This window comes from Hakea prostrata, chromosome 11 (genome assembly GCF_041222555.1).
Source record: "Hakea prostrata isolate BN-2017 chromosome 11, UWA_Hpros_2, whole genome shotgun sequence".
NCBI classification, from domain to species: Eukaryota; Viridiplantae; Streptophyta; class Magnoliopsida; order Proteales; family Proteaceae; genus Hakea; species Hakea prostrata.
In genome coordinates, this window is record NC_142610.1 from 24,529,827 (window position 1) to 24,601,915 (window position 72,089).

Consider the following 72,089-nt stretch of genomic DNA (forward strand, 5'->3'; position numbering starts at 1 on the left):
ACTCAGTTCGACTGTCCACAATTTGAGCAATTCTGTGGAACATATATGATCGAGCATTGTATGTCCTCAGTGGCATACCCCCAAAGCAATGGCCAGGTAGAGGTTACTAACCGAACGCTGCTGGAAGGAATAAAGAGAAGACTCGAAGCTGACAAAGCTTCTTGGGTCGAAGAACTATATAATGTACTGTGGGCTTATAGAACTACGGTTCGAACACCTACAGGAGAAACTCCATTCAGGTTGGCATATGGATCCGAAGCATTGGCACCGGTGGAGATAATGGCGGGGACGTTACGGGATCGTGAGTTCGAGGAAAAAGCAAATGAACAAGGATTGCTTGATAGTCTTGATTTGTTGGACGAAGTTCGGGCAAAGGCAATAGCACGAACTCAACATTATCAAAGAAGGATAGCGTCTCATTATAATACTCGAGTGAAGAATCGTCGGTACTTAGCCGGAGATTTGGTGTTAAGAAACACCCTAGCTTCCGACCCGCGTCACCAAAGAAAGTTGGACCCTTCCTGGGAAGGACCTTATATGGTTGTGAAACCGGTCGGTTCAGGAGCTTACAAGCTGAAGAACATTGATTCCCAGAAAGAATTGGATAGTTCGTGGAATGCTAGGCATCTCAAAAAGTTTTATCCTTGAAGATGATTCCAATTTTGTTCGTGATGTAATCATTTTCAACTCAATCAATGCAATTTTTGGTTTTCAACAAACTATCTTTTGATTGGGGGGCATCATACACCACATTCAAGAACACATTCAAGAACAAGATCCAACTATAAGGCATCGGATGAAAATTCGTGTGGGTCCTTCAACACTTCAACACTTATGGAAAATCTTTCGAACTTTCTTAAGTCGGGGCATCGGATGAAAATCCGAGTGAGTTCCTTTTGCAAGGCGTCGGTTTAATACCCGAGTAAGTTCCTTCGAGACTTATTGAATTTTTGAATTATCCTTAAGTATAAGGCATCGGTTTAAAACCCGAGTAAGTTCCTTCTCAGACTTATTGTATTTCTCCGGAAATCCTTAAGTATAAGGCATCGGTTTAAAACCCGAGTGAGTTCCTTCTCAGACTTATTGTATTTCTCCGGAAATCCTTAAGTATAAGGCATCGGTTTAAAACCCGAGTGAGTTCCTTCTCAGACTTATTGTATTTCTCCGGAAATCCTTAAGTGTAGGCATTGTTTCGGCACAACTAAGACCTAATGCAACGGCGATTCAAGTGGCTAGCAAAGTTCAAGATAAAGTAATTTCTTATTTCTTCAGAAGATCCAAAGAGGCCAGTATCAAAACAATTACAAGAGCTGGATACAATCTCTGATCAAAGAAGAAAGTCATTACAGGTGACTGTTAACAAGTTATACAAGATCGACGCGACTTTGCTAGAACAAACATATGAGTCAACCATTGGTGAGGAAAAGAAGAAATGAGGATTACAAAAATATTTCAATATTCATAAAATCCTCTGCAATTTCATACTCTTTGCCCAGCTTGTCCAGGAGAAGAATGGTCCTCGACCAAACTCGCATTCGGCACAAGCTCGTCATAATTGACTTCTTCCAGCGGAGAATAAACAGGAGAATCTTCCAGATATTGCATAATATCTGGATCGGAAGGTGGAGGATCAATCTTATCCTTGGTCCAGTCGGAGGAGGAATACCCAGGTTGGTAAATACTTCAGGATGGCAAATAGCATTGTAGGGAGTCGTATCAAAATGAGGATCTTTCCTTAATATTGATTCCCATACTTCGTTCTCACCATCCCGGTACGCCTGCAAGTTATAAGCATTCAGCATATCAACAAAAGGCTTACTGTGTAAATACTTGAAGACGCAGGCTCTGCGAACATTAGTTGGAAGGGATTCGAGCAAAGGAACGACAGCTTGCCTTTCGGGTAATGTTTCAGATCCTTTAGCTCCTGACTTTCCAACTGTCTGTTCCAGTCGCCGGATCTTCTCCCTCGCATCATCCAAATCTGACCGAAGACGACCAATCATCGAATTCTTTTCTCCGCCACCTCCCAAGCTAGATTCCGAAGGCGAGCAATCTCAACATCTTTAGCTTCGGAGATTCCCCGAAGCCTAGAAACTTCATTGCTCAACCTACCGAGTCTAGTAACCGCATCCACTTGGTTGTGGAAGTTACCAAAGCAAGACTCCCGCAAACAACTTTCGAGTTAGCGAGGAGCAAAAAAGTAATTTTTCAGAATCGGAGGATAATGAAGAAAGACTTACATCACCAAGTGACTTCGTAAAGACTTCATCCGGAAGTTTGGAAAGAACTGCGCTCTCGAAGTCATTCGAGCAGCAAGACACCATTCCAACGCTCTGTCAAACTCGTTTGACACTAATTCAAAGCGAAGGATGAGAAGGATGAACTACATCAAGCAAAGGCTGAGCTTCATCACTTGTCACCCGACGGCGCTTCCTGGTGGCAAAATCCTCCAACTCAGAAGGAGAGGAGGAGGATGCCAAACAAGCACTAGAGTTAGAAATAGGAGTAGCACCTGCTGGGGCCAGACCTTCATCAGACGCCAACATAGTTGCCTCAGATGCTCGAAGAGTCTCCTTCGGGGGTGCACCGACAGGCTCACCAACAGGCTCACCAGCAGGATTGCCGCCAGCACCATCGACAACGGAGTGATCAAGATCTTCCTGGGAAAGACAAGCGGTCACTTCGGGCAAAGAAGGCGCAGGGACGGCATCAACAGAAGCTGCAGGAATCTGACTTGAAGATTCACCGCCAGCAGTCGCCTTACGCTTGGAGGATTCACCAGCTGAAACCACCGCACTGGCCCCAATCACCACCGACGGAACGCTATTCCTGCGAGATTTTGCTCTGATAAAGTCTGAGTTGATCTTGGGAGCCACTATAAAAAAAATAAAATAAAAAACAGCCGTATCAGTACAGAAATAAACGACAGCAACAATGGGGAAACCCTAGTTTCCTAAAGAATCTGACAGACCAACAAACTAAACCCCAAGTATAACTACTGTGCAGTTTACTTTGGGGAGAAGAGGGGAAAGAGATGAGAAATCAAAAAACTCACTTGTTCAGAAATGGATAGAGCTGTCGTCGAAGTACGAGGAATACGGAGGCAGGCCGAAGGACGAAAGGTTGCTTTGGCACTTTAGCAAATCTATCTTGCAGAAGTTAGGATAGATGGAGAGTACCCACGAAGGCTTTAAATAGCCTCAGGTATAAGACGACGGTTGAAGGCTAAGGACAACCGACGACCCAGATCGAAATGACGCTTCGAAATCCGCAAAAAGCAAGATCAACGGTCGAAGGGATGCCACATGGAAACATGTGGAAGCGAGCACCTGATGCAGAGAAACCTCCAATCGTCGCACTGCCATTAAAATAATGGAGGTATTTCCGATTCATTGGAAACAGTGAATGGTACACAAAAGCAGGAAAACGTTTGAACTTCGCAGAAGGGAAACGTGCGGACTTTGCAATAAATGAAGAAGTGGGGAAGATTAACGCATCTTCCCGAAACGCATCTTCACAATATTTCTACAAGATCATTATTCGGCGAGGAATGAAGAGTTAAGTGATAAGTTTTATCATTAATACTTTGATATTCAACGCAATACTTCGGCAAGAGATGGGGAAATTTTGAGGCCAACATGAATAAAGAAATGTTTATTCATTAAAATGAGGGTACATCTTTACAAAGGAACAACACCCTAAGCCTTTTCTTCATTGTTGCCCGAGGGACCCTGGTCGGGATGACTTTTCTCAGGATCCTGAGAAGAGCCTTCCTCAAGAATGTCATCGGCTGAATCCTCTACAGCAACAACTTGAGACTCGGCTTGTGATTTCTCCTCTGGAAGTGCCGGCTCGTCATCTAGATATGCCTCATATTGAGGGTCAGCTGGAAAAGGATCATCTACTCCCTGGGCCCAGTCTGGGAGATCCATACCAACTTTCCCGAAGACCTCCGGGTGGCATACCTCACGAAAAGGAGCAGTGTCGAAGTCAGGGATCGTTCCAAGGATCTGCTCCCAAACGTCGTTCTGCCCCATGCGATAAGCCTGAATGTTGTAGAAACCTAGCAATTCGGAGAAAGGTACGCTGTCCAGGTATTTCCGGATGCACTCCTTCCGAAGGTTTGGCTTTATATGCTCAGGCTTGCTAGGGATTGCCAACTTCAGATGTTCTTCGAGATCCCTACTCTTAATTTCAAGGCTGTCACCAAACAACGTGGCAGCTGCCTTTTGCTTCCTGGCCTCGCGCTCGGCAGCAGAGACACGAATTCTTGAAGCTTCAAGGGCTTCCTTGAGGGAGGTCACTTCTTCCTCATGCTTTTTCTGCAGCTCCACAGTAGCTGCAGTCAGCTGGTCTATTTCAGAATTGGCCTTGGCCAATTTCTCTTCACAAGTTTGCAGCAAGGAGCTGGTGCGACCAACACGGCTCAATGCTTCCATGTGTTGATAAAAACTCAACACAGCATTCCTGGGAAGATGGAAGACATCAGAAGAAGTCATAAGAAATTATGAAAACATAAATAAGCAAGAAGACCGTTACCTTGTAGATTGACTCACAAGGGAGGTGTCATCCAGGGCTTCAAACTCCTGGCGATCAGAAGGAGCAAGACTGAGAGAGCTCCACTCTCCAGCTTTCTCGAGATCCCGAGTGACCCCGTCGGTCATCTTCAGGGTCCACTGGGGGAGGAAGACTTCCTCACCATCCGTCGAAGCTTTGGATTTTTTGTTGGAGGGAGCATCAATTGTGTCATGCCTCCTCTTGGTTCGGACGGAGGAGGAGACGGTGGCCCTCTCCACCATTGGTTTCTTCCCTTTACCCGAAGCATCAGCTGCAGGCCTGATATTCCTGATACCCCTGTAAGAGGGGTCGGGAGAGGGAAGAGAAGCCTCTTGATCTACAGTCAAGACCCTGGGCGATCGTTGCTCGGCTGTCACAACGGCTCTACGGCCTTCACCCGCAGGCTTTCAGGGTTCGTTCTGGGAGGCACTGCAAAGAAGAAGGACAAGAATCAGAATTCAAGACATATCACTTCAGTCAAATCAAAGGATGATGGTTAGAAGCTCACAATGAGCCAAGCCCCAGTACTGAAGGATGGAGTTATACTCCATTTCATATCCATGTATCTCTTGATACCACGGAATGGATTTGATCTTCCTGATGGCCGCCTCGTCTTCTTTGGATAAGGGAAGGCCCCGGTTACTTTCGGACGAAGAAGTAAACCTCCTCCAGGTGGTCGGGAAGTTAAGATCTGATGGAGGCGCTCGACAGAAAAAATATCGTTCGCGCCATCTTTTGTGGTTAGAAGGGCAAGTTCCTTTGGCAAGGATGCTGCCCCTCCAATCAAGTTCAGCCCTATTGCGTTTGGAAAGAAAGACCCATCCGGGAGGATGGAGAACATGAAACTGTACAAAAAGAGAAAGAGATGGCGTGATGCCAAGCTCAAAACACAAGCCCAAGAAGCCGACGATGAGACGCCAGCTATTGGGGAGGAGCATTCCGGGACAAATGTTCCAGTGATTCAAAACTGCGGAAAATAAAGGATTAAAAAAGGGAAAGCGAACCCCGCTTTCCAGTGTATCTATGTACAGAGAAAATTCACCCGAAAGGGATGAATCAACCCTCTCATCAGGGTGGGGAGCCCTAACCTGATATGAGGAAGGAAGGTCAAAATCTTGGACAGCGGAAAGAAGGGTTTCTCTATTATAAATAGAGGGAACAGAGCCAGGCCCACCATTGGACCCGAAGGTTTGAGGTTGCCTAGAGGAATCAATGATCTTGGAAGATCCAGACTCGACAAGGACAGGAGAAGTTTCGGTTTTTCTTTCAAAACCTTTTTGAGAAACTTCAGCGAACTCCTGCTAGAGGACGATTAGGGTTTTGTTATCACTATCCGACTGTTCGGGAGTAGGAGAAGCAAAAGCATCACTGCTATCTCCAACATGGGGTACTAAAGAAGCCCTATCGTCCGCCATTACTTGTTTCAGTAAACTACAAAAAGAAAAGACCAGTAAACTTACTGATTCAGTGAGACGGAAGCTTGAGAGCAGGAAGGCGCGAAGCAGACGACAAAGGTTCAAATTCCAGACAGGAAGAATGAAACCTACGAAGACAACGAACCGCTTTTAAAACTCCCGCACGAGTGTTCGGGAATCTGAACGATCGAGATTGATTCAAAATTGACGACCAAGATTCAAAGACGTTTTGAAAGTTTGAACTCACGAATCCGAAATAGGCGTTCGGAAACCGTCGCTTGGATGACGTGAGCCACGACAGATCAACTGCAACAAAGACATGTGGCCTTACACTCACAACGCTCGAGGAAAAGTGACCACCGCATTAAATGTGATATGACATTTAATGAAGCACGCAGAGATCATCACCTGACGACGAACCTAGTTAAAAACCAAGCCCTCGGGATCAACCGAACGCTTGGTCTGGGGGGCTCGTGATATGGAGAGTTTATGATCAGACCGGGTTCATACCTGGTCCGACCCCCGACCACCGGTCGAGACGGAGAAAACCGAATCGCTCCCGAGCGAACCGGATCCAAAAGATGGCTTGCTGAAGAAGAAAGATTATTCTGCTGCAAGCGTGCCCTAATCTTACTTATGGATTAGGGTAATCACCCTGATGACAACAGACTCAAACTGACGGCTGCGGATAATCATCATCAAAGGGATAACTATCGCATAACCTAACGGTTATCTCAGGAGTCCTCTACTAGCCCAAACTAGTAGAAGTCTATCGCTCAACGGATCTTACTAATGAGATCCAACGACTACCCGAAGAAGGCTCGAGTGCATCCAACGAAGGAGATTCGAAGGTACACTCTATATAAACCTCACTACCATACAAGGTGAGGGACGGATCAATCGATCAAGGAGAATACTATCTGAGACTCAGGTTCAGATACAGACTGATAGACCTAAACTCGCCCCCCCCCGGGGATCGCCCCCCCCCCCCCCCCCCCCCCCCGGCCCCCCCCGACTTAACCTTCGGAGGTGGACTCCCGACCCCAGCGGTCGGGCCACATCCGACGCTTTCGTTTTGCAGGACATCACGTGGAGATCCAAGGGCTGAGCAGATTTTGGACGCATCAATTTGCAACACTTTGGATTTGAAGGATAGTAAATATACTAAAGTGGCTCGAGATTTATTATCAATAAATGTGACAAAATATTTAGAACCATCCTAGGAATTAATAGGAGCATGTCCCAAACATCTGAGAGTACCAGTTCAAACAATTCAGAAGACTGATGAGAGCTACTAGAAAAAGGAAATTTATGTTGTTTGGAACAATGGCAAGTTTCACAACATCTACAATCAATAGACAAAGTTGAATCAAAGTTTTTTAATACTTGGTCAGATGGGTGTCCCAACCACCAGTGCCATAACTGAGAGATAGCTTCTTTATTAATTTTAACCACCATAGTTGTAGTCAGCTCATCTAACAGGTAAAGTCTTCTCACACATCTTTCTTCACCAATCTTCCTCCCTGTGATTTTGTCCAGAAATACAACCTTCTCTCAAGAAAACAGCTCATAACATTTTAGTTCTCTAGTTATCTTACTTACAGATAACAAATTTGATGACCAGGATGGCACAAATAATACTTTAGATGGAGTATTAAAAAGGTTCATTGTGCTGCGGCCTTGAATGGAACCTTGGATCCATTTGCCACAATGACTGTAAGCATTGAGAATCATTGCACATAGGATCAATAACACCAGATTCAACTATAAAATAATTTTTACAAGTAGAATAAAGGGCAGCGATTTTACCAGATGTTATACCAAGTTTCTAGATTCAGAGGAAGAAGTGTCTACAAGGAACTGTTTGCAGCTGAAGAGTAGTTTTTCCCAATGCTTCATGATATTTGGTGCAGAGGCTTGGGCAGCTACTTTATTTTCTGTGTGTTTGTTCCTAGATGGTCAAAGATGAGGATGCAAAATATAGCATCAATCCTTGGTATGCCCATCTCGGTTGCAATGTTCACAATGTAGCTTTGAGCGATTTTTATTTGCTGCAGCAGCTATTGGCTGAAGCCAACGGTCAGGATGATGTTACGTGTACAGAAGACGATCTAATGGCGTTAAAGTAAACTAGCAGGGATAAATGTGTAAATACAACTTTCTTTCTTTTCTTTTTTTTATTCAAGTGTCTAATCTCTTACAAATTTACAAAACCAAACCCCTGATTCTAACCGATTCTTGACCCTTGATTCGCATAACCTAGTTGAAGATTAGTACTTATGGATTTCTTCTTTTCAACAATTCATGATTCTCCCAATATTGAGAAAGAATCAAAATACGATATTGAGCAGTTTTTTAATAAAACAACATCCAAGCCTTTTCCCGTCTTCTGCTCTAGCAAAACTTGGCTCATTGCCAATGGAGGAGTAGTAGGATGGTTAGGAACCTGCTTCTCAGTGGAGAGGTCATGGGTTCAACTCCTACCGACGGCATATGTAATATCCCTATCCCCATATATAAAAAGCGCCTTTGTACCAAAAAAAAAAAAAAAAAAAAAAAACACTTGGCTCATTCTTAAATGAACTCTTTGTCGATTTGTGATGGCGTGAGTCGGTATATTTCAGCCGTTGAGGAATTTGTTCTTATTCGAGTAAATAAATGAATTTGAATTCAAAAAATTACAAATTCAAGCAACAGTGAGTAAAAATGATGTAGCCATAGACAAACCAGAAAGGGGTTTTGATTTGAGAATTTGTGAAAGTTCCATAGCCCCATACGTACTGCGTGATTCTTCAAGATCATTACAATTTGTCTTTGTTCTCTCTCGGCTTCATCTCCTTTTTCGTGTATTCCATTTGGGCAGCATTAGATTTTTTTTTTTTTTTTTTTTTTTTTTTTTTTTTGCCTAAACCAATTGCTCTATGCTGTATTTGACCCATTCTTTCTTCCCTCTCTTGTTGCAAACCAACCTTTTTAAATATTTTTTTCATTATTAATTGAGTTTGTTTTATTTAGGGAGGATTTTTGTTAGTTTCTTTACTGTTTTCTTCTCTTCTTCTGGGTATTCCCAAACCATTCGAGTGCTCTATTTAACCCATCTTCTCTTATTTTAGTTGTTAGGTTGTTTTCCCTTGCTGTTCATCAAGTTTTATTCTCTCTCATGTTTGAACCAAGAATATGTCTCAAACTGGGATCCTGACCTAAGCCAACAGCCACTGCAACAAATAAAAATCCAACTTTGAGTCCCTATTTTTCCCTTTTCCTTTGGGAAAAGATTTACCAATTACAGCATTGGCAACATTAGTATTCAACTGGATCTCCCATTGCCTTAAAATTGTCTAACACTTCTCTTTGAATAATAGCACGAATATCAAAAAACGATGAAAGGATTTCATCCATAAGGATATGGCACTTCAAATCTTCGAACTTGGGTCTAATACTAGCCAAGAGTTGAAAAACTCGTTCTTTTCCTCCCGTTTAATATAAGTGTCAACCGTCTTAGCCCGAAGACGATATTGACGCAACTCGTCCCATTTTTTCCTTGAGATTGCCAAGATGTTCTGTGAAAGGTTGGGTAGGACCTTGTTCTATGCGTGCAAGTTCCCACTGTAATTCAAAAACTCTAGACAGATTATCTTCATGACCATACATATCTTTGAGAGAATCCCACAAAGTTTTTGCAATATCTAAATATGCAAAGATCTCACGTTGTCATTGGCCTCCCAATTGCCAAATATGGGATCTCTCAAGTCAAGAGCTTTGATAGTCATGTTCGTATACCCCAACTTAAATCGGCCACCAAGAGCAACCATCACAGCATTGAACCAAGGCAAGTAATTTCTTCTATTCAAAAGAATCAAAGAAAGTTTGTTGTCATTTTCATTCAACCTATTGTCATCAGTTGTACTAGAAGAGTCACCCATGATTGGGAAAATAAAAGAAGATAACAAATAAGGGAAAGTTAGCTGAGGAGAACAATGAAATATTCACAAATTCTTAACAGTATTGCCAAGATCAACCGCTCTGATGCCATGTTAAAATTGAGCAAGGCAATGCTTAAAGAAAGAGAGATCGCGCATAACACGAGAAACAATCAAGAAAGACAAGGAGTTAACGTGGTTCATGTATTTCACCTAGTGCACGGAGGTAAACCCCCCATTCATCTTGCTTCTAGGGGGGAATTTCATTCTCTTCAAATAAAGAATTACAAAGAGATGGATTTGAATTAGTAATTTAATTACATCACTTGTCCAATGGATAGATAATTACATTGCTTGTCCAATGGACGGAGGATGATAAGGTTGAAGTGAATGTGAAGGGAGAAGAGATTGAGAAGGCGATAAGGTTGTTATGAGTCAAGGAGAAGAAGGAAAACGTCTAAGGAAGAAAGCAGAAGAGCAAGGGGAAATCGCAAACAGAGCAATTCAAGAATGGGGATTCAACTGACAGAGAAACATCCAGAAAAAATTAAAGAGAAGAGTTGATTTCAATTGAAGTGAAAACAAAGAGAGAGAGAAAACCACTCTAGGTATCAAAAAAAAAACATAGAAAGGACAAACAACCTCCACTCTTCACTCTTAAGATTTCTACAACGTCCCACTGTCAAATGTAGAAAGGAGTCGTTGCCACCAATCAATTACTTCGGATTTTGCTTGGCAACAGTGCCACGTAAGGATTAAATCTGGGGTTTTTCATTAAATCTTTATCGTAGATATTACCCATGTACAACAAAAATGCTTTTAAGTGCTATTCACTCGGTTTACTTGCTTTAACCTGGACTAGGAAGGTTCAAAACCAAAATCTAGACTGAAGTCGAAGAGTCATCACCATAGAATCCCATCATTCTTCACCCCAACTGCTGCAACTCTCCAACATTGAGTAAGTTCAGCTCTGGATCAGAGTCTTGAATCTGAATTTGAGTCCAAAGTTCAATTCATAGAGTGATCAGTTGATGGAAGACGGAATTAGACTGAAGTTACTCGCTTTAAGGATGAACAATCAAGATGATAAAATCGCACGCCTGAAAGAGGAGAGCTTGATGATGAAGGAAAGGATGGTGTACATGGAGACAGAATTAGATTTTCTGAAGTTATGAAGCTGCTAGAAGTCACCCAGAATGCTATGCGTGTCAATACTGATTTGTCTTGTGATGCCTCTTCTTTTGCTTAGTGTCTGCAACTATTTCCATTTCTTCTTTCCATGTACACATGTAAATGTTATATCATTTCTCAACTCCTTTCTTTTCATTTACGCTTTTGCTCTCCTTCTCTCTTTTTGACTAGCTTTATCAAGAGTTGTCCACACCTCTTAAGCCTAGCGCATTGCTGGCTTGCTCGGTGCTCTTTCTGGGTTTGAGAACCGCATTATATCTTTTCATGCTGGTGGCTCTTGAATTCTAGATTCAATGACTGGCCAATACCTCTTTGCGGAAAATTCTCCATTAGCATGCTCCAGTGGTCCGAAGTGACCATCAAATCGTGGGATGATTGCTTGCATAAAGTTAGAATTCAAGTTATGAGTTATGACGACTAGAAAGTGTTGTAATATGATACAGGGGCAGTTTAGTCTTTTCACTATGTTTAGGATAGGTTAAGTCTTATTGAGTTGTTTAGAGGGTATGTGAGTAATTTTACTGGTTCTATCTCATGTATGTAATTTGGGGTTTGGGGGTTTTTGGTTCATTCTATCATTTGCTCTCTCTCTCTCCTATCTATCTCTCCCCCCCCGGGGATCTAGGGTAAGCTCCCTCCGGTTTTGGTGGTTCTCGCTCTGCCATGCAAGAAGACTCCATTGATGCTCCTTTCTTGATCTTTGTTGTGAGGATTACTCTTGTAATGGTGTACAAGTACAACCTGTTGTTTGGGTGTGGAGGTGCTAGTTTGGTACTCTCGGTTGTCCGTTCCAAAGAAGAAGCAAGGCTATCAACTGTGGTTTCAGGTGTGATTGTTCCTTGTGTTGATGTTTCTTTCTTTTACCTTTTGTATAGAGTTATCACACTGATCTTAGGGCTGTAATCCTTCTCTGTTGTTCTTCGATTGCATAAGCTTGGTGAGAGCATATCTCATCCTTGGATATAGGTCTCTGACCGAACCAAGTAAAAACTCTGTGTTGTGTGGGTGATTGCTACTTTCTCTTCCATTCTTGTTGGTATTCCGCTGCGTTAGATTAGGTTTGCTTAACAAAAAGAAATTTTGTTGTCAGTTAAACTTGACCCAGATATTGTGGTTGAGCAAAAATATATATGTAACAGATAAAAGTAAAAGATCTAGAGTAAACAAAATAGAGGAGAAGAAATACTTCATTGCCTATCGGGTAACTGATCCATTCATTTTAAAAGTGGGAGATTGATAGAGAAAATTTAAAAGAAAAACGGGGAGAACCTGCAATGTTGGAGAGTTGTAGCAGTTGGGTTGAAGAACGATGGGGTTTAAACGATGGGGTGAGTTGAGTTGCAGTTGCGTTATAAACGGTGATGACTCTTCGACTTCAGTCTGGATTTTGGTTGAGAGCAATTAAACAGGGAAGAAGATGATGGTTTGATTTGAACTTTCCTGGTCCGGGTTAAAGCAAGTAAACCGAGCAAAATCCTAAAGTTTCACTAAATAATTTTTAAACACCCCCAATGCTTTATGTCTCTAATAGTTAATTAAGACTTGCTTCATGCTTATCGGTTGTTTGCGCCCATCTTTGTTTTTCTTGGATATTGCAAATCACTTCTTGGTGATTAGAGCTACGTTGGTCAAGCATTCACTGTTTTCTTCTGATCGGGTAGTGAAGTAATAGGTTAAGCAACGAGCACTTACGTCACTAATTTCATCACTTGGTTCGCCATCACCAACTCTTCATGCAAAGTCGTAAGCCACAGACCAGTCTGCCTGATCTATAAATCTCCCCACCACCACTGCCAAAAATCTGCAACTGCTTTCTTTCGAGGATTGTTTCTGTGGGCTTGATCAATTTGAACCACTCTGTTTCTGTTCCAGATTTTTTTTATCAGCACCCATGTGTTCTTCCACAGATCACTGTGAGCTCCACTTCATTTTGATCCCTTTCATGGCACAAGGCCACATGATCCCAATGACAGATATAGCCAGATTGCTCGCCCAACAAGGCGTCTTCATCACAATAGTCACTACCCCACGTAATGCTTTCCGGTTTGAGTCAATCATCGATCGAGCAGCAGAATCTGGGCTGCGGATTCAACTTCTGCAGCTTCGTTTTCCCTCTACAGAAGCTGGGTTGCCAGAGGGGTGTGAGAGTTTCGACAATATCAGTTCATCAGATATGAAGATTAATTTCTACAACGCTGCAAGCATGCTTCAACCAGACTTAGAACAATCTCTTCAAGAAATGGAGCCACGCCCAAGCTGCTTAATCTCTGATATAGGTTTCCCATGGACTTCACAAACAGCTCTTAAGTTTGGAATTCCAAGGATTTACTTCAACGGCATGTCCTGTTTCAGTCTCTTGTGCAACCAGAACATAATCCGTTACAGACCACATGAGAAAGTTGAATCTGATTCAGAGTTCTTCGTGGTTCCAGGTATGCCTCATCATATCGAGCTTACAAAGGCTCAGCTACTGAGTATAGTTCGTCAGGATAAACCTGAGTTCCTAGAGTTCCACAGAAAAGTCATAGAAGCTGAACGAACATGTGATGGTGTTGTCATTAACAGTTTTTATGAATTAGAACCTGATTATGTAGATGAATACCAGAGGCTTATGGAGAAGAAAGTCTGGTGCATTGGACCTGTATCATTATACAACATAGAGAACTCAGATAAGGCTGCCAGAGGTAACAAAGCTGCAATTGATGAAGAACGATGCTTGAAATGGTTGAATTCGAAAGACCCAGCTTCTGTCGTTTATGTTTGTTTTGGAAGCCTGTGTCCTTTGCTTCCTCCACAATTGCAAGAAATTGGGTTAGCCCTGGAGAGATTGAATCGCCCATTTATATGGGTGATCAGACAAAGCAACAACAATAAACTATCAGAAGAGTTGGAGAAGTGGTTAACTGAAGAGGGTTTTGAAGAGAAGATCAAAGGAAGAGGTTTATTAATTAGAGGTTGGGCGCCACAAGTGCTGATCTTGTCGCATAAAGCTGTGGGAGGATTTCTAACACACTGTGGGTGGAACTCAACACTGGAAGGAGCGAGCACAGGTGTTCCTATGATAACGTGGCCTATGTTTGCAGAGCAATTCTATAATGAGAAGCTCATTGTGCAGATTCTGGGGATTGGAGTAAGGGTTGGTGTGGCTATGCCTTGTCATGTACTGGAGGGTGATAAGGTTGGAGTGTATGTGAAGAAAGAGCAGATTGAGAGGGCCGTTAGGTTATTAATGGATGAAGAGGAAGGAAAAGTTATAAGGAAGAAAGCTAGAGAGATAGGGGAGTTGGCAAACAGAGCAGTTCAGGAAGGAGGTTCTTCTCATCTCAACATATCACTCTTCATACAAGAGATCTATCATCTCTTAAGTCGCAGGGAAACATTCAGAAACAGTCAAGTAAGTTAACTTGTAATGGAAATGAGCAATAATAAACATGTTTTGGGTGAGTCTCCAATTTGAACAGATTCTAGATTTTTGGTTCAGTTCAGACTCGGATACAATTGGAGAATCAAGTCTTTCCTATGATTAATCAAATTATTGATTCTTACAGCAGCCATGAGATGGCAATTTTACCTGTAACTAAGATTGATGCATTAATTAAGTGTCGATATGAATTATCAAAAACAAAAGTGTGTATATGGCAAATGTGGGCTAAACCGGATGGTTTTGGGTATTCTTGAGCGGATCCAAAAGAGATGAAACTAAGGTAGGTCATCGTCGTATTTCTGACATGATAGTGACCAACCTCTTTTGTAGATAAGCCTCAAGACCAAGAAGTTCTCAAGTTTGAGCTTCCGTCCATAAACATCTTTCCTTCTTTTTCTCCTCATCCGTGGCAAACTAATGGGGTTATTGCAATTGCAGGTTCATAGGAGATTTCCAGATTGAACCATAAATCTAGAATTGGGTCCAAACTGGAGGCTACGAAAATCATGCCTTGAGGTTGACTTGAAACGAGTTATAGGCATTTTTTCTAACTTATCCATGACTAACTACCTTCTTTTACTGACCCTTGCGAAACTTTCTATCGTCTGACGTATGATATCTTGATTTCATCCAAAAAAAACAAGAAGATCACAGCTTTTGGATCCTAAAGTATCACCTTTCAAAAGCCACGCATCTTCCATGCAGCAGGCAGCAGCAACAAAAAATGGGTTGAGAAGAGCACCCCATCATGAAATAGCAAATGCCCCATACCCAAAAGAGGAAAAGGGGGGGAAATTGCAAAGGCAATTGCACCTATAATTAAGATTTATGAATTATTTATTCAACCAAAAGAGACAAACTAAACTGATTCCTGTGGTTTGGCTGATAAAGAAGACTCAAAAAGTGGGTGGTGCATTCAACCTGAGAAGAACTAAGCCTCAATAGAAAACCACTATTACACTACCAGTGTTAGCACAACTCTTCAAGAACAAGTTAACATCTACAAGTCAAGAGAATCAAAGATCTGAAGGTCCAAAGCAAGATCTTTTACATAGATCAAGTGGGAACAGAATTAAAAAGGTTGGAGCTTTGGTGAGGAGGGTTGCTTTTATTCTATTTTGTTTAAAAGGGAAAAAAGGTCTTGATAGCAGTAGAACTAATGGATCAGGGAGGAGAAGGAAGGCTACAAAGAGCCAACGAAGCTGGGCAGAAATGAAGAAAGGCCTTGGAGAAATAGGATCATCTTATCTGAACATAATGCTCTTGACCCAAGATACAATACAATACCTCAGACCTGTCAGAAACAAAGTACAGGAGATAAGTCTCTGCAAGAAACACATGATTCCAATTGCCCTTATTTTCACATTCAATATGTTACAAGTGTATGCATATTAAATGGTAGCATGCTACCACTTCAATTGTCCTGATCAGACTGATGCAACTGATGCTCTGGTTTAATATATTTCAAGAGAATTAGCAGAAACTCAAACAATGAAAGAGAAGAGTTTCATAGCTTATCTTCGTGAGCAATATGAACAAAAGTTGTACATTATAAATTACATCTTAGGGGAAGAGCCATGATCCGGTCCAATGTCACGTGAACCAGTATTTATATAAGGTCCTCGAAAGGTTGCCTGAGGTGGAAGAGCCTTAGTTGAATCAATTGGCTTTGACTTTGATGTCCTGCATTAACCAAACCATGATATCTGAGACATAGGAAACTACTCAAACTACACCAAACTGACAAAGTGGCTGTTTTCTTTCAACTCACACAAAGTAGAAAGGAAACGCCAAGCCTGCAGCTGCAAAAGCTACTAGGCCCACAGCCACGGTGACGTTGCGCATCTGGGGCATGGAGAAAGTAAAATCTGGCTCTGGCAAACAATATCCAAAAGGAATACCATTAGTGCCATTTCAAAATGATAAATCTTGAATTAAGGTGAGAATATTCCAATAAATGGGTGCTCTTAAGTAAAAGCTTATGCCAACTATAGTATCAATTCTTGAACCTGGCAGTTTCTCCTCAGGGTTAACATGGCAGAAACGTTGTACAATGAAACTGGTAGATTTGTTTCACAAAAGTTGTATAAACCTAAATAAACAACAAGAAGTGAAATAACAGTAATTGCCTGCTGCTGATAAAAAAGACTTTATCCATATAAATGGTTAACATTTCCTACTCTCTCTCTCATAGACTGCCACATCTTTGTTCCCATTAATATCTCTCCTAGCTCTGCTCTTTAGTCACACGAATGGTATATCCTGAAAAGCTAAATAAATAAAAGATGGGAAAATGATCTACACACACACACAAAAAAAAAGAGAGAGAGGTTACCTTCTAAGAGATGTAAAGTCTTTAAGTATTAGAAAGTAGAAACCGACGAGCTGGGAGGATATCTGATCCCCCTTCCCCTTCTCTTCCACCAGCAACTCCTCCACCACCTTCGGATTCTTCCCCAAGCCTCCGTTCCTCTTCTACACCCTGGATCTTTCTCTTTGCCCCTTCTCCTTCTTCCTCCTCCCTCTCGCATCCCCCTGCGCCTCATCCCTCCCCAGGAATTAGATGGTTGTATCACGGCATGGTGCCCAGATGGTATTTTGGATGAAGAAATAGCAAGTTGGGGCAATTCCTTGGTCGGTAATTTTTTAGGATCAAGGCCTCCCTTCCACATGGTTTAAGCCTCACTCTCTAAACAATGGCAGCCTTCTGGAATGCAAGATATCTTCCTTCTTTAGCAAGGATTCTTCCTGTTAAAATTCTCTGCAGTTGAAGAAAATATCCACGTGCTCGAGGGTGGGCCTTGAATGATTGGCCAAACCCCTCTTCTTGTGACACTGGCACTGCAAGTTGCTGCTCAACCGAGAGGACCACCGCTCCCTCCCCGTGTGTCTCTCTCTGCCAGGTCTCCCACTACATTATTGGTTCGCTGAAGGGTTGAGTATTGTTGGCTCAACTCTTGGTACCCCAATCTCTTATGATGCCATCATCATGAAGAAACAGCGCCTCACATTTGCGAGGACTTGTGTTCACATCTTTGCCAAGTCTCCATTTCCATCACAGAAGAATCCGAATTTTATTTCTCCCAAGAAGTGCAGTTTGAATGTAGACCTCCCCATTGCCTCTCGTGCAAAAAATTCAGCCATCCCCGCTGTGTAAACAGAAACCCCCTTCCTGATCCCGTGTCCAATCCCTCTGCTCTAGCCCCTGCTCCAACTAGCTCCCTTTTGGGATCCCTTCCTGCCATAGCCCCTCCTAACCTCTCTTCTTCTCACAGTAAACCCCCTGCCGCCCGTCTTCCTCTTCGGAGGACATTGCAAGACTCCTCTGCAATGGCCTCTATGCTCGTTTCTGCTTCTTGGATGACTCAGCTCACCCAGCTCCTTCTCTTGAGCCCTTTGCCCAAGGCAAACATGTGTGGTCCTTCCTTCTCTACCCCCCACCAACCTCCTGCCACCCTCTGCTGCCCCTGATCCCCTTGTGACTTTGACCTCTGCTCACCCCTTGATTCCCCCATCTCTTCCTGCCCTCCCCTCCTCTGTCTTCATTCCCACCTCTCCTCTCCCTCTTTGCCCCAAATCCAGTTCACCTCTTCTGATTGTTCCCCTTCTCATCTTTTTTTCTAGACAATACCCCCTCTTCTCATCTCTCTCTCCCTTCTTCATCTTACCCCACCCCCTTCCTCCTCCAACCGCTTCTCCTATTTCCTGTCTTGGCCCTATAGATTCTACCATCATTTGGGACCACAACTCTTACCCTTGGACCCCCCTTTCTCTCTTTCTTCCTTTACTGGGCCTATGCATTTGGCCAGCCCCCTTCTCCCTGCGTCCAGGCCAATACCCACCCACCCCCTTCTTCTTCCCCGACCCAACCCTCCCCTTTTGTGGTCCAGCCCACCTCTCTCGTCCCCTCACTCTCTTCCAGCCCAACCAGTCCCTCCTCCCCATCCCCCCTAGTCTGGTCCAGATCATCCCTCCCTTGGTTTGCCCTCCCCCACTTGTACGTCACCTCTTCCCCCCTCTCTTGGGCCACTTGGCCACTCTCTGACTTCCTTGGATCCCTCCATGGATGTTCTTGAGGTTGTGCCTGGAGGCACTTCTGAATTGGAAACACCCTCTCCCCCTCTGTGGAGTTGTAGAAGCAGCAGTCACGCCACCACCTTGATGAAGACTTCATCGTCAATTTCAAGTCTTCCAAGAAGAACAAGAAGAAAAATAGGAAACCCTAGTTGTTGTTGTTTTTTTTTTTTTTTTCCCTCTCTCCTTCTCTTTGGTCTTTGGCTTTTGCCTTGTTCCATGTATCTTACTTTATGTTGTTAGGGCCTCCCCTAGCCTCGTAAGGGCTTCGCGCTGTTTTCTCCTTTGTATTCTCTCCCCTCCCCCCCCCCCCCCCCAATCCCCCTTCTCTCTCCCTTTTGGTGGTGAATTTTTTATTCACCCAAAGAAAACTAGGTTTTTCAACTTGACTCAGTTTTTCAAGACCTAGTGACTTGGAGGAGTCAATCATACTAAAGAAGAGTCACGTCAAAAATTACAATGAGCATGATGTTGTATGACATACGTCATACGATACTTAAATTTAAAAGGGTAAATATCACTTACCTCCCCTCTTAGCTGGACAAATAGCACTTACACCTCCTCTTAGTTGGATAATATCACTTACCTCCCCTCTTACCTAGCAAATATATCAAACACCTCCTCTCTGTTAACTTTCTCAGTTAAATTTAACTTTTACCGTTAAATATTTTTCTAAAACCCTAAACTACCTTTGACTAAAAATATATTTTTTTATTTTAAACCATATATTACTTAATCACCCTAACAGTTAAACTACTAAATTACCCTCAATTAAAATAATTATTAAAAACCAAAACGCTATAGTTAAAACCTAAATTATCTTTAATAATTAAAAGCCCAACATACCCTTTTTAAAAAAAAAATTTATCAAACAATTAAAAAAACCCAAAATAGTAGTACGTGTTTAATTTTATCTAACATACCCTTTTTCAATTGCATTTTTTATTTTACTTGATAGTAGTACGTGTTTAATTTTATCAACATACCCTTTTTTTAATTGTATTTTTAATTTTACTTGATAGTAGTACGTGTTTTTTTAAATTGTTTGATAAATAAAAAATTAAAAAAAGGGTATGTTGGGCTAAGTGATATTATCCAACTAAGAGGGGGTGTAAGTGTTATTTGTCTATCTAAGAGGGGAGGTAAGTGATATTTACCCATTTTAAAATTGCCCAAAATTCAGAACTTCCATACGAGTCTGCATCCATATTTTCGATTCAAATCTCAACATAAAAGAGAAATTGAGCTGGTCAAATCGCCCTTTACCATTAAAAGGAAAAAGGAAAAATGAAAACTGGCCTAATGTTCTCATTTTTGGATTCCAGCATACTAAACCAAATATGTATGACATATCTAGATATCCTTCATTTCCCAAAAGGAGTCAACCTTCTCTTTCTCAAGGGGTCCAAAGGCGAATGTACTAGCTACAGCAGAAAGCATAGACGGCGACAGAAGTCGAAGTACTCATATCCCCGTCTGAAAGAGGCTCGACCATTGTTCTTAAGTGAATTCTGGAAGGAACACTAGCTAGCTCGCGGGAACCAACCTACCTCTATCTAGTAGTAACCTAGCCATGAACGATCACCAAAAGTCCCAAGATAATAAATAGAATAAGAATAAGGACTGTCTTTTCTGTCACATGTCATGCTCTAGATGCAAAGATGAAGAGAGAGGAAGAGATTGAGAGAAGGGATTTAAGGAAGAAGACAACGGAGGGAGAAAAATGGAGGGTAAGAGGGAAAGGATGCATGAGACCAATGGAGAACTCTTGCTTGTTTTTCAGTCCTGGGTGTGTTGAGGTGAAGCAGAGGTTGAGGCCAGAAATCAACAATAATGGCTTTGCAAGCTGAAACACCCCCATGCCAGCCTTTTCACTTGTTTATTTTTTGTTGTCACTGGAAGAGAGAGGGAAGAGGGAGAAGCTGCAGAAGGGCTTCACCGAAGATTTGAGCAAGTTCAGCTAACTGAGGACCTCTACATGAGTTCTATGAGAGGCGTTAAAAAGATTAACTAATCACAGTCAAGCTTATTTCACTCGGTAAAACCAGTCATAAACAATTTGAACAGAAGTAATCCAACTTCAAACACTTTTTACATTGAATGAGTACACAAATCATTGCCAGGTTTTCACAATTTTTTACTCAACTCAGGCGATTCGCCTCAGTTAAAACCTGGTTTTGCCAACTACTGTAAAAAGTAGAATTTGTGTAATAGAATATCACACACTACCATTTTATTCTCTCATATTCTGCTCATATTTCTCCCCTCCTCCATTCTTTATACCCCCTTCACCCAACCACCAATGCAGTTGTAAATCCTGCAACGTTAGACCCTGATAAATTGAAAATGTAAACGTTAAGTTCTGCAGCATATAATGATACTTCTATTAAAACAAGAAGATTGATTCATACATGTACATAATTGGGATCAGCTACACCGGTCCTCATCCTCCGATAATCTACATTCGATCATACGCTGAATAACGCTATAATTGTTGAACTCACTGCACCCATAAGTTCACACTAAATTTCCCTCCATTGAATTTCTTCTTTTATTTTAACTCATCTCTTCCTGACTTCCCCTATGCTAGCCAAGGTCCCCACCACACACTCCACACCCTACCCCTGGCCCCTTAACAACCCCCCCCCCCCCCCCAAAAAAAAAAAAAAAAAGAAAAAGGAAAAAGGGAAGGAAACCTCCTCTATTGATGACAGTTTTGATAATAGTAATGGTGGTATCTCAATGGGCATTTTGAGGGCAATGGCTGTAAATCTTGCCCATCAGAGTTATCTCATCATTTTAATCAACACCACAAGACAACTTTGCTGACTAGTTTGTTCTTCATTTTCGTTTTAATGGACTATTCTACACGGCATAACAGTTGCTTCACACAGCCAAAAGATGTGCTTATGGTTCCAGTAAGTGTGTCTGCAATACATTATGTCTACCATAAGGGAACACTAAAAATGACAAAATGCAACAGAGGGAAAATATTTGGAAGAAATATTCATTTTCTTCAACAGTAGTTTGACCTAGGCAACAAAGTTACTCAAACTTGGTCTAATCAATTCAAGATAACTGTATGATGTAAAACCCAATTTTAGGGATAGGGTTTCTTGAATTGATTCCCTAAAATTGAGGGCTTGCCCAGAATCTTCCAGCAAATAAGTCTAAAATATTATGGGATGTTTGTGGATCTCTGAAGAATTTATGGGAAGGCCCTAGAGACAAGTTAGGATTGATATGGGTTGTTGACAGCTCTCAAGGGATGATTTGAGATGCCCAGAATTAATAAGGGATGACACAAAATAATATGGAATGGATAACATTGTTAAATAAAAATGGGAATCTAAATGTAGAGGTTATGGGTAACGTATGGGTTTAACAAAACTAGATGGATGGAAGGGGATTAAATTTTAGGCTTAACAAAGAAATATGGGATGTATCAAATCTTCCTAGGAAACCTACAGTTGGGTGTGGGGAGGTTTTAGGGCTTTAGCAAACCCAAATTGGAAGATAATGTATCAATTATGGGTTGGATCTTGAAACGGAAGGATCTCTTCCACTTCCTTGTTTTTCCTCTCTTTTTTTTTTTTTTTTTTTCTCTTTTTTTTTTTTCTAGTCTGCCACAACGAAGAGGAGACAGAGAAAGAGAGGCCGAGAGGGTTGGGGGGGAGGGGAGGTGTCATAGGGTAGTCGAAGGGGGTTAAGGAAGAAAGTTAGGGGTGTTGTGGGGGCCCATTGAGGCTGCTGCCCGGGTGCAGCAGCGAAGGGAAGGGTTGGGGGTTGCTGCGATTGAAGGGGAAGGATGGGGATGACCTGCAATGGAGTGGGAGAAAGGGGAGAGGGGTTAGGGCTTGCTGTAGGCATCCTTTGTTTGCTAAATCTGAAATGGAGTGGGAAAAAAGGGGTGGGTTTAAAAGTCAATTTTTCCATGAAATCCCAAAGTATGGTTTGTTTGATTCAACGGGGTGGGAAAGTTTGCAAAGTTTGCAAACAAGCTTCCTTTTCAAGGAAGTTTGTCTGCTAATGTGGTATGCTACTTTTTCCACCCCGTCCCTTTTCAAAGTTCCACATATTTAGTAGGACTTTGTGGGAACAGTGAGGGAAACAACAAAAATGGGACCCACATTGGAAACTTTTTTACAAAATCCTTACCTTTCCTTTCCTATTCCCTCACCCCACTACATATGGGTCCCACATGTTTATTTTCCCCACCCCTTTTATCCCACCCCACTTATGCAAACAAACGCTGCCGTACTTACTTGGAACTTGCTGGAATTTCTGGAAGAAGAGTGCTAGACAAAGTTTGCTGATCTTTGAAGAAGAAACTAGACTTAAAATCCACCTAACCTCCTCAAACAGGAACCGCTGTCCTCAACTCAAATATTCTTATTCAATTGCTCAAACTTTACAATTACAAGAGAGAATAGGCCATTTATAGCCTACTAAGGACTCTGAACCTAAGTGGGTTAGCTTTACAGATTAGGATCTGCTTACAATTGATTTCAACCGTCCAAATAAATAATTAAAGACCTAATGGTATCTCCTTGAAAATAGATTCCCCCTAAGACTCTCAAATACTAAAGGAAATCGTCTTGTAAATAAAGGCTGATAAGAGTCTATTTTTAAAGAAGATTCCAAGGAATCAAGAACTCATCTTTGACTTAAACTAGACTCCTAACTGACCAAGACTCCTCTGAAAATTAAAAATTAAATTCTGAAAATTAAAATCAGCAATTATTTAGGCTGGTTTTGACCAGCACACCCTCTTGAGGGTTCAGCCAGCCCTAGACAGGCCCACTCTAGGGGTTCTACCAAGAGGGCTCAACCTTGTTCACATCACTATATCTGCCAGTGACTGTGAGAGGCCCCCAATCTTTGCTAATTTACTTGTGTTCTTGCCTCTCACCCATACCCATTCCTTGAAGTTCATTCGAAGGAAGCAAAGCAAGCTCACTACAGCTAGGCTAAGGTGATTGAAGGCATTTGGGGCATTCAACAAGTGCTGCAATTCATTCAATTTGAGCATTCACTCTCATTGCATTACTCTCACTCAAGGGGTAAGGTGTCACACCCCTTGATAGGTAATATCTTTCCCTATCTTTGTGACTTAGTGTTGTAATTCTCGTCTAGGTTAATTAAAATTGTAGAGGGTGTTCTAGCCCTATTAGAACAAATATTGTAAAAGGTGTTCTTGTCCTATTAGAACAAAGATTGTGGAGGATACTCCTGCCCTATTAAAACAAAGATTGTAAAGGGTACTGTTGCCCTAAACCAACAAAGATTGTAAAGGTTTGATCATCTACCTATTGTATTTAAAGAGGTCACTAGTGGAAATCTCTCTTAAGACCAAGAGAAGAGTGGACATAGACTTTTTCAAGTTGAACCACTATAAATTGTTGTGTTGTAGTTGATTGCAATTACTAATTTAATTTATATTTTCCAATTTAATCTTGAATTTGCAATTAATCAAAAAATTAACCTAATCCACTGGTAATAACCCATTCCACCCCCCCCCCCATTACATTAATAACTAAGATGCAGAAAAAGGGATCCAACAATTAATAACACATTAAAGCATAATACTCCATGACACAACCCTTGCAAGTAGATTTTCCTCCCATAAAAAGATTAATACAAAAGTCTCCCCACCCCCACCCCCTCACAAAAATAAAAAGTGTGTGGGGTTGGGGGAATGCAAGCAATAAGCTCCTTAACTGATTATTCATGATTTTTTTTCCCTCCTCCTTTTGAGGGCTAGCCTTAACATGAGCCCAAAACATTACGTTCTCCTGAACTTGAACAATTAAATAATGGGAGCTGGAAGCAGACGGACAAGGTAAGACAAAAGGGTGGGAAAAGTACAGAAAGACTAGATATGAATAATCATGAAATAAAGGAGGTGAGGACTAGCTGACAAATTGATATTAAGTTTGAGAAAAGACTAGAAGGAAACATCATTCACTACTGTTTTGAAGGACCCAATCCGAGAAGAAAGTGGACTACAGCAGTAGTTCAAGTATTTGATCTAGTTTGTGTTGGATTAACTTACAATCAAGTACGGCATCAGTAGTCACAGAGAAGTTCAAGTATTTCAATGAAATAAAGTGGAATTTTATTTTTATTTTTTCCCATCCTCTATGATGTTACTTTCCACCATTTTACTAGCTAGATTTTGCACATCTTCAAGCAAGATTAAGTCTTGTTCTATAGAATTGAGTTCGAAATTTGGATTTTAACATGTGCTTGACAACTAACCTACAACAAGTGACTGCATATGAATTATCACCAGATCCATATCCCCAGCTACCACATACACTCAATACTAGTGTAATGCTCCTATCCAAGAAGAGACCACCAATGGTAGGAACCTCTCAAATGGATATGATGATAGGACAGTAAGAATATATGCTATCATTCCATATATAAAGGACAAAACTCTACATCAATTCCTAAGGCTGAATGTCGTCTCCAAGAATAAAATCTTCAATCAACTCAATCTCTCTGATGATAATTGGATAAATAATCTCAATACCAGTAATATGGTTGAATCATGTTAAAATCGTGAATGTAGATTGCTAAACCAAATCAAGTTAAAATACCATTGTTTTGTCTCTCAACTCCCCCTCATCTCATTCTTTAGCATGAATGACTTCATAATGACCATAGTAGAATTGGTCGCATAAGAGAGTCAAGAAGTTTCAATTTTTAAGCGATTGAAACTTGAAACTTGGGTCCAACTCAACTCCCATATCACAACAGAGAACAAAATCAAACTAGCTGCACATTTGGGCACTGAAAAGATTTCTCTGGCAAATACCATCCCCTAAACCACAGCAATCAACAAAATCATTATAACTGGAATCCTTACAAGATTGGACAATTTTCTCTTGCAATTAGAATTTCTATATATTGGAGCAAAAAATTCAATCTAATTGACACCATTCGAGCATATGACAACTGCAAATTTCATCTCCCACACCACCATAGACGATAAATAAGTGTAAAAATTTGAATATTGACAGGTTGTCAAGCGAAAAAGTGCCTCGGGTCAATCAATTTCAGCAAAGGAGGTGGCAGAGTCGAGCATTAAAACCCGATGAAGACCAAATAAGTTTTCCACGATTTTCTATCCGAACTTTAACGGGATAAAGAAACAGAAAGAAGAAAATCGCAGCAGAAATATCTAATTAGGGAAACAAAGCTGAATCGCTATTCTGAAAATCAAGTAAAATTACATGAACTTCAATACCTTTGATTCTCTGACCTAAAAAAACATATACTTTTGATTCGATGAGGATCTCTTCGCAACTGCGAATTCGGCGCAGTCTTCAATCGACTGATGAGCAAGAAATGTCAGAGAATTACAAATTTCAGAAAAGCTGAGCCTCTGCTTCGTCCCTAGCAAGAGATGCTTGGATTACTCCTTTTTTCCCCGGTAAAACCCCTCTTATGTCAGGTTGGTTTTTCTTTTTCTTTTTTTTTTCTTTTTTTTTTTTTCTTTTTTCCTTGGTAAATGACAATTCTATTTTATTTCTAAAATGACAATTCTATTGCAAAAAAACACAGGAGGTGCACATAGCACCCATTACATAAGTCAACGAGCCATGGAGAGGTAGGAGCCGGATTATCTTCCTTGCTTGACAAGGCCCTCCTAGCTAATGAACAGTAGAAAATTTATCGGGCATGTCCATTTTCTTGTCCAGAAATGGATCATTCATTTCCTTATAGATGCATAACATGTGTCCTAATATCACATCAAATAATTGAAATCTATTTATAAGTTACATCAAAGAGTTGATTGATGTGATTTGTAAATGAATTTCATCATTTGACGTGATGTTAGGACACATGTCACACAATCCATTTCCTTGTAAAAAATAGACTTAATATTGTTATAGTATCCTTATTAACATATGCTTGGAGTACCATATTATATGAATTTGGGGCTAAGGTTATAGGTACCACAAAAAGTGATGGATTTTTTTTTGTTTTCTTGGGTGGGAGGTGAAAGACTTTATTGATTCAAAAAAGTACAATTTTGCAATCAATAATATTTCTTTCAGTTGGTATTCCAAACAATTTTGAAAAGAGCCATTGGAAAGGATATGGTTGAAAACAAATTTCTTGAGCGTGGATTGTTAAAAGCTAGCCAAATAATAAACGTAGAATTTAAGTTCGCAAACATGATGGTTAAAAGATAGAACCCACAAACTTAGCCACTAGAACCAGATTCTCTTCACACCAAATCCATCACATACTATGGAACACGATATTTCCCCGAACCATTTGAACTATGGTTTTAGAATCCGACCACAATTGCACATGAGACCCCCCCCACACACCCCCCATCATCGCCTTTCTAATCCCCACCTCCATTACCTTAAGCTTGGCCTACAGGGTATTTGTGTACTTCATCGTTTTGGTTATGGCGAATACTAGAACGCCTTCCATATTATGATCGGTCAAACCATAGGCTTTCAGGATAGAGCTTCAATGCTTGTCAATTAATGCGCAGCACTGAGTTGTACAATTCGGATGCAACGGATGGTCGAGGGTGAAATCTCAACCACCCGTTTTGCATTTTTTTTTCAACCATACATACCTATAACAAAAAAAAAAATAGATATGCAAAATGAGTGGTCAAGATTTTGACCTCGACCACTCGGGGAGATTGTGGCCATACGCAAATCACTGATGCACAAAGGGGTGTCAACGGTCATGTTTGGGCTAATTTCAAGCTACAAAACACCTAGCCCAAAAACGGCCCATAAACAAAATATCAATTTTGGGCCGTTTCGGTTTGGGTTCGAACTGACTAACGGTTTAGATTCGAGTTGATTAACAGTTTATGGTATGCAAGAAAAAGAACATAAAAGAAATACTTGAGCATCCTAAAACAAAAATAGCCAAAATTTCAAGCAAAGTAAAATTGCTATTGGCCAATTTCCATTAAAAAATTAAAAGTCATTCCACGTTGTAGAAAACTCACCTATCCTATAGAAATCAAGAACCTAGATAGTAAATAAGAACATAGAGACTGCAGGCTCATTCCTCAAGCTCCACCGGATGATCCTCCTAGAAATAGATCTTCAAACCAAAAACTCCTTTAAATTTCATCTTGTGCTATGATTGATTATCACAAAATTTGGTTCTTGTATGGTGAAAATGTAAATGTTTTATCCCTTCTATAAAATCCATCTCTTTTTTGGGTTGGTATTTAGTTTGATATGCAAATAAAATACCTCTAGATTGATAAGTATTTATTCAATTTAAACAAACATAATACATTCAATTGGCATTCATATTTAATCCTTTTGATTGTCCCTTACAAGTAGTAGAATGACTATTTGATATTTGAATTCATGCTCAATTTATATGGTTATCTATACCAAGTACCTAGGGGTAATATGATGATTCAAACAGTATTTAATGTAAAACTATTAAAACGGGTTATAACAAGTTGTGGTTTGGTTTCAAGTTGTGATGTCCCTGCATCTTTTTATATTATTATTTTATTATTGTGTGTAAATGTTTCAGTCTTTAAGATTATTAAATGATCATGATGGTTGGTTTGATGGTTCAATCAAATAGTTTGAGTGTAATTAAATGATAGCTTAAATGAAACTAAGTTCTAATTGATATTTTGGTCAAGATCCAACATCACTTGTGGGTCCCACAATGGTGGAATTTAGACTAAGCTGAGAGCTAGGGGATGAGAGAGTAAGATGAGAGAGAGAGGGGGGAGGGAAGGGTGGGCAACAGAGAAATAGGAAGGAAAGAAGAAAAACGAGGGAAGAGGCACGGCAAAGAGAATAGAGAGGGAGAAGAGAGAAGAGAGAAGAGAGAGAAGTGGAGAGGGGAGAGAGAGAGTAGAAGCTGGAGAGAGAGGAGAGAGAGGAGAGAGAAAGAAAAGAGAGGAGAAGAGAGAGAAATAAAGTAGAGAAGAGAAGTGGAGTGGAGAGAGACAAGAAAGAGAAGAGAGGAGAGAGAGAGAGAGAGGAGAGAGAAAATAAAAGGGAAACCCTAATGGCTCCCATGTACTCGAAAATAACCAATAATTATTCGAAATACAGGAGAGATGATAGACTTTTAAACTGAGGCAAGATCGAGAGATGAACATGGAACATGAATAGGTAAGTGATATGGACCAACTCATGTATGTTATTAGTGGATGATTCCACTTAATAAACAAGTAGCATTCACATGTTAATATAATATTTTATTTATTCAATTATATAATTTATGTGAAATGCATGATATATTGCTTTGTAAATGGAATAGAAATGCATGGGATCGAATGACAGCTTAAGGACTTAATGGAACTGCTTGAATTGAAATGCCGATGATATTCTTGAGATGTTGAATTATGAATTTGAAATGATACTTATGCTTGTTAAATTTAGAATTATCATGTTTTCATATTTAAATAATTAGATTGTATGAATTGTGTCTAGTCTTATTCAAATAAGACTAAGTGATAATTGAAATACAAAATGTACATTGAAATGAACAAAGTATAGCAATGTAATACTGAAATTGAATATAAAAGAGTAAAACAAAAAGGAATAAAATGATAATGGCTTTTGTAAGTCTTGGTACTTAACGTACCCAAATAGGAGGGCATGAAGCAGTTTCTGTAAGTCTTGGTACTTAGTGTAACCAAATAGGAGGGCATAAAGCAAGACTGAAAAGTGGAAAGATAGACTAAACTGATGATGGCCTCCTGTAGAGAACACCTGGCCTTGTGTCAAAAGACTTAAAAAAGAATCTCTTAATGAGAACCTCTAAGACTGAGACTAAGACTGAGACTGATGTCACTTGTATGGTTAAACTGAAGGTGTCCTCTCTATAGGCAGTTCTTAGGTTTGATTTAATAAAGAAAAAGGAAAAGGAAAATAAAAATGGAATTGTTGTGGATAAAATTTGAGCAAACAGTTACCTTGATTCGACTTGACCCCGGTTGAGGACGGTTTGACCCCACGATCGAGTTCAGACATCCGGTCTAATCATTATAGTATGATGAGGAAGGAACCCTGCAATTCCAAAGATGAGCATGATCTCGAGGAATTCGAGATACATGATAGAGTTATAAACGGTACAACACAGAGGAGGGGCAACGGTTAATCAGGAAACCGCTCCACCCCGGAGAAAAGGGGAAAAACCCTACAATCGGACGGCCACCAAGAAGGATCATGAATGAATTTGACGGTATAATGTAGCAATCACTACAAATAAGAGGTAACTGAATCGTTCTTCTTCTATTCTATCTCTCAATTAAGCCCCAACTCGCCAGCAGGACGCCCACCGACTTAGCCTTCGGAGGTGGCCTCCCGACCCTAGGGTCGGGCCATGTCTAACTTTGTTTTGCAAGTCATTTCCCAAGGATCTCAAAGCTAAGCATATTTTGGACGCATCAGGAATGCATAATGCTATATGATTTTGATGTGATAGTGGATACATGATGATTGTCTGACTTACTTACATGGTTATCTATATTGCTTACTGGGCCGCAAAGCTCACTATTGTAAATGTTAACAGATCCTCAGATACATGACAAGGGCAAGGGTGCTACTACCCAATAACGCCTTTAAAGTTGAAAATGAAAACTTTTTTTTTTTTTGTTGCAATTGATGTTGTTTAACTAAAATGTGGATGTATATATTCCTTTGAGACTGTATGTACTTAATTAGATACTGTTGAAAGTTCAAATGTAAACTTAATAGGACTTTGGACTATATACATATGTTTATGAGTCAAATTATCAAACATGTTATCTATCTTAATCCTTGGAAATGTTTAGTTTAACATTGTTTTTAGTGGTTATAAACAAGTTGATAAAGAGAGAAACTGTCACATGCCCTGGTTGGACGTCCGTAATGTGGACCCCACCAACCTATGAAAACTTGGGTCATGCCACGAGCTGGTGCGGGTTCTTCACCCCTCAGCCCAAACACAGTCCATTAAGGTTATGTTCAGGCTATAATGGGCCAGTGCGGTTCAATTTTAATGGTTCGGACTTCAAATTGACACCTCTAGCTGCACATTTAGTGCACACCATCCCACTAGAGGTCTTAGCCATCTCAGAACCTACTCTAAAACAGGAGTAAACTGAGGCTTGATCCTCCATCTATGAAAGAAAGCTCCTGTTTAAGAGCTATTAGGGACCAATTCCATCAAGTCACTAAACCACCGCCTTGTATCATACACAATCCACCTCACCACCTCACCACCTCCTTTGGAAACATGTGCTTAACTGCTTATTAACAAAAGTTGTAGCATTTCACGTTTGCCCAAGGCGATAAATGGTGCATACAAAGCTGAAACACCTTATCTAGTTCGTTAATGTCCTGCTGGTAAAGTGTTTATCAACCCCTTTAACCTCCTCCACACACGTGCCAATGCTACCCATTTATTTGTAACAAGAAGTTCCACACCTTCGTTGAAAAATGACATGCAAAAAATAAATGGTCATGAGACTAAGCAACTCTACTGCAAAAGACACAAGTGAAATCGATGACCACATCCCATTGAAGCATTTGTTCACAGGTTTGCAAGCTTTTGAGCTCTGCTAATCACGTCATGATTCATGAATAATGTATTGCCACATTTCCAAACCGTTGGATTGTTGGAATAGATTGGAAACCAGTTTAGTTACTGGTTCATTTGAATCCAATCAAACCAAACCATCTCTCTTTCACTAATCTTCTTCTCCGTCAGGTCTGTGTTCAGCAAGAATCCAGTTATAGAATGACGCAAAAGAAAAAAAAACAGTGAAAAAAATTCTAAGTAAAGCAGGAAGAGAGAGTTTTAATATTAAAAAAAAATTGGTGCTAGATCTAAGTCATCCAACATTCTCTTCTCTGGATCTCTATCCTCCTATTTGACTTCCTATTCTCATTTTGCATAGAGTTCCCGATTCTTTACATAAAGTACAGAATAAAGTTTTGGAAATATCTTCTCTACTGTTTTTGAAGGATCAGTTAACTTTCATCTTAGGACCCAGAGGTTCATCTCTTCATTAATCTTGTTCTCGTAAGACTGGTTCATTTTGTTATATTTTCATGGTGCTATTTGCCTGCATTTTATTGGTGTCTGGAATTCAGTGTGATTTGTTGAAACCCAGTTTCATGCTTTGCTGATGCTTCATCTTTTCAATTATTTTCTTCTTCTTCCTTCGATTGTTTATGCTATGTTTTTGTTTGCATTTCTCTTAGCTGATATGTTGGGTTTTATATCGATTGAAACACTGATTTGCATGTATGCCTTTTCAGAATTAAGCAATTCCGCTAATATTGGCTAATGAACACAAACAAAACTCACCCCAGGCAAGCATTGACTCACTAAAAAAAGATCAACCTTCTGGCCTTGAGGTCGAAAGGCATTTGGAGAGGTAGTCCTCATCCTTGTGGCTTATCAAGCATGGTTCCAAAGGATGAGTCATTCACTTGGGTTTGACTTCATCAAACACAAGACGGAGATGGAGAAGAAGACTGGTAAAAGAGACTATGGATTGGTTTAAGTTTTGGTTGATCTGGTCACAATGAACTCAGTGACAAAACAGGTTTACAATCTATTCCAACAATCTAATGGTTTAGAAATGTGAAAATACACGTGGCACTTAAGTATTGATTGCCGTTGAGTTGGCGCCCTCTGCTGGGCCGCAGAGGATGCGAACCCCTCCACAATTAGGCATTCTTTTTATTTCTCAATTTATTTATTTACTGTTATTATTTTTATTTGATTTTATAATCCATCTCTCTTTATTTTTTTGCAATTTTTGTAAATTAATTTTATATTGTGAATAAAAATATCTATAGTTTGTAAGGTAACCAAAAAAAAAAAAAAAAAAGTGGTTTGCATCTCCTTAAAAAAAAAAAAAAAATTTTGATTTACATCTAACTTTATAGGATTGAAATCATGTGTCATTTTTTTCTTTTGTATTGTTATTCTAATTTATGTATATTTTGTCAAGAAAAATAATATCATTATCAATTATTTACCTTTATTTTATTGTGTGCGCCTCATATAATATATGTGGGCTTGCGTCTTAATATAATAAAATTATTCAGAGGTGGGACCCCGAGTTGGTCCAACATGGGCCCACACAATGTATGGTAAAAAAGCATTAGTGTTCTCCTAACAGAGAAGTGATCAAGACTCTCATGTGCCCTCGGACTCACACATCATTGCTAAACAACAAGTAAGAGAATAGCCTTCAAGGTGGACAAACATTGAGTAGGAATCTCCATAGACTAGATTGTATCCGCGCCATCCATATTTGCTAAGAAATTGGGTCCAACAAATTACATTCTTTGAATCCAAACTCCATATTGCCTTGAGAGAGTCGCTTTGTTCCATTACTCTAACCTCCTCAAGCCAAGTCTGACCTCGGCTTTTGGTGTACACTACAAATGCTAGGCTACTTTAAGGGAGTGTTTGGTAACGGTCTTTTTTTAGAATGACATTCTTTACGAGAATCATTTTCTAGCTTTTTTATCAAAGAACGAAGGTCTGAGCACAATTTTGACTGTTTGGCAAAATCTGTGTTGAGAACACTTGAGGTGATGGAGATTTAAAAATAAAAATAAAAAAATTCTTATAAAGGCGGGAAGGAGGTAGAAGTTGCATGTGAATGAAGTTGAGGTGAATGCCCTCCTTGACTTAATTTTGACGTGCTTTTTGTTTTAAAAAACAACGAAACATGTGACGTTCTACATCTTTTTATATTATTATTTTATCATTGTGTTGGAATATTTTAATTCTCAAGATAATTAAAGGATCATGGTGGTTGGGCCGTGTACCAAGATGGTTTGTTTGATTGATTTGATCAAATGATTTGAGTATAATTAAACGATAGCTTACATAGAATTGGATTCCAATTAATATTTTAGTCGAGATCCGACATTGCTTGTGAGACCCACAAAAGATAGAATTAGATTGAACTGAAAGTAAGAAAATGATCAACATAATTTTTTGAACCCGAAAATATTAATATTCGCATTCCAGAGTGGGTCGTGCGTAAGAAAACTGAGTGAGCCTCAAGCTCATAAAATAGGCCCATTAGTTGAGTATATATATATATATATACTCAACTAATGGGCCTAACATGAAAATTGTGAAAAGTTAAAAGGAGAGAGGAGGAGGAGGTGACACCTCTCCCTCTCCCTCCCACCTAAAGTGGTAAATTTTCAAAAAAGTGAAGTGAGGTGTTATAATCATATATAATATTTTATGTGTAAAAATAAGAGGGAGAGATAATTAAGTTGTGGGGGTGGTTTTCTATGTGTAAATAGAAGACTAAAGAGAGGAAGTGAGAGAACAGAAAGGAGAGAGAAGTCAGAGAACAGAGAGACTAGAAGAAATTAAGAGAAGGAAGAAAGAGGAGAGCGAGAACAGAAGCAGAGAATGCGAGAGAGAGAGAGAGAGAGAGAGAGAGAGAGAGAAGAGATCAAAGAGAGAGAGAAGAGAAAGAGAAAAGAGAAGAGAGAGAAGAATTCATAGAACATGAGAGAGAACAAAGAAGAACTAAGGGAAAGAGAGAAGAAGAAAGAGAGTAGCAGAAAATGAGAGACAAAGAAGAGGAGAGAGAAATTGAGGGGAGGCCTTGTGTGGTTTCTACATGTTTTGATATAATCGAGGATCATTCACAATATAGGAGAGGGTGCGAGCTTTAATTGATTCAGGATCAAGAGGTGCATCTAAAATAGGAACAGGGGTAAGGGATATTGATTAACCTATGTATGTTATACTTGGGTGGTCCCACTTAGTAAAATATATAGCATTCACATGTTAATATAAAATCTATATTATTTTTTCACTTATGCAATCTATGGAAAGTGCATAATACATTGCTTTATGAATAGGACAGAAATGCATGGGATCGAATGACAACTTAAGAACTTGATTGAAATGTTTGAATTGAAATGCTAATAGTATTCTTAAATTAGAAATTTAAAATGATACTTATGCTTGTTAAATTTTAGAATTATCATGTTTTCTTATTTAAATGATGGGATTGTATGGATATAATGTATGAATTGCGGCAAATCTTATTCAAATATAGCTAAGTAATAATTGAAATGCAAGAGGTACACTGAAATAGACATTGTATAATAATGTAAGGCTAAAATTGAATATAAAAAGAGGAAAGCAAATGGAGGAAATAATAAGAATAAAGAAATAAATAAAATGTTAACAACTTCTGTAAGTCCTGGTACTTAGTGTACCTAAATGGGAAAGCATGAAACGAGACTAAAAAGTGGAAAGATAGACTAGACCGATGATGACCTCCGGTGGAGAACACCTGACCTTGTGCTGAAAGACTAAAAAGAAAATCTGTTAATGAAAACCTTTGAGACTGAGAGTGAGATTGATGTCATTTGTATGGTTTAGATTGAGGGTGTCCTCTCACAGATAGCGCTTAGGTCTAGATTAATAAAGAAAACTAAAAAAGGAAATTGAAATGCTTAATGTTATAAGACTCAATGTGATAATGAATGCATGATAATTTACCTGATTTAGCTTAGATGGTTGGCTACATCGCTTACTGAGCCCGCAAAACTCATTATTGTAAATGTTGACAAGTCTTCGGATACATGACAAGGGCAAAGATACTGACATCCAAGAGTACAGTTTAAAGTAAAGGATAAGAATTTCTTTTGTTGCTCATGTTTTGTTAAATTGAACTGTGGAATGCATATATCTCTTTTGTATGTATTTAACTAGGGACCAGGTGAAACTCAATGTTAATAAGACAAGACTTTGGACTGTATATATATGTATACAAGTCAAATTATCAAACAGGTTATTTGTTTTTGTCATTGTAAATGTTTAGTTTAGCACTGTTTTTAATGGCTATAAACAGGTTGATATTGAGAAGAACTGTCACGTGCCTCGATTGGGTATTTGTAATATGGGCCCCACTAAACTTTTGAAAACTGAGGTCATGACAAAACAAGTCAAAGTTGATTCACGAAAATCCTTTTCAAACAAGAAAATTAGACCGGTCCATTTCCTAAAAGTGAAAGAACGATTTGTTTTACCAAACGCTTTTTGGCGTTTGTTGGAAATCATCATATGGGCAACAAGTATAAGACTATAGAATTGATGAAATAGAACCTATCTGATTCGGAGAGATATCCATGTCTTTGTTGTAGTTGAAGAAGAAATAGGTAACATCACTATGCATCCGTATGTCATCGAGGAAACAATACGATAACAACAAGAAGAACTCGAACACGGTGAGTTGAGGCGTACATATCAGTACTTTTCCTTAAGGTATTTGAACGCCCCCTATAGCGCAGACTGGGTTTGACCGTGGCGTTCTCACCTCCAAGATACAACAACTCCTTAGTTCCAATGGCATGCACTCCAATGGAATCTACTTGCAAAGAAAGTCCGAAGGTAATATTCACAAACTCATCAAAAGCACTCACACCTTGATAGAAAACCAAGAGACTAATATTGATGTTAAAAAAATGTTAGAGTTCCTAGGGATCAATTCCTCTCTTTATATAGAAGAGGAAGAGACACCTATAAAGGGTATCTCTAAAAGATACCTCCCATATCATGTCTTTTCCCTTAAGTCTTGTTTGTTAGCCATTCAAACAAGATTTTTCATAGATTATCCATTGGCTATTTAGGTATCTAAATAGGGAATAAAATTACCTCTAACCCTTCATTGTAAACACAAAAAATATTTTGAATTTTATAATTTAAAAATAAATTTAAAATTCCAACAATCCCCCATAGATTCAATGATGCTATTATCTGAGGCAATATGGGAATAGACTTATAGTCCGGTTATAGACTTGGACAAGTCATTAAGGGTTCTTGCCCCCAGGAAAGGCTTTGGAATGGGCTAGTCTCTATGTGGGGGAGCTGCCCTATAGGACAATGTAACATTTTATATTAACAAAACAAAACCACTGAGTTCATGAGTAAATTTAGACTTAGTGGGACACGTCGTTGGAGGTGTCTTCTGGACTTGAACCTACACTAGGTCTAATGAACTACACTATAGAGTACAGGTGAACTCAGACTTCTTGAACCTTTCATCTTCAGTGTAGCTGGCTAGCTCACTATCCATATCCCACTAGTCGACACCCAGACATTCTGAATAATTAATTGGGACATTCTAGGCCCTATCCCTCTATCTTGGTCTCATGAGTGTTTAAAAAGTTCGCCTTAAGACTCTTATCGAGGGCAGCCACACCCTCTACACTCACTTAGGTTAGCCCGATGTACACCACAATTAACACACCCCCACATTTCGTAGGATTTGGCTAATTAAGAGCCCACTGCTCAACCTCTTTCATTGTGGTGGTACTACTTTACCATCTAACTAGAATGAGCAACACAATAGTAGTACTAAACAGGTCCCCTCGTGACTTCGTTTTTACCCTTTGAACCTAATTCAGGATTAAAACATCTTCACATAAGTAGGGTGTCCATCACAAGACCTATGACACAGGCCGTATAAGCTCATTCCTTTAGATGATATCACGATAGTGATCTGAGGCTTTACATAACCTTTAGTCAAATTATTTCTTTGACTAAACATTAAATACGATAGTTTGTGAACCTCTAGACATATGTATTTAAAACATAGTGTCCACTCCTTTGGAAGATATATGCATCCACGACATAATGTCTTTATGCCTCTACGATTATGTCATTTACCATCCATGTAAATGCCAATGCTAATTCGAATATGATCATATTATTATATATCCTTCATTATTTCCTTGCCATGTGGCTTTGGATCCGACTTTCTTATAAAGCCATACACTAAGTAAGGATTTACATAAATAATTCATAAGAATAATCTTACAAATACATGTTTTGCATGTTACCTCTTTGGGTTTTCCAAAGCTGAAGTGTATAGTTCAGTCTTGAACTGAATTTTCCAAACCGATCAATGCCATACACTCTCTTTTCCAAGAGTGATAATTGAGTCATATGAAAGACTTGATATATATACATGTAAGTTTTTAAAATGACTATGCATACTGTCATTGACCAAGTCATATTTGCATTTTGGAAAAAATGCTTACATACTACTAATATGTTCGTCGTGGACAAGCCATAATAACCACACGCACAAAGGTAACAAGCATATATACAAACCTCAAAGCATGTTAATGTAACATGTAAACCATTCATATTTTAATATTAAACTTATGCCAGGTTCTCATGTAAGTCATTCCAAACCAAGGTCATACTATTAATAATTATCAATCAAGATAAATGGGACAGACCCATCAAAAAGAAGAACTCGAACACGGTGAGTTGAGGAGTACATATTAGTACTTTTCCTTACGGTATTTGAATGCCCCCCTATAGTGCAGACTGGGTTTGACCGTGGTGTCCTCACTTCCAATATACAACAACTCCTTAGTTCCAATGGCATGCACTCCAATGGAATCTACTTGCAAAGAACGTCCGAAGGTAATAATCACAAACTCATCAAAAGCACTCACACCTTGATAGAAAACCAAGAGACTAATATTGATGTTAAAAAAATGTTAGAGTTCCTAGGGATCAACTCCTCTCTTTATATAGAAGAGGAAGAGACACCTATAAAGGGTATCTCTAAAAGATACCTCCCATATCATGTCTTTTCCCTTTAGTTTTGTTTGTTAGCCATTCAAACAAAACTTTTCATAGAGTGCCCATTAGCTATTTAGATATTTAAATAAGGAATAACATTACCTCTAACCCTTCATTGTAAACACAAAAAATATTTTGAATCTTATAATTTAAAATTCCAACAGCATTCTTTAGCATTTTTCGGCATTTTGAGAATGGAAGAACACAAAAAATTATTCCATGGCCTGTTACCAAACACACCCTTAAATGATCCTGAATTGGAGTTGCCATACGACAAGAACCTCACCATTATGCTTTCAAGATTCTATAAAACACCTCATGGAACCTTTAGACACATTTAAACAATATGCTACAATCAGGGGCGGACTTATGAAGGGGCCGAGGGGGGCCATGGACCCCCCGGATTTTTAAAATTTTTATATAAATTCCTTTAATTCCCTTGTTTTTCACTTTTTTTTCATTTTTTTTTCATTCCTATATGTGAAATGTCTCTATTTCCCCCCCCTAATATTGTGAATAATTTTTAAATGTAAAATAATTGGCACATATGTCATTCCTAATTAAAAACTAATTCCTCAATCCCTATTTATTCTCCCCACTATTCTCTCTTATCTTTTCTTCCTAACATCTTATTAGGTATTCAAAAATCAAAATGTCATTCATAATTAGAAAGTAACTCTTCAATCCCTATTTATTCTCTTCTATTTCCTCTATCCTCTCTCCTCTTTTCTTCTTATTTATTCTCTTTCTCTTCTTTTTCTTTCTTTCTATTTATTCTCTTAGCTTTCTATAAGCGTGTGGGTTAAGAAAATTTGGAAAAAAAAAAATCTACTCCACAATTAGGTACTCTTTCTCTTTTCTTTCTTTCCATTTATTCTCTTCGCTTTCTAAACTGTAAAATTGGAAAAAAAACACCCCAATTATGTACTTTTTTCTTACTCAATTTATTTTTTGTTTCTCTTTTTCTCTTTTTTTATTTATTCTTTTTATTTGTTTTTATATTCTATGTTTCTTTATTTCTTCTGCAATTTTTGTTATTTGATTTTGAATTGTGAATAAAATATATATAGTTAGTAGGTAACTAATTGCAATTGGTTTGCATCTCTTACTTAAAAAAAATTTGGTTTACATCTCCTACCAAAGAAAATATTGGCTTGCATCTAGTTTTTTAGAGTTGAAGTCATGTGTATATATTTTTTCTATATTGTTGCTTTAATTGTACCTATATTTTGTCGGAAAAAAAATATCATTATTAATAATTTACCTTTTTTTTTTCAAATATGTGTGGGCCCCACAAAATATATGTGAGTTTATTCTTTAATATAATAAAATAATATAGAGGTGGGACTTCAAATGAATCTTATAAGGGCCCACATAATATGTGTGACAAAAAAACATTAGTGCTTCCCTTACGGGGGAAGGTTATCGCTTTCATTCTTTGGCCCCCCAATATTTCATCCTGGGTACCCCTGGCTACAATGTCATTATCGTAGGCTTAAGGAGTGTCAATCGGCTAGCATGAGATAGATATTTATGCAACCAAGGGTTCAACCTAACATCCACCTTCTCAAGAGTTGGTCTACCCATCACCTTGTCCATATAAGCTAAACGAATTTTTAATGGCACGAATGGATTTTCTCTCTTTTTTGGTAGTCACGTTTCATTAAGAGGAGGCAAAAGCCGAGGTGGAGGAAAACAGCCAAGGAGTGGATAACGGCCAAACTGTCGAGCCCCTAATTGACAACGCTTTCCCAACTAGGACATGAGCAATAACATTGCAAGACCTAGAAATAAAATCAAACCTACATTCTAGGAAATCCTTGAACCTATTATTGTGGATATAAGAATGGATTTTCTCCTCTCCTCGTATAGAAATATAATAAATCTAAGCTGGCCAGAGGAATCTTGGCTACTTACAGGAGAAAGAAATATAATAAATCCGAGGCAGCACCTTATTATCAATCATTATTTCATATCTCACCAATACGTGGCAATCTTTTTATGTCAGAAAGGAAAAATACGTGGCAATTAGCTACCCTGCACACACCGCGCAATACGCACTCGTCTCTTCGCATTTAAGAAAACAATTTCGTAGTCAGCTTATATTCTCTTCTCTTCTTCTCCATTTGCAGAATTTCCGATGTCGACAAAGCCTTCCAAGGTCTCATCCTCTTCCAAGCGAAAGAAAAGTTTCTCTGGCGAAGATTCAGGCGAGGAGCGCCGGCTTACCGTCACTGAACCACTGGAAAATCCGCTCATGGAGGCGCCTAAGAGCCAGCAACTGTTCAAGCGAGTGTTCTCTGAAGACGATGAGATCAAACTATTGAATGCCTTTCTCGACGTCAGCAAAACCGCCAATGCTTCTGAATCGCCGTCGAGCACCGCTGCTTTGATTTTCCACAGTGTCGCTGATTCTTTCAGAGGCCAGTTCACGAATAAGCAACTCACCGATAAGCTCAGTAAACTACGAGGCAAGTACGTCAGACAAATCAACGGCGATAAGAATCTCAAGTCCTCTCACGATTTGGAGGTTTACAGACTCTCTGAAAAAATATGGGGCGAGGAAGACTCTGCAAAGCCCCGCGATTCTGGTGTTTCACCTGTTAAAGGTTCCCATAAGGAGAAGAGGAGACTTAAACCCCGACAAAAGATCTCGCCGGAAAACGAAACTCCTGCTTCAGAGACTCAAAACGGCTTAGCGAAAGCCGTACCGGATGGCAATAGAGAAGGAGAAAAGGAAAACGGAACTCCTGCTTCAGAGACTCAAAACGGCTTAGCGAAAGCCGTACCGGACGGCAATAGAGAAGGGGAAAAGGAAAACGGAACTCCTGCTTCAGAGACTCAAAATGGCTTAGCGAAAGGCGTACTGGACGGCAATAGAGAAGGGGGAAAGGAAAACGGAACTCCTGCTTCAGAGACTCAAAATGGCGAAGCGAGAACGGTGATTCATGATTTACCGGTTGAGAATGGAGGAGAACCTGCTAATGCTCCTGTTGCTGAGTTGGCCCTGGAGAATTTTCGCTTCTTAATGCAAGAAGTTTGTAGTTTACCTTGGAATGCTGTCCTTAGAGACAGACTAGGATCTCTGGACGAGTCGGTTTTGAAGCGTTTGGACGAGGAGTGGCGGTTGCAGCATGTTGCGGAGGCGAAGATTATGGCTAAGCGTGCTAAATTAGTTCATGAGCACATGAAGTTGATTTTGGATTCCATTGACTCTTCACATCAAGCGGTGAACTCTGGTAGCGGTCCATAGATTCTTCAGAAGTGCCTTCATCTCTGTTATTCTTGTGTTTGTAGGTATGGTTTCTGCTAGAGATTTGCTGATTTTGTACAGTTGTTTCATGTTGCTTCTGAATGAGTCCTCAGCTCTTGTTGTTTCTTATCATATTTTGCATTACAGAATAGACATGATAACCTTTTTTCTTGTTCCTTCTCCCTTCGTTTAAAATTCTGCCTTTTGTCATTTTTGTGCATTTTCATGAAACGAAAATATTTATATTCCAAGAAGTTTTATTTTTCTGTTCTTACAGTAACATAAACGAGACGAAGAGCCTAAACTCATCTTTATTCTATGCTAACTGATGCCTTTATGGTTGATCCTTCTCTGCTTTTTGTTTTTCTTGCTTCATTGCTTATTTCTGATACAAAAGTTGTGTGTGGAGAATGCGTGCTGATTCTTGTTATGCTTAAAATGAATTCATGTTATGATTAAGACAAGAATTCCTCAATGAAAATTCTTGTGGATTCCTTCTTTTATGACTTCCTCAAGCATGAAAATAATCAACAACATATGGAAGTAAAAAAATTAAGAGTTAAAATTAAAGGAACAGTTTCACGATGGTGAAATAGTGCAATCTAGATATATCTACAGCATAGCAAAGAAACTTGTAACTTCATGAAGAGTCTTTCAGCATGTGTTAACGGTCTGAGTCCTTGTTTCACTTTTGAGTGTGCTTTATCTTAATCCAAATTGTCTAAACAATAGCTTTCACCTCTTGCATGGAAGCCCATATTTTTATTTGTGGCCACACAAGCATCTTCTGCATGACCATCAATGGATGACGTGTTACCACAATTGATCCAGCAGTGTGATTAATATTTTTTACAGACTTATTGTAATCTACAATTAAAAGCCCTTATCCACAAAAGATGGGCAAATTTAGGTTAAAACCAAATTGAGAACTACCCAAAGATGTTTTCCCTGTGCCCGGCCACCCTTGCCATCTTCTCCGTTAGGCTTTTGCCACAAGTAATCCCACAGTAAACGGCACAAAACAAAGGGATAGCCAGAAAAAGATTAGAGCAGATGGGAGGGTTGGCTAGAGGTAAACAAGAAAGTGATATGGTTGGTTTAGATCACTCTTTATCTCTGATGTGGTGGCTGTTAAATCCATGAGTCTTGGATATCACCGCCAAAAAGTGTTCCTTTTTTGTCAAATTCCCACCATAGGAGGATAAAAAATTGTTTCCAAACTGGAGGGAGGGGATCCACTAATTGTCAATAGTCTGATCCGATGTTGAAGAAGAAGAAGATGCATCCACTCCTTCAGCTCCTCTCACTGGCTTGATTTGATAAATAGGAATCTTGCCTAAGACGATTTTTCTCGGCTTATTCTCCTCTTTCCTAACAGAACGAAACTTGATTGTTTTTCGTCTTCAACTGAAGGGACCTTGCTTGAGATTATTTTTCTTGTCTATTTCTCTTCTGTCCTTAATAGATTGAAACTAGACTCTTTCCCCTCGGATCATCTTCATCACCACTACCAGGGGCGGAACCAGGATTCAACATTGGGGGGGGGGGTGAAGAATGAAAGTCTAGATCACCTTCCCATTGGGAAACACTAATGCTTTTTCGACACACATATTGTGTGGGCCCTTACAAGACCCACTGGGGGTCCCACCTTTAAACTATTTTACTATATTAAGGCGTAGGCTCCCAAATATTTTGTGGGGCCCACACATATCTGAAAAAATAGGTAAATTATTGGTAATGATATTTTTTCCCGACAAAATATAAGTTAAAGCAACAATTAAAAAAACAAAAAGACTCATGACTTTAATCCTAAAAAGTTAGATGCAAACCAAAATTTTCTTTGGTAGGAAATGCAAACCAATTTTCCTTTTTTTTGTTTGTTTTTTGGGTAGGAAATGCAAACCAATGGTAGTTAGTTACCTTCCTAACTATAGACATTTTATTCACATTATAAAATCAAATAACAAAAATTGCAGAACAAAAATAAAAAGAATAACAAAAAAAATGAGAACAAGAGAGAAGATAAATAAATTGAGAAAGAGAAAGAGTACTTAATTGTGGAGAATTTTTTTTTCCAAATTTTTCTTAACCCACATTTATAGAAAGGGTAGAGTAGGAAGAAAAGAGAGAGGAGAGAATTAATAGGGATTAAGGAGTTAGTTTCTAATTAGGAATGACATTTTGGATACCTAATCGGAATATTTTTTTTTAAATTTTATTAACCAAGGTTTATAGAAAGAGAAGAGAATAAATAAGAATAAAATATGAGAGAAAAGAGAGGGGAGAATAAATAGGGATTGAGGAGTTAGTTTTTAATTAGGAATGACATTTATACCCATTATATGAAAATTGTTCTCAATATTGAGAGGGGGGGGGGTAAATAGTGATATTTCACATACGAGAAGAGAAAAAAGTGGAAAAATAAAGAAATTAATCAAAATTTCCAAAAAATTGGGTGGGGTGGGGTGCATGGCCACCTCCGGCCCAGTGTAGGTCCACCTCTGACCACTACTCTGGTGAAAGAATTTAAGCTTTACATCCATCCTTCTTCATTCTTAGGTTTGTCCCGAACTTTATGAAAATTTGCCCTTTTGTTGTGAATTTGATATCCTCTTAGCACTCCTCTTAGCACTAAGTTGTATTTTCCTTTTATTGTCAACTATTTTGAAGTTAGAGATTATATATTGAATGTTATGTGCTTAAGTAGTTAAGTTTATAATGTACTTTTCGGACAACTCTACATTGATGTTATGTACATTGAATGACATATCTACATTGATTTTTTTAGCAAAATACAACCAATGTGTTCTTTATACTCTCTAAAACCTGTCGAAACTTGTACGGAAAAGTCCTCGGTTTCCTTGAAATTTTCCAAGTTTCCACCTAAGTTTCCCATTTCCACCCGGTCGAAACTTGAGTTTCCCTTGAATTTTTTTACCATGGTTACACATGCCATCCACTCTAGGCCGTGTGATTGCAAATAAACTCCCCCCCTCCTCCTCCATGTTAAGTTTAGATTTGGCTAAATATTGGTGTGTGAATATTATTGAGAAACTGATACATATAAATACATGAATGGGAGATAGACTTTCTCCATGAGGAAAATATTATGGAAAATAACCTACCTTGAATAGAAGATTACAATAAATGAGAGATTTTATTATAACCGAGGGTCTGGGTTTAGATTTCCAGGACCTTCTAGATAGGAACCAGCACAAACTAGGATTTCTGGGTGTTTCGGCTAGGGAAGAATAGGGGCTTAAGCTTGCTGCTGGTGTTATTCTAAGGATTTTCAGGCTTCAAGGTATGAAGTTGCAGAAATTCTGGAATTTTCTGTTTCTCAAAATTCTGCCTGAAAACAGGGGACTGAATGGAGTGAAGGGTTTTAGGGGGATGCATAAGGACTGGATAGGTTGAGGATGGGGACTAGTAGTCTAGTATGGTTGCAGGAAGGTGGAGGGGAGGCCTTGGGATCTGAAACAGCAAAGTGGAAGGGCTCTAGGGAGTGGGGATTCTGCTATGTGCACAACAGGGGAGGGCAAGGGAGTCTTGCGAGTGGGAGAATAGGGTGAGGGAAGGCTGCAATGGTGGAGGGGGCTTCAACTTACTTGGGGCTGTTGTGTCTTGCGTGGGCACTGCTGTGAATGACTTGAAGAGATCAAAGATGCTGCTGGATTTGCTGAATTTCTGAGAATTACTCTCCAGCCTAGGCCGTTAGGGTTTCCTGCCCCACGGCCCAGGCTTCTGATTTAATCAACAAACACAACGTGCTTTATTCAGAAAAAAAAGGCTATTTATAGCCAATTACAAGATACTTTGACTTAACTTAGGATTCCCTGCCTAATAAGGATCCAATAACCTCTAATTTGGACTTTAAGTTAACAAACTCTTACTAAATAAGGACTCAAATTTCAAGTGACTAACTCTAGGAGATATGGGACTCAGATAATTGATTTCTAAATAGAAACAAACTCTAAATGATAAGATTCTCTTCTAGACAAGGAATCTTATCCACAATTAACTAATTAACGAACTCAACATAATTTTAAGGACTATAACTCTCAGACCATTGACTCAAACAAAAAACCAAAAGTAGATCCATATCCCTTGGATCGAGGGGATTTTGTCAACAAAAGGGAGCTTGGAAAATGACCAAAATACACCTGGGGTATTCGGCCAACTTTAAACGCCCCTTTTTTCGTCCCAGGTTTCGGGCCCAATTTAGATGTACTTGGAATAGAAAATTACAATAAGAGAAATACCTATGATAGAAGATTACAATAAGAGATCTACCTAGAATAGAAGACTACAATAAGTAAATTACCATAAATACAAGATATACACAATAATATTGTAGCATCCCTTTTGGGATGGGGGGAGGAAGCATGGTTATTGTTGCTTCTAGACCTTCTTCACATCAGCCGGGTAGTTGGACGACCTCTTGAAGGCTTCTCCAACTCAATTTGATTAGGTGCGACACTTGCACTCACAAAGAAAATTAGAGCGGCCGGACCTTGTGTTGGTCGGGGGACTGCCTTCGACGCCCAAGTTAGTCTAGGCAACAATAGAAGGCTTTGAGAGGGTTCTCAAAGCGTAGAGAATGATAAGAAGTTGAATCTCATTCATTGCCCATCTTAGGATGGAGGATATATGGTGGTTACCTAGAGGGGGCCCCTTCGTCAATTTCGCCCATTTAGTTGAAGAGTGGGGCAAGTTGCCTTAGGAAGCACGTTCCTTTCTTAGTGGGATTGGAGCCGTTACTCCATAATCCACTTCCCCATGTTTCGGAGTGGGTATAATGGTTGGTTATCTCTAACTGACCCTTTTGACTTTGACTTGGTCATCTTCAACGTTCCTCTTGGACTTAGCACTGGGTGTTCGCTCATTGGTCGAGCCTATCTCGAGTGAATCTCAAGGGATCCCTTAGGGAAGGAGTTCTTCAACTCCCCGAGGGGGTGTGTGTGATTCTCCTCGAGGGGTTCTTCAACTCCCCGAGGGAGTGTGTGTGATTATCCACGTGGGGTTCTTCAACTCCCCGAGGGTGTGTGTGTGGTTCTCCATGAGGGGTTCTTCAACTCCCCAAGGGGGTGTATGTGGTTCTCCATGAGGGGTTCTTGGGTTGGATACCCTCCGCAATAGTTGTCAAAGCATCCGCCTAGGCCCATTTTTGGGTCAAGGCGATCTGGTGTCGCCTTGGCTTTCATTGCCTTCTATCGCCTTGCTTCGCTTTTTCCCCTAGACAACCATGGGAGGAAGAGTGTTTTTTTTTTTTTTTTTTGTGGGAATGCTTTTGGAGTGATTAGAATGCCCTTTGTTGATTGAAGTGTTTAATACTATCATATCCACTAATATCATATGGTGACGTGTTTCTGCAAGAAATACAACGAAAAGAAAAAGGTTCTATGAGCAAGTGAATAGGACGCAATCTCCCACATGCCCCTATCTTGACTGTTCAGTCCCTTTCTTTGCATTTCAGCTATTCAAGCTACCTGCTTTGATACTTCAATTTCTCCGCTCCATTAATGGCCAAATAATTTCTGAGAGATTTTCTTCCCATGCAAGCGCTAGAATCTACTTCTTCTGCTATCCAGATCCAGTGTGCTACTTTTCTCATCACTTCTTGCTTTTAAGTATGAGGTGTGGCTGATCAATTACTCTTTTCTTGTTCTTGTTGAATTGCATTCCCTCTGTTTCTCTCTGCATTTCTTTTTCTGAAATTTTCCCGGTTTATCAATAATATCAGGAGATTTGAAAAGGAATTAGGGGAGAAGGTTTTGAAACCTTTTTTGTTTGTTAATTATAATTTAGTGATTCTTTCCCCTGAGCTTCTCCATTTCTCATGTAGGATAACTTTTTAAGCATTTCCAATGGGCTGGGTTCTGTTGAGGACTGCTGTGACACTGTTCCAGTGAACAGCAAGGTTGGTCGTTAATGCAGTAGTGAATGGAGAAGAGCTTGGAATCTTTTCTTCTCTTCTTTTGCAATTATGTACTGAAGACTAGAACTTAATCGGTTGCAGCATTGAGCTTTGAAGATAGAGAAGGTGTTTGGCAGAGATAGACTAGGTTGCACTAATGGATGGATTGAACAGCTCAGATGCGGAGAAGACGATCAGATTGTCAATTAGGTGGGCGCATGGGAGATTCAATCCTACCCTGATTTCTTAAAAGAACCTTTTCTCTTAAGTTAGGGGGAAACCCCCTAAAAGAAAATACACAACTTCTAGTTCTTACACCTTAGAGCTATTGCTGAGATCCAATGCTGACCTGTGTTTCTACCTTGGGAGAGCATCTGTGGGACAAAGATAAGACTTCCTTTGGGATGGCAATATGTCAAATCTCAAACTGAAACTTGCTTTTGACTGCTTCCCTTCTTTCTTAGCACACTAAATCTTTGGGGAAATATCGTAAAAAGTCAAAGCCTTATATATGGATGAAGTGTACAATGCGTACTTAAAATTTGATCGACAAAGTCGGACTACCAGGAATGAGCTATGTTAAGGTTTTGTCACTAAGTGACGTTTAAACTCTAAAACTGAATTATGTCAGATGTGTTTTAAGATATTGATGAGCTTCAATTATTTTGACAATTCAATTTTGGCTATTAGTCTATTTGTTAGATGTCTGACTCAGGCTTCCAGGTCTGGTCCTAGTTTCAACTTTACTCAAAACTAATGGTAGGTTAGAAGTCCCTTGTAGTCTCTTAAAAAGGAATTTAAACATCTATCTTCTTTGATTGAAGAAATAAGTTATAGATTTGTGCTATATTTTCTACAACATCACAGGAGCCTTTGCTATACAGAGAATATGTTCTATTTCTGGCCTTGACTTCCACAGATACCTCTTTCTCTGTAACATAGTTGCCCCAACTCTGGAAAGCTCTCATCCTGAAATTTGTCATCTTGGTTCTTGAACTTCAGTTCAGGACTCAGGTGGCTGTACTTGCTGCTGACAAGGAATTGTACTTCAACTGATCAATATAAGGGCTTGAGATATACCCTCCTCATGTTTCCTGATATTCCTAGACTCAGAACTCTGCCTCTGAATCCAACAAAGAGGCGGCTTTGAAGCGTAACCTAGCGTTAGGGAATCTCCAGATCATTAGAGCCTAGAGAATTCATCAGTTACTGAAAACATCATTCAATTTCACTGTTATGATAGACCAAAATTGTCATTTATGAGAGTAGTAAATTCAAAAAACCGGTAGGAACTTAAAGTTCTCTGTTTATTGCCTATGTTTTGTACTTTCAGAGTATGTCTAACTGATGTTTAATGCAAGCCCTTCTTTTTCCACCAAAACTGCTTCTTTTTTATGCCCTTGTATATTCTTTAGCATCTTCTCAGTAGCAGCCCATAATCTGCAAATGATAATTGCACGATCACAATTCACAAGCTCTCTTTATACTCCAAAATTGTTTCCTTCACTTTCAGGAAGCAACGTTAGTAAACTCAAAACTTTTTTGGCATCTGTTTCTTTCTTGTGACTGGACTAAGCATTTATTGGTAGGACCATTAGGATTAAGAACTGAGTTTGCCAAGGCCAACACATTGCTAGACATGTGCATAGTTTGAGAACTGAGATCTCGTGAGATATCTCGCTTTTTCCCAATCTTGAGACAAGATTAGGTGTGTAACTGGAGAGTCACAATATCTCGGCTGAGATCTTAGTTCCACCAGGATTTTGGTTGACCCACTTCATACCATGTCTTGGTCCAGATGAGCCAAGATAACTCGATCTTGTCTGGTCTCTTGCGCAGGTCATCTCCCCCTTACTGTTTACATTCTTTTTGCTAGAGTGTTTGCAGGAATCTTGGTTGGGATCCCACTTAACTTGCATCAACCGAGTGTTTAGAGCAGCTGCTTAGTGCTTAGTGCCTCGTTGATTTTGCTCTTAACTCTCATCTGTAACTAATAAATACACTGATTTGTAATGTAAGATTGTGAACAAATGAACATGTTTGATATATTGTTTGACTTTAAACATTTATGTATTTTATGTTTTATAAGTCAGCATGTTCACTCCTTTAGGGTATCGGTTTTAAAATTAGGCCAAGTTGCAACATATCTACAATTGTTCTCTTACAAATCTAAGGCCCCACTTCTATGATTAGAAGCCTAAAATAACCTAAATACCAAATTATATCCTAAATGATACTTGAAACCCCACCGAAATGGGTTGAGGTGGCAGAAATTACTAGATCTCATCCAAGATTTCATGAGATCTCGGTTTTCTAGGGGCCCCGAGATCCCTATCGAGATCTCATACCATGGATGTGGGTCTCTCTTTGTAATGGAACATTATTAACGTGGATATTTTCAGTGATGAGTATTTCTTTCTGTGCAAGAAATTCAGAACATTTTTGTAAAACAACTTAGCATCCTGAAGTATTGAATATTATATGTTTCTGGATTGATGAACTCAAGGTTAAGCCTTCAAACACCAACTATGATTTCTTGTCTTCTCTGACTATTAGTTCTTCTATTGAACTTGAGAATGATTGGGATTGGAATTTAGTCAGTGATCCAACTCTAGTCGTGGCAGGTTTTCTGTTATTTTGCAGGGATGAAATGGTCTTGGACGGTTGCTGTTGTAAACAGGGGTACAGGTCAGAAACATTGAAGGTGTCCTTGGAGGAAGTGGTGCTTGAAAGGGTGGTGGAGCATGGAGCATCAGTGGCAATCCAACTGGAGATGCCTATTTTTGAAGATATGATCCAAGTGTCTGGAACTTCAGAATTTATTACCGAATCCTTTAGTCGAAGCTTGGCCTATTTTGCTAGTTCTGGTTTTGCTTCAGCTTGCAGAAGTATTACCAAGGTTCAAGATCTCGATTTTGAGGCCAGTTTTGGCCGGCGAGAAACCGAGATGGGTCGAAACAAAAGGATTTTTCTGAAAATTTCAGTGCCTGGTTTTTGGCATACACCTTATTCAGTGGCTTCTAAACACAATGAATGAGCTATTTTGTATATAAAAAAAATCATGAAAAGTACCATTTCATATCCTATTAAGTTAGAGACATAGGACTAGCGATAAATACAAAGAGTAGTTATCTAACATACTTCTGAGAGTTTAATACAATCAATATTCTATGACAACACAGATTGTCTTCAATAGCAGTAATTTTGTAATGTTTCTGCCTGTGGCATGTAAAGTCGTGTCAGTAGAGGTTTCCATTTAATTGTGATCATAGAAAAAAACTTCTGAGGAAAATTCAAGTTTCGACCAGGTGAAAATGGGAAATCTAGGTGGGAAATTGGAAAATTTCGAGAAAGTTTAGGACTTTTTCGTGCAAGTTTCAATAGGTTTTAAGAAGTATTTTAGGGTGGGATGTAGCATTTAAGTTAATTAGAGTATAAAGAACACATTGATTGTATTTTGCTAAAAAAGTCAATGTAAATATGTCATTCAATGTATATAACATCAATGTAGAGTTGTTCGAAAAGTACGTTATAAACTTAATTATTTAAGCACATAACATTCAATATATATTTTCTAACTTAAAAATAGCAGATAATAAAAGGAAAATACAATTTAGTGCCAAAAGTGGTATTTATTCTGTTAGTCGAGTAGTACTATACATTTAACATCCTCTCCTCCAACCAACAAACATAGACATCCTAGGACATTTTATGCCTATGGTTGTCAAGATAATTGACAACTGTAACTTTATGAGTCTAGTCATTAAATGCTTAAGATAACTAGTTTGAGGGAATACGTAATTTCGACAGAGAAGTCTTGATGAAGGGGGTATTTGGGGAAACGGAAAATGAAATAAACAAAAAAATTGAAAATTTGGGAAAGTTACAAAATTTACAGGAAAAAGTCTCAGGTTTCCATGAAATTTCCCATGCTTTCCACGAAATTTGGGAATTTTTTTTCATGAACCAACTGGGCTGAACCAAGTTTCGACGAAATTTTTACGGTTTCGATTGAAACTGAGGACTTTTTTTTCGGTCCTCATGAGTTTCGTTTCGATTTTTAAAAAATGCGAAATTTCGCATGCTTCGACCGAAATTTCGCATGTTTCGACCGAAATTTGTACCATGATTCTGACAACGTTTTCCTTATTCTTAGATTCTTTGACCTCCCAAAAAATATTTGCTTTTATTTAACAGTTCAAATTTCTATAATTTTGAGGGGTCCCCCCCTCTCCTCAAATGTAAAATTTGGGCGTCACTTGATCTGCTATGCAACAAGATTTTCCAAGTTTGCATTTCTTAACGCTTCTAATTCATAGAGTTTTTTTCAATCTAACGCTTGAACTACCTTGCATTGGAGGTTAGAGTCTAATTTATTGCCCCATAAATCTTCTTTACATGAACTATTCTCTTTTTTTTTTTTTTTGTTGATACAAGAAGAAAAAACATAGATTACAACTGAGATAGGTGGGATAGGTTATCCCAGAACCTAGGTTGCCTACTACCTATTGATTGTAATGCAACGTTGCTGCCTACACTTAAGATATTACAATATTCTGGCATTTCGATTCGGGGATTATTTGTATTAGATACTATGGAGATGAGGTCTGGAATTGACTCTAAAGGCCAAGTTTTATGAGGGATTTGGTAACAATCCTTGATTTGCTCCAGGTTGACCCATATAGAATCAATTTGAATAGTAGCTTTTTGGGCCATTTTCAATCCACGCGCTATTCCTTTGACAACTGCGTTAATAACGGTGCCACCATAGAATTCGCCACTCCAAGCAATAGATCAATTGGCCGTGATGCACTATACCCCAACAGTACCCAACATCTTGAGCGAGAGGGTGTTTTGCACCTGCACAAAAAATTACTGTAAGTCCTTGTGGTATGTTTCTTTGAAGGAGTAGATAAAGAGTATCCATAATTTATGTACTCATATGTGTGGTAACTGGAGCATTCTGACACTCCGGCGGATTAAGCTGCAACGCAGATCGCCAATAGTTAATATAATTTAAGACCTTAAGGGGGTTTGGTTGTTCATTTATGAAAATAATAGCATTATGCATCCGCCAAATACTATAGCAAGTTATGATTATTATGAAAAAAATCCACCTTAACATTGGTCTAGCATTATGTGAGTTATAGAATAAATCCACACAAAATTCTTTAATGCTAGAGAAGGGCAACCGATCCGTAATTAACCCTAGAGGTCCTGTCGCCCAAATTCTTCGTGTCCATCCACAAGCGAAAAAGAGATGCCAACTTGATTCGCTGCCTCCACCACAAAACACATAGCAATCCGAATTTGGAACCCAATTGGAAAGAGAACCACATTAACTGGGATTCTTGCATGAAAAAGACGCCAAAAAAATATAGTAAATTTCGGAGGAATTTTGAGTTTCCATAAAAAGGACCACCATCTGTTATACCTATTCAAATGTGAAAAATTAATAGAGGAGGACAACAATTGGTGATAAGCCAAAGTCAGTAGTCAGTCGCGGAGCAGAAGAAAAGCTTAATTGCCAAGAATCAGGTTCAAAAGTCAACACAATATTGTTAATAGCAGAAGATGTCAGAGAGCAAAATGTCATTGAAATTTCATAAGCATAACGATCTCTCATTCGCACAATTTCTGCTAGAGTTGATTCATGAGAAGAAAAATGCATGTTGAACTCACCTACTCCTCTATTAGAAGTAGTTAGCACCCAAGGGTCAAACCAAAAGGAAGTGTCATTCCCCGTTCCCACTTTCCTAACCACCAAGTTCCTTAAAAAACACAGGACCGAATGTATACTATTCCATACATTTGACCCAGCTTTGTTTTGTACCCTAGGATCAAAGAGAGAAGTTCGGGGGAAATACTTTGCTTTAAAGCACTGTGCCCAAATATTGGACTTCTCAGTTAAAAGTCTCCACCCCTTTTTGACAAGAAGGGCTCTATTCATAAGTAGAGAGATTTTTACCTTTATCCGATGTACCTAGCCAGAAACTCTGGCAGATCGAATCCATGGACTTGCAAACCTTTTTGGGAAATAATATATATTGCATATGATAAATAGGCACCGCTTGTAGCACAGATTGGATCAAAACAGATCTCCCCGCATAAGAGAGTGAATGAGCCTTCCAACTTGCTAGTTTAGAGTTCATCGTAAGCAAAACTGGGCACAAACTATTAGATCTTGTTTTTCCAAGGAATAAGGAGCTACCCAAGTAAGAGGAAGACTTACTCATCTCCTTCATACCTAGAAAATTAAGGATTTTTTTCCTTTGTAGGAGTAGGAGAATTCTTGCTAAAGTAAGCTTCACTCTTCTCGATATTAATCACTTGTCCTGTCATAGCCCCAAAAATGTCTAGCACAGTCTTGATTACACAGATATCATCTAAAGAGGCACGACAAAAAATAAAAATATCATCAGCAAAAAAGAGATGAGTAATTTTAGGAGCAGATTTGGCTATTTTAATACCCTTAAAAGCATTTTCAGATTTAAAAGCCCCAAGAAGTCTGGACAGAGTTTCCATAATGAGGAGGAAAAGGTATGGGCTCAAAGGGCAACCTTGACGTAAACCTCGTGACCTAGAGAAGTATGAGTAAGGGGAACCATTGAGCTTGATAGACAAAGAAGTGGTGGAGATTAAACAATTAATCAATTTACAAAAATTAGAGTCAAAGCCTAGACATTCTAGAACCTTTAAGATGACACACCATTCAACTCTGTCATAGGCTTTGGACATGTCCAACTTGAGTGCAACATAGCCTTGCTTGGCCCTAGAGGTCTTCATATAGTGGAAAATTCATGAGCTAACATTATATTGTCAATAATTTGTCTCCTAGGTACAAAAGCTCCCTGAAGAGGAGAAATGAAATCATGTAGCAATGATTTTATGAAACATTACAAAGACTAAAAGGCCGAAACTCTGACACTAGGACAGCCTTGTCAGATTTTGGAATGAAACACAAGAGAGTGTGGTTAGTACTAGGGGGAGTACGACATTAGCAAATTTTTTTGAAGTAAACTGTACAATATCTGATTGAAGAAGGTCCCAAAAGTGTTGGAAGAAACAAGCTTGATACCCAAGGAAACCCGGAGCTTTAGAAGCCCCAATGGAGAATACCGTCGGTTGAACTTCTTCTAATGAAGGGCAAGAAGAGAAATTAGAATTCTGCATAAGAGAAGGTACCGGTGGAAAGAGCATATCAAGGAGGGGGGGTATACTCGGGTTACTGGAGGTATACAGATCCTGCATATAACGAGCAAAACAATTAGCAATACTAGCCGGATCAGAAATGAAATCATCACCAAATTTAATAAACTCAATTTTTCGTTTTTTCCTCATTACTGCGGCAACTTGATGGTAGAAATGTGTATTTCTATCCCCATCCAAAATGTATTGGTTCCTGGATTTTTGAAACCAGAAATTAGCCCAGTTATATCAGCAGAATAAGGTATTCCGAGTCTTTGGTTGATCAGGTGACAGCCGGATTTGAACTGGGGAAAAGGGATTTGCAGTCCCCCGCCTTACCACTCAGCCATGCCGCCAAAATAATACAAATTAGATGGAAATATTCTCTTTTCTTTTGGGTTGATTACTGAACCTTCCCTTTTTTTGTTTTTGATTGAATTCGGTTGAGTTCTTTTGATTGATTGTACTGTATAGTATCTCAACAATGCCTAAAAACTTCCCTTCTTTTTTCTATTGAAATGAAAAGAGAAAATGTGGATTTTTATTTTCAGTCACCGAATCAATCCAAAATTCAGGTCAAATTGGAACCACTAACTATTTTTTTTATATTGTAGTGATTGCGAATTCCTAAGGTTTCTTGCGCGTCATAAATCCATCGTAACCAATTCATCTTTTGATGATAAAGGTCCCAATTAGGATGGGGACATTGCTCCATCGCAAATAATTCAAGCTCAATTCTTTCACACAAGTTGTTAACATTACCAAAGTGAGCAGCATTCCATCCTCTAAGGAAGTTTGAGAGAGAAGCCAACTTGGACGTGAGATTCGCATTACCAAATCCCTTCCAAGCATCACCTACCACATTCAAGAAGCTGGGGGTGGCCCTGCCAAGCAAGTTGGTAGTGAAATAATTTTCTACCAGATTTAAAAGAGCCATTTGTGTTCAGAAGAAGAGGAGAATGATCAGAACCAATGGCAGGCAAAATTGATACATTGAGGTTAGGAAAACAGGCAAGAAAATCATGAGAAGCCAAAGTTCTATTCAGAAGTTCCAGAGTAAGATTAGGAGGCTTCTTGTGATTAGACCATGTATATTTTGGTCCCTGCCCCATTATTTTAGCGAGTTGGAAATCAGAAATGAGATTGGTTAAGTAGGGTAATGTTGGAGATGGTTTAAAAGAGCCTCCACTTTTATCCTCTGGAGGCAATAATTCATTCAGATCACAACAAATGATAAAAGGGTCGGAAATTGAAGATAAGTGAGTGGCAAGATCGATCCACACTTGTTTACGGAGGGGGTATTGAGGTGGAGCGTAGATGAAAATGATAACCCATCTGGAATTAAAATCGTTAACTTGGAACGCCACGAAATGATTAGATGAGAATAGTAGAGAAGGAGTTTGTGATAAAGAAGATAGTACCTAGAATCCCCCTTGGTAACCCTTGGAACCCGTACTTGGAACCATATGCAAGGATTGATAGAGTTTCAAAGCCCCATGGAAACGAAGTTGTATAGCATTCAAATTCTTGCATTTAGGTTCGTAGATAAAAATAAGATCAGGATGATATTTCCTACAAATTTTCTCCAATCGCGTTAACGTGAATTTGTCATTAATTCCACGAACATTCCAGCTTAAGGCTAGCATTGTAACTAAATTCTCCCTCTTCTTTCCAACAAACAAACCCAAGGCCACAAGATGGACAAAAACCACAAAACACTTGAGAGAGACCATAGACTAACAAAAAGGATGACAACAAGTACAACTAGATTAAAGGAAGAACGCATTAAGGCTACCGTTGCAAACCTGAAGGAATAGACACAACCAACAGTCAAGTAAGTTAGAAAAAACACAGGCGAATAATAATCAGGGAGAGGAGTTAACAAGTTGACGAACAAAATAAAAAATGCGCGAGCAGCAGGCAAAAAGAAAGAGGGCAAAGATATCAAGAAACCATAGGAAATGGGAGACAGGGGTCACCTGGTTGTCCATCAGGGTTTGATCTTGTGCTAGTGCTTGATAAAACGTGTTGGAGAATGGATGAAGTAATACTCTGGTTGGCCCTATCATAGATCCTCAGCAGGATAACATCTTTCATCGAGTTTAGAAGAGAGTCAGGATTGAGAGAGTTAGAGAGCAGTGAGGTAACAAAAGATTGGAACGAGTCCATAGGATCAAAGGTTGGACCAGATTATCAGAAAGCCTTAGCCGCTTGCGAGTGGGGTTTCCTGGCTCATCCTTCCAGTTCGCATTTGTTTCAGAGCTTTCCTCCACATTCACGCCATGCACCTTCATATCCTGGCAGCCCCCTTTGGCCCCCTTTGGCATTCGGATTGTTGCAATACACATGGTATATATTCACGGCCTGGGCCCCCTCAACAATCTCGCGTTCCACAAATGCACCACACTTTGTTGGTTCACAGTGCAGAGAAGATTTATCTTCTTGGACATCTTTCCCCTTACCCTTATATTTGTCTCTAGTTGAGGTGTCTTCAGTAAACAGAGATCGAAGGGTCTGTCCTTCAGAAAATACATCACCAGCTTTCTCTTCAATCTTTTGTTTAATAGGACATTCTTCATCACTGTCCATCTCCATAGGGAGTAAGCCTTCCGAATCCAGTGAGAAAACAACAGAATTGATAACCGGTTTACGATTACCATCTTTAAGGTTTGAGATTTTGATTGTTTTGAGCTCCAAGAATTTCTCCAAGGACTTTGTAGAGAAGATCTTGGAAGAACCCGAGAGAATGGGCCGAGCTTTAGCCTTCACAACCGAACCAGCCAGTGGGATATCTATATTGGGCAGACCATCCTGAGATTTCTTATGAGGGCAGGAGTGGTCACCGTGAGATAAACGGCCACATCTTGAACACAACATCTTGATTTCAAATAGGCATTTGACTTGGAAGGTTTCTCCCTTGGTGTTGTGGATCGATATTTGCATTTCAACCGGCATGTTTAGGTCATACATGACCTTAACACGAGTAGCATCAGGAGGGAGGCCCAGAGCTTTGAGGTTCAATTGGATGTCCATCACTTTTCCAAGAAATGACGCCGCATCAGACAACAACTTTTCGTTGTAACAGTCTTCACGAACATTATGAAGTTGAATCCAAAGTGCCAAAGGAGGTGCCAAATCTCCAACAGAGAACTTGTCAGGAAACAGAATCAAAGCGAGATGTAAGAGGCTCGATTCCATCCACCATGGAGCACATGAGAGAGTTCTATTACGGTGTTCTTCCAAAATGAACTCAGCAGCTAACAGAACTTTGTTATAACAAACAAGGTAAGTCACACCGCCACTTTCCCATAATTGAGCCAAGCGTTCAACCATATTAGCAACAGGAGGAGCTTTATAACCAAGCAAGTGGCCGAACATAACTCTTTTACTCTATTTATGTGGCAAGTGCCTAGTAATCGACCCTTTGATCACCACCACACCATGACCCGAAAAATGCCAGTAAGAAGCCTCCACTTCTTTCCCTGCGTCATCTCCGGTCAAGTGTATTTTGTTCTTCAAAGGTGAACTACCCAGAATGCCAGAGGAAGAGGCTTTGTGAATATGACCATGTGGTGAGCAGGATGACCCAGGACGCCCCATTGAAGTTCGTTCAAGCAAGCAGAAGAGACGAGAAGGGCGAGAGAAATGAGAGATACGACCACTCAACGGGTGGATGGAGAGAAGAATGGAGAAGAGAAAAGAAGAGGGAAGAAGACAAGGAAGCGTTTCGATATTTGTGAAACTGCACAAGAGACAAAGAGATAGAGATTTTTTAGAAAAAGAAGCACCTAGTGTAGAATCTTAATTAACCCAGGATCAAACATGTCAAATCATCGAGAAAATATTAAGTGCGGAAATTCACTTGAATCCATAAGATTTAGAAAAGATTCAATTTGGATCGTTGATATGAATCCCTGAGATTGAATGATGATCGTAGATCTTCCAAGCCTTGAATGCAAGCCCTCCTTTTGAGAAGATCTTTGATCTTTCTATTCTCTCTCTAATGACGGGAGTTAAAGAGAAAAGCAATGCATTTGGCTTGGGGACCATGACCCTTTTATACTACTCAATATTGAGAGCGAGTTTCAATTACTAACTTAACCCATCATAAAGTTTAGTAATTATATTGATTTCATAAATAACCTTAATTTGCATTTGGTCTCTACACATAGGAGGCCACACTTTACGATGCTTTATAACTAACTGATAACTTTAATATGTTATGTTATAAGATAGCATAAATACACATTAATTTAGTTAATATATTGCCCATAAATTAGATTTTACTCTAACAATCTCCCACTTGGGCAATATATTTAACTTTATAAATGAATATTATACCTTATGAGCTCATGAATTTTTTCTATCAAAACATTATGCATCTTAACAACCTTTCCTTTAATTATATAGACATAGGACCAAGGCTATCTTTATCACTTATATGTCGTGATTAGACCCATCAATGATTACATATATCTATACAACTATGGTGAAGATCATGTGTGGATGTGTAGTATGGAAATATCATGTTATGTGATTTAACATGCCTATTTCTAACTGGTCCACCTAAAACCTTAGTGAGATCAAACTACACATAAATCAGAGTAAAAATAAACTGAATACTTTAATGCAGTAAACAACTTTTAAAATACCCAAAAATCGAAATCATACAAAAACATGTCTATAACGAAAGAAACCATCCAAAGTTACATACTCCCACTAAAATTGAACATCCTCAAGTGAAATCACACCCATGCAAGCAATGTGCTCATGAAACACTTTAGGTGGCAATGCTTTAGTAAGTGGATCTGCAATCATGGAGTTTGTACCGATATGTTCTATAGACACATGTCCACTCTAAACTCTTTCTTTAACAACTAGGAACTTGATGTCTATAAACTTCAACTTTGTCGAGCTCCTATTGTTGTTAGAATATAATACTGCTGATTTATTGTCACAAAATATCTTTAGTGGTCTTTTAATGCCATCTATAATGCGCAGCCCAATGACAAAATTCCGTAGCCATATCCCATGATTGGATGCTTCATAACAAGCTATAAATTCCGCTGCCATGGTGGAAGAGGCAATAAGAGATTGTTTAGCACTCTTCCAGGAGATAGCGCCTCCAACGAGCAGGTAAATATAGCCTGAAGTGGGTTTCATACTATCTTGGCATCCGGCAAAATCAGAGTCAGGATACCCAACGATCTCAATCTGATCCGACCTCCGATACGTGAGCATATAGTCCTTTGTTCTTTGTAAATATCTCATGACATGCTTGGTTGCCTTCCAGTGATCCTTTCCAGGATTACATAGGTATCTGCCTAACATGCCAACAATATACACAATATCTGGACGCGTACAAACCTGAGCATACATTAGACTCCCTACTGCCGATGCATAAGGAATCTTCTGCATTTCTATTTTCTCAAAATCATTCTTGGGACACTGTTTGAGACTAAGTTTGTCTCCCTTAGCAACAGGAATATTACCTGGTTTGCAGTCTTGCATGCCAAACCTTCTAAGTACATTTTCAATATATCTCTTTTGTTATAAACCAAGCACACCCCGAGGACGATCCCGGTGTATTTGTATACCTAACACAAAAGAGGCATCACCAACATCTTTCATTCAAAATTGTTTGATAGAAATCTCTTGGTTTCATGCAACATACCTATATCATTGGTGGCAAGCAATATGTCATCCACATACAAAACCAAGAAGATGTATTTACTCCCATTGAACTTATGGTATATGCATTCATCGACTATATTCATCTCAAATCCGTGTGAGATGATTACTTGATGAAATTTTAAAATACCATTGACAAGAAGCTTGCTTAAGTCCATAGATGGATTTCTTTAACTTGCAAACCATCTTCTTCGCATCTCCAGATACAAAATTTTCTGGTTTCACCGTATAGATTGTCTCATCAATGTACCCATTGAGAAACGCAATCTTAACATCCATCTAGCCCAAGATCAAAGTGTGCCACAAGTGCCATTATTGTTCTGAAAGAGTCCTTCATTGAAACCGGAGAGAAAGTCTCTTTATAATCGATGCCTTCTATCTGTGTAAAGCCTTTAGCAACAAGACGTGCTTTGTACCTCTCCACATTGCCTCTCGAATCCCTTTTGGTTTTAAATATCCATTTGTAACTAATGGGTTTCGCATCTATAGGCAATGGGACAAGATCCCAAACGTTATTGTCCTTCATTGACTTCATCTCATCATTCATGGCATCGATCCACTTTTGAGCTTTAGAACTTCCCATGGCTTAACGGAAGTTGATTGGATCGTCTTCCACCGCACCAATGTCATACTCATGTTCTTGGAGAAATATGATGTAATCATTTGGCACTGCACTTCTCCTCTCTCTAGTGGATCTCCTTGGTGGCACAGGTTCTTGAGGTGGTGGAGGTTGTTCTTCTGGAATGAGAGGCTCTTGGATATTGTGTCACATCCTGCCCAATATCCACCCAGGGGGTACCCTATCTGGGTTACTCGGGAGTGATCCACAGCCCAACAGATCCAGTTTAGGAACGATCATATCCACTTATCACAATAATATAATCAAAAGCAAGGACAAATTATGGTATTCAAGTAATCTAATAATAAAAGTTAAGAAAAGAACACAAAGAACATCAGAGTGCGGAATAACAAGTACCAAATCAAAAGACAACTATAGAGTATAGCGGAAATATACTCTACAAACGTGTGCGGAAGGTAGATCGAAATAAGGTAAAGGTTACAGCCAGATCTCCAAAGAAGGAAATAAAAAGGTAAGCAACTAAGTTACAGTTTCTTCTAACTTATACAATGTCTCCTCAATAACATAATCATAAGAAACTAAGCCAGGTCAGATCTACTCCAGACAAATATGAGTCTTGAACTGATAGCCTTCACCGATGTAGTCACCGTAGCCAAAGTGGTATGAGTCATCAACTTAGTCCTCAAAGTGTTGACCATCACAGTCAACAATAGAAGTACCTGCAGAAAAGTCTAACAAAATATGTTGCAAAAAGGAGTGAGTTCAAAAGAACTCAGCAAGGAAAGTTATTCCATAATACATAAGCCATATGATATCAATCATGAAATGATGCAGATGATATGAGACATAAGATGCAAATATGATTCTAACTCTAAGTATGCTGGTCTCTATGGTAGACATGCTTTAAGTCAAAGCACCATACTTCTTTAGGTAGTCTCAGTCACTCATCACAGGGGGGAAATTGGGTCCTGCATCCCTCTCGGACAAATCCATGGTTGGGGGTTTTGGTCACCAGTCTCTCACATCACCATTTGGTCTAAGTATTGGCGCATGTCAAGGTATAGCCTAGCCCAATGCAAGTCATCTACTTAATCATATCATGTCAGTTCCAGATACGTCCATTCCTCCCCTCTCGGGATCCTTTCCGTTATCCTTCACACTAGAGTCACGGATATTACTCACCGGACTCATCAACCCTATTGGTCATCCACAAATGGTAAACGGGAAGCTCTCACGTCCCCTCACGGATCATTTCACCGGTCTTGAGTGCCCGTGAGCCCAAGTCTAGCCATTTGCAACCCTACCAATAAATGGCCCCTTCCGGGTATCCGCAATGCAATTTATGTCCTCTCACGGAGTGGTTACCGGTCTTGAGCGCCCACAAATCCACACTACTACCACGGGTCGTTCGGTCTCAATGCCCTTCCGAATTAGGTCTTATATGATAGGGACATCCTAGCCATACATCTAGACAAGTCCTATGTATGTCATCCAATGATCCAGGAAAGCGTCGATGGGCATCTTCGGAGAACATCCCATACTATTCCCTCCGATGTCGAAGGACAGAAGTACCAGTAGGGCACTCCCCAATCCCAAATCATACCTAAGCAATCACATGCTTATTTCCATCCATTACATATCAACAATACATTATCATATTGAAAACATATCATAACATCTCATAATACAGTATATAAATAAATGACAAGAATAAGTAAACATGATAAATCAAGTAATTATGCATGGTGCTACTGTCATAAGGTAACTACAGTAGTCATATGATGTCTAAAATCAACTAATAAGTTAAGTCTACTAAGTTACCAACAACAGTGTAAAAGTCATACGAGTCTATGTTATATGGCAATAACCGTCCTTACCTCAAATTGTGAAGAAGATGATTCGAAGTCACAAGAGAATGGTCCAATTATAGTCTTAAAGCCCTAAACAAACATACATGAAGGATTAGAGAAGAAATCGGAACAATCGGAGATTGAACGAATCAAAAGCGGGCAAAAGTTTTGATAGCAACCTTGTTGGTTGATACATTGGGTTGATGGTATCGACCAATAGTATCGACCAACAAAGTCTTGGACAGCAAATGAGATTTTTGGGTTTTGGCTCAAAATTGGTCTTTCGGGTCTCGGATCGATACGAAACTTGGAGGGAATGCTAGGAACAGTAGAAGGAGGCTATGTAGCAAGAATTAACATGATCCAATGGTCAAATTGAAAACCCCCAAATTGAGGTCCTAGGTTCAAACTTGCAAGAATCATGTTCTTCAATGAAATCAATTGCAATTGCAAGAGAACTTAGGAATTCAATTAAGGGAATGATGGGCAGTAGATTAGAGATACATACTAACATATAATCAGACCTAATTGAAAGAGAAAATCAGATTAAGAGATGAATTCATGTTGTAAAGAAGAGAAAAATCAAAATAAGAAAGCAAGAACATCATGTATAAGAAACATAGCATGGAAAGAATGAAGAGAGGTTTAATCAACCCAAGAGAGCTTGTAGAAGAGGTGGTTGCAAGGTTGCAGCACCTCCTTCACGAACTTAGTAGCAAGAAGAAGATGAGGTAGAAGTAGATTAGAGAGAGAGTGAGAGTGTACATACCTTGGAGAAGAGATTAGAGAAGAGAGACAATGATTCTTGAAGAAGATCAACACCCAAGCCAAGGAGGAGGCTTAGAGGAGCTTTCCCACGTTCTCAGATGTTGAAAAGGGTGAAATAATGATTTAGGTTCGAGGTTTCACTTAAAAAGGAGAAAGGAATATCCAAAAAGCACATTTTTAATTCGAATTTGGGCTTGTTGGTCGATACCTTTGGTTGATAGTATCGACCAACAGAGTCTCAACAGAATTTTCAGGAATAGTTCAGCAACTTCGAACAGGGATTCGGAAGGCTATACAAGGTCAAATTGAATGAGGTTTTTTCCTACAAGTCAATAAAAGAGTCTAGTTTCCAGAAATACCTTTGGATCAAGCATGGGAGTTCATTAGGTCCACCAAATAAGCTCACCTTCTTCGATGATCAAGCAGGATTTGCCAGACATAGTTCAGCAACTTCGGACAGGGATTTGGAAGGCTATATGGGGTCAAATTGAGTGGGGTTTTCTCCTACAAGTCCATCAAGAAGTCTAGTTTTGGGAAATATAATCTGATTGAGCACAAGAGTTCATTAGGTATTTCAACTAATTCACCCCTCTTTGGTGCGCAGATTCAAAACTAACACTGACAATGCTCTGAAGTGAGGGGCATCATTGTCAATGTCCATGGGCTTGGGCTCCGACACCAAATCATCAACCAGAAGGGTCCACAAGGAATTTTCCCACAACTTTGGGGCATTGGATCTATAGACAATACAATTTTCGGGCCGGGTCAGGGTAAGGATAAGGCCGCACATGGCCTCCTAAGGCTTTCAAGGATAACAACATTGAAATCAAGGTCCAACTTCAAGGTCTAACATTAAACAAGTCTTTCTTTATCCCAAAACAAATAGGGTATCCCGGGCTAGGTTTGGGCTGGATTTCACATATTGTCTTGATTTTGGTATGCTTCTTGAACAATGTCAGGAACAAGACCCTGATAAATGTCAATAGCAGTTGTAGGAATTTTAACGTATTCCTCTTCTTCTTCAAAGACAAAATCCCCAACCTTATCTCCCCTCGCAACCTCAACATCCTCAAAGAACTGGGCATTTCCCATTTTAAAAATTGTCTTAGCAGTGGGATCGTAAAATTTATAGCCCCTAGACCTTTTAGAGTATCCAACAAAATAGCAACTAACTGTTCTTGAATCCAATTTACTTTCATTAGGCCTATAAGGCCTTGCCTTAGCTGGACATCCCCAAATGTGTAGATGCTTCAAGCTAGGCTCTTACCTGTCCATAGCTCATAAGGGGTTTTGGCAGTTGCTTTAGTCGGAACCCTATTAAGGATATATGTTGCAGTCTTAAGTGCTTCTCCCCAGAGTGATTTAGGTAAGGTAGAATGACTAATCATACTCCTTACCATGTCTTTAAGCGTTCTATTTCGCCTCTCAGCAACACCATTCATAGTGGGTGAACCCGACATAGTGTAATGTGGGACAATACCGCATTTCTCTAGGAACTTAGCAAACGGTCCTGGACGTTGTTCACCTGAACCGTCATACTTGCCGTAGTATTCACCACCACGATCAGATCTGAGATTTTTAATCCTTTTACTTTGTTGGTTTTCAACCTCAGCTTTGAAATTTTTGAACACATCCAAAGACTGAGCTTTTTCATGAATGAGATATAGATAGCCATATCTGGAAAAGTTCTATTGGCTTCAAATCTCCTTTTATTGGTTTGTTTCCCCTTAATACAATTAACACAAATGTGAAAATCTATAAAATCTAGGGGTGCAAGAATTTCATCTGACAAAAGTCTCTCAATTCTCCGTTTGGAGATGTGACCTAATCTCTTGTGCCAAAGCGAAGCTGAATCCTCACTGGTTAATTTTCTTTTAGTACCTTGTGTAGTTAACTGCAGGGATTCTTTAAATGAAGCAACTAATTCAATTAAATAAAGATTATCATAGCCCGATAGAGAACCAAAACCAACCAATTTTGAATCATGAAATAGACTAAATTTCCCATTCCCAAATGAACAAGAATAACCAAATTTGTCCAAAGTAGAAATAGAAATCAAATTTCGTCTAAACGACGGTACAATAAACATTTCATCAAGATCCAAATAGTATCTAGTTTTTAACAATAATCTAAATTTCCTATTGCCTCAACTTGAACCTTCTTGACATCGCTTACATAGATGTATCTTTCACCATCACTTGGCTTTCGGCAACTTAGGCAACCCCGCATAGACACACCGATATGAGTTGGTTCACCGGAATCTATCCACCATGTGTGTCATGGTACCGAAGTTAAATTAACCTCAGAACAAACCAAATTAAGAAGCATACCTTTCATAGCACGCCATGCGTGATAGTTAGTGCAATGCTTCTTTTGATGACCTTCAGCTCCACAAAAGAAGCAACCTTTACCATCTGGTGTCTTTTGTTGTTTCTTATTAGGTGCTGTATTTGCAACCTTATTATCCTTCTTCCTTTTATTCCCTTTGTCCTTGGAAATACTAGTCAAATGAGCACTTTCTGTCTTCTCTTGCATCAACCTTTCCTCTTCTTGCACACAATGAGAGATGAGCTCATTAAGAGACCAAGTCTCCTTTTGACAGTTGTAGCTCACTTTAAATTGACTAAATTGTGTGGGAAGATATATAAGAACTAAATGCACTAACAAATCTTCAGAGAGATCAAGCTTAAGTGCTCGTAATTTAGAAGTAAGATGAGACATTTCCATGATGTACTCCCTAATGTTTCCTTTGCTTTTATACCTCATTGAGATTAGGTTTGCCAAGAGTGTACTTGTTTCAACCTTTTCATTTTTGGCAAACCTTTGCTCAATATCTTTAAGGAACTCCTTGGCAGTAGTTATTTTTTCTGAAATTGTGCCCCTAAATGCTTCGGGAATGGCCTTCTTCATGATCATTAGACACATGCGATTTGACCTCTCCCACCTTTCCTTGTTCCTTTTTTCATCAGAGGAACTTTCATTTGTAAGAGGTGCTGGAGGGTCTTCCCTTAATGCAAGATCAATATCCATGACTCCGAGAACTATGTAGAGGTTCTCTTGCCATGATTTGAAGTTAGAACCATTCAACATAGGAATAGAATTAATGTTGGCTGATATATTAGAAGCAGATCCCATAGCTGAAATAGAGAATATAACAATTCAAATAAACATGCTCACAAATAATAATAACTTTAATCTATAAATTCAAATAAGAGTAACCCATCACAAGATATCGGACGTTCCCTTAATATTTAGTCTTTGGACAGAAATATTAACTTACGATTGATATCTTGGCGTGATAATCAAACACAGATTTAAAGAACACGTCGAATCAATAAATCTTCCTTTGGGCCGATTTATCAATCACTTGTAAAACTGAATAATCGTCACATGCTTATTACCACAAATGTGTATGCAATTCTGTTGAATATCAATCTTCCTTTGGGCGGATTAATATTCACATAAGTCACATGCACATAACTGTTTGTAATTTGGAATAAAATTAACTTTCACAAAGAGGTCACTTTGGCGACATATTGTTTCAACCGAATTATTCCAAAATACATATACTAATATTTGAACTATAAATTATACCAAAATTCAAATACTGAATCCATAATGAATTTTCAAATGAAAATAACATTAACTAACTAGGAAATGTACTTTCATAATTAATTAATCACTTAAATAATTTAATTAATTGACATGAATAAAGGGAACAAAATAATAACATATTAATCATAATAATGAGAAACAATCATTTGAATCCATAAATGTGTAGCCAACAAGAAAATTAGTAATCCATGAATAGATTTGTTTCTGAATAAACCCCACATTTTTTTAAAATTATATATATATATATATATATATATATATATATATATATATATATATATATATATATATATATATCTACAACCTTAGGACATTTCGAGTGGTTAGTAATGCCCTTTGGATTAAAAAACGCTCCATCTATCTTTCAAAGATGAATGGATGATATATTTTTAAAACACAAGAAATTTGCTATAGTCTATATAGATGATATTTTAGTCTATAGTAAAACACCTCAAGAACATATAAGTCATTTGAAAATAATATTTGCCGAATTTATGAATAATGGTATAATTATTTTTAAAAAGAAAATGGAAATTGGTAAACAATACATTAAATTCTTAGGAATGGAATTAGGCAATGGTACTATTAAGTTACAACCCCATATTGCCACAAAAATACAAGACTTTCTTGATAAATTAACATCAATAACACAAATTCGATCATTTTTAGGCTTAGCTAATCAAGCTAGACCTTTTATACAAAACTTAGGAAAATATTTAGGACCTTTACACCATAAAACTTCACCGAATGGAGAACATAGATGGAATAATCAAGATATTCTTCTTGTACAAAAAATTAAAAATCTTTTCTTAAAAATTCCCTCATTAAGATTACCTACAGATAAGGATTATCGAATAATAGAAACTGACGGTTGTGAAGATGGCTGGGGAGCCATTTTAAAAATTAAACCATCAGAACAACACCCTAAATAAACTGAAGAAATCAGTAGGTATAACTCAGGAAAATTTAGTATAAAAACATTAACCTCTATTGAATACGAAATTGAGGCCTTATTAAAAGGACTTGATTGTATGGAAATATTCCTAACAAATCGACCATTTACAATTCGAATCGATTTGTGAAGCCATAGTCAAAGCATATAATAATTTAAATGAAAGGAAAATACAACATAGGAGATGGGTTCTTTTAAGAAACCATTTTTATAATAGATGATATAAAATTACAATAGAACTTATAAAAGGTGTAGATAACAAAACTGCTGATTTACTATCCAGGTACACCAAATTTTACAGGACCCTGGTTAACTTCCTCTATTTTATGATTACACATGAAGATGATATGATCCGAGATCTCATACAAAGGAGTAATACAACTCCAGAACAAAGCTCTTCAGCTTCTCCTCTGATAACCCCCTCACAATTATTGAATAATACCTTCTCACCACAAACACGGTGTTTACCTGCCAGCATAATGGGAATAGTCGGTAATTCAAATACCAATGCAGCTCGCACATTCCCTTCTTTCTCACCACACATAATTCCCTCTCCCCCGAAACTATAAACTTTGGAAAACATATTCTGTTCAAAAACTCTCACATGAAGTTTGAAAATAGCAATGGCTATATGATCAGTGATGAAGAGCAAATATGTTTGGACAACATATGGTACAATGCAAACAAGTGCATCACTCAACATAAAGCTATCTCAGGATTAGCCAATGCCATACATGCTGCTGCTTTCTTATACGGACAACTGCGAATAAAGAAAGGCAAGGCGAAGTTCTACGTCGTCTACCAAGGACACAATACTGGCATTTTTCTTGATTGGGAAGATGTTGCTGAAGCTACAAAGGGTTATCCCACTCCTTTCCTCGAGGGATATGAAACCCTCGAACAAGCACAGATCTTTGCCAAGTCGATGATTGGCCCAACATATTACGTGGATCCAAAACTACGTAATGCTCCTCCTCAACAACCCTCTTTCTCCAACATGGCTCAGAGAAACACAACTTGTATACAATGCGAGCCAATCAAGAACAAAAACAAGGAACTCTTGGATCAAGTAGCCAATTGTTCTATGAGGATAAACAAGTTACAAATAGAAAATGCTACAAAAGAAAGACTAATTCAGTGTTTAGAAGCTCTGAACAAAAGCCTCTTAGCTGATTTACAACTTTACAAAGCACAAGATACTCCATCAGCAAACGATGCTCAACAAGTTGAACAAATATCACCAGGCTCTAGCTCACAATCACCAATGGAGGCCTTCAGAACAGAAATACTTGGAGAAATAGAAGCTTTCCTCCAACAAAAATTCACACAATACATCGGAAGCTATCGTGGGCCCATAAACCCACAGGACGAACAAGAAAGAACATTGACCCCACAAGAAGACACTGAATATGAAATAGTACGACGAAGACACAACAAAGGAAAGTCTCCGTCAGCATCCCAAAATCTACTAGAAATGTAGATTGAACAAAGGGGTGATTCCCTAACCATCCGTCTCACACCCAAACGACGTTAAACTTAGGGATGGTTTTTGTGGACCTTAACAAAACCACAAGGATTTTGGCCCAATCCATAAAGGACCACATGGTTCATAGGACAACCATGTAAAACTACATAATTGTTCTTAACCCTCGATCCGGGCTACAACAAGATCCATGCTAGTACCAAGCATGAAAAACATTGGGTAAACTAGGCCAGGCTAGTATAAAACCGGCTAACCCTGAACACGGGTTACAAAACGTAGTGTTTATCACACTTGAGCATGCTAAGGATAAAAGTATGCCAGGCAAGAACCCTGTCTGTAAAATATGGGTTACCCACCTGAACCAAACCAATGTGGAAAACAGTAGTTTATACTACATGGAATGCCATGGGGTGGTTCTTGAAGAAATACCAAATCTATGGTCCCCAGCAGAGTACACAGCTGCATGCGTAGAGGGTGTTGCATGGAATCATTCATTTAATCATTAAAGTGACACCTCAGTGGACAAAGTTGTAAATACCAAAAAAGGGCTAATATATATATATATATATATATATATATATATATATATATATATATATATATATATAAATATAAAAATAAAAAAAAAAAAAAAAAAAAATATATATATATATAATATATATATATATTCATATTTTTCATATGATTTAATCCCAATGATTTAAGATGAAATGGCTCTGATACCACTTGTAGAATCTTAATTAACCCAGGATCCAACATGTCAAATCATCGAGAAAATATTAAGTGCGGAAATTCACCTGAATCCATAAGATTTAGAAAAGATTCAATTTGGATCGTTGATCTGAATCCCTGAGATTGAATGATGATCGTTGATCTTCCAAGCCTTGAATGCAAGCCCTCCTTTTGAGAAGATATTTGATCTTTCTATTCTCTCTCTAATGACGGGAGTTAAAGAGAAAAGCAATGCATTTGGCTTGGAGACCATGACCCTTTTATACTACTCAATATTGAGCAGTTTCAATTACTAACTTAACCCATCATAAAGTTTAGTAATTATATTGATTTCATAAATAACCTTAACTTGCATTTGGTCTCTACACATAGGAGGCTACACTTTACGATGCTTTATAACTAACTGATAACTTTAATATGTTATGTTATAAGATAGCATAAATACACATTAATTAGATTTTTTTTTTTCATGAACTAGTTGGGTTGAACCAGGTTTCGATGAAATTCCGACAATTTCAATCGAATCTCATGACTTTTTTTCGGTCCTCATGAGTTTCTTTTCGAAATTTCGCATGTATCGACCAAAATTTGCACCATGATTCTGAAAACGTTTTCCTTATTCTTAGATTCTTTGACCTCCCAAAATATGTTTGCTTTTATTTAACAGTTCAAATTTTTTTAATTTTGAGGGGTTCCCCCCCCCCCCTCCTCAAATGTAAAATTTGGGCGTCACTTGATCTGCTATGCAACAAGTAATTCGACTAATGCAACATTTTCCAAGTTTGCATTTCTTAACGCTTCAAATTCATAAAGAGTTTTTTCAATCTAACACTTGAACTACCTTGCGTTGGAGGTTAGAGTCTGATTTATTACCCCATAAATCTTCTTTACATGAACTATTTTCTTTGTTCTCTTCTTTTTTTTTTTTTTGGTGAAATTCATTTCTTCATAAATTAAGTTATCCCACATAAGATTTATCCATTAATGACTTCCACACCATGGGGCTAAATTGTTTGGATTGGATAGACTTCAAGATGCAAATAAAGTTATCCCACATAAGATTTCTCCATTAATGACTTCCCACACCATGGGGCTAAATTGTTTGGATTGGATAGACTTCAAGATCCATATTTGCATCTTCATACCATTTCGACTTCTTCTTCTTCTTCTTTTTTTTTTTTTTTTCCTGGTTAATTCACTTTCATTCATCAAGCCCAAACGGGCAGAGGATACAAAGAAACAAGACCTAATATCTACTGATAGATATTCGGTCAAATAGTCGTATTGGGCGACGACAAGGCCACCCGCCAGGGAATGAGGTACATTGTCTCCTGGAAAGAAAATAAAAACGAAATTGACTACAATAGTTAGCCAAGACCCTAAGATCCTTTCTAACATTCTCCAAATATAACGAGCTAGGTAAGTTTGCATCCACCAGCAAATTGACAAGACTTTCATTGTTCGAACTGAAGGAAGGATAAGTCAGCTTGAACTGCCCACTTTACAGCCTTTAGCACTGCTATAGCTTCCCCCATGAGTGCATCTTCAAACACCTTTGGAATTGATTGAGCCATAATAACCTCTTGCTGACCACGCCTGGCAATAAACCCCACACCCCCATTTCCATCTTCCTCCTTAAATGCAGCACCGTAGCATACAACGACCATTTCAGGATTCATTTTCACTTGTTTTCTAACTTCTTCTTGTCCCTTCGCATCTACAAGTACCCTCCAAGGCTCTTCGAAAGCCATGTTGATTTGTCAAACCACTTCATGAGGAGAGACAACAGTGTTGTTAAACTGTAGCTCATTTCTTGCCTTCCACAGGTGCCAAACAACAAAGGAAACTTTACATAATATTCT

General features: G+C 38.9%; 2 protein-coding genes and 1 pseudogene across 2 annotated transcripts; 2 read left to right on the plus strand and 1 right to left on the minus strand.

Moving 5' to 3' along the window:
• The first annotated feature begins 12,791 nt into the window (after positions 1-12,791).
• Positions 12,792-14,573, plus strand: LOC149001058 (UDP-glycosyltransferase 73C3 pseudogene; annotated as a pseudogene).
• A 1,423-nt stretch (positions 14,574-15,996) lies between these two features.
• Positions 15,997-26,034, minus strand: LOC149001059 (uncharacterized). The gene is made up of 3 exons (XM_089140866.1): positions 25,837-26,034; positions 16,279-16,381; positions 15,997-16,190 (listed from the first exon to the last, which is right to left on the minus strand). Exons 2-3 carry the CDS (start codon positions 16,359-16,361, stop codon positions 16,064-16,066), a joined length of 210 nt encoding a protein of 69 aa, XP_088996992.1. The 5' UTR covers positions 16,362-16,381; positions 25,837-26,034; the 3' UTR covers positions 15,997-16,063.
• Positions 26,035-40,327: 14,293 nt separating this feature from the next.
• Positions 40,328-50,856, plus strand: LOC149001060 (uncharacterized). The gene is made up of 2 exons (XM_089141015.1): positions 40,328-41,495; positions 49,993-50,856. The coding sequence occupies exon 1, from the start codon at positions 40,339-40,341 to the stop codon at positions 41,449-41,451; it is 1,113 nt and encodes a 370-aa protein (XP_088997141.1). The 5' UTR covers positions 40,328-40,338; the 3' UTR covers positions 41,452-41,495; positions 49,993-50,856.
• The last annotated feature ends 21,233 nt before the right edge of the window (positions 50,857-72,089 follow it).

Bases quoted from the DNA above. Each gene is read 5' to 3' on its own strand.
- LOC149001059 (XM_089140866.1), bottom strand. From the start codon at position 16,361: ATGCCCCAGATGCGCAACGTCACCGTGGCTGTGGGCCTAGTAGCTTTT. The intron at 16,191-16,278 runs GTGAGTTGAAAG...TGGTTAATGCAG, and splicing joins GCGTTTCCTTTCTACTTTGT to GACATCAAAGTCAAAGCCAA.
- LOC149001060 (XM_089141015.1), top strand. From the start codon at position 40,339: ATGTCGACAAAGCCTTCCAAGGTCTCATCCTCTTCCAAGCGAAAGAAA.